Raw genomic sequence first — 72,089 nt, forward strand, 5'->3', positions numbered from 1 at the left:
AGGGGGGAATCTTTGATCTTTGTTGGGGCGTGGGTTATTTCTGGTTGCAGTATTCGAACTTGCAGTTGCAGCATGCGGGCTCTAGTTCCCCAACTAGGGATCAAACCCTGCATTGGGAGCCCAGAGGATTAGCCACTGGACCCCCAGGGAAGTCCCTATTCAATGAAACTTTTAATTCACGGTGTGTGTGTATTTGTGTTTGTACACTGAGTTGTTTTATAAAATCCACATCTTACCGTGTATATTTACCAAAAAAGTTTGAAACCACTGATAAGCAGAAGTTCCAGGAGAAATAGGGGACGAGGGAGAAAGAGTTGTAAAATTCATGAGAATGGAGTTCTTAGCAAATTCCATGATAGTTCTAATGCCTTCCTTGAAGAATAGAAGCCCAAAGAAGCAAAATAAGGTGCCCCAGGCTCCAGGGTTCAGGACAAGGCAGAAATGGCATCTTCCTTACTGTAAGGTCAAAATGCCTGACATTAAACTTTTGATTGCTGAGGCATCCATTTCAAAGACATCCATCTGTAATAAATATATTACCGGTTGTCTGACATAGCTACTAGCAAAAAATCAGGTAAGTTAGACTGACCTCACCTATGCAGGTCCCTCTTTTAGAAAGCCCTGGGTCACCTAGACAGCTGACAGCTTGAGTGACTTCACTTCTCCCTTCTTGTGCCCCAGTTCTCCCTGTTACCCTTTAAAGTGGTCAATAGTGAGCCTACAAACCCTAGACTTCCCACCTCTGGGCCCTAATGAAGGCAGAGCCCCAGGTCCCCTCTTTCTCCCTCTCTTCCCCTCTTCTGGGCTGTGTAGCCTTCAGGTGTGCCATGGACCCTCCAGGACTCCTAAGTAGTAAGTCTTGATCAGCAAAGTTCCCTGGTGTCTTGACTGAAGTGCGTCCTGCAAGGACAGGAAGAACTTCGAGGGTTGCTCCAGCCACAGCACTGGCCTGGGGTCAGGGAATGTCTGGGGTTGGGGCAAGGGGAGTTCCCTCCAAGTAATGCTGGCCAGGCCTGCCAAGTGCCTCAGGCATTCCAACAGAGAGCATCACCGTCAATAAGCTGGAACCCCCAAACAAGGCCAGTGAGTACTGTTTTCTAAATTGTGAAGGAAAGAGGATGAGCAAGGAAGCGGGGAGGGGCAGAGGAAGGGCGGAGGAGGGGGAGGTGCTGCAGACAAACTTCTGCTTTGAGTATTGTCTTGGGTTGGTTTCACTGCTAAAGTGCACAACAGTTCGACAACTGGAAGCGTCAATTCCACCACCGCTGAACTGTGCGATCTTGGGCGTCCTTCAACTTCCATAACCCTGTTTTTTCCTCTGTAAGTGAAGTCATTCAGTTGTGTCTGATTCTTTGCAACCGCATGGACTGTAGCCTACCAGGCTCCTCCATCCATGGAATTTTCTAAGCAAGAGTACTGGAGTGAGTTGCCATTTCCTTTTCCAGGGGATCTTCCTGACCCAGGGATCAAACCCAGGTCTCCTGCACTGCAGACAGATGCTTTACCATCTAAGCCACCAGGGAAGCCCTTTCCTCTGTAAATTAGCACCAAATACTGGCAGTAAACCCTGTTAAGTGCTACCAGTATCCATTCCCTTCTGCTTATTTCCTAAGAGAGACTAGACTTTGTTCATCCACCCCTTCCATGTCACCCAGGGGAAACAGACTCTCTGTCCAGCTCCAGGGAAGAATCCTGACTGGTCTATGCCAATACCAGTAACCCCACCCTTCCTTGCCAGTAGGGCTTCCCAGGTGGCTCAGATGTTCAAGAATCCACCTGCAACGCAGGAGGCCGGGGTTCAATCCCTGGGTTGCAAAGATCCCCTGGAAAAGAAAATGGCCACCCACTCCAGTATTTTTGCCTGGAGAATCCCATGGACAGAGGAGCCTGGCAGACTACAGTCCATGGGGTCACAAGAGTCAGACACAATTCCTTGCCAGTAATTGGTCCAGGAACCCAAAGCAGTCATTGTAGGTCACCACCCCACCTCATCGACCCCCCTACCATGGGATAGACATATTGTCTAATCTGACTATTCAGGATAAGAGGATTTCTCTTCCATGCTTGGGTGAGAGATTTTTCTTCTTTTGAGCTAGAATAATGAGATGGGTAGCCCCAGTTGCTACTGAGATGGTTCTTAACTACCATAAGGGAAAATGGTCTTGAGCTGATGATGCTCTGGCTAACAGCATGAAAGAGAGAGAGGAGAAGTGTTGCAGGAAGGGGGACCCCTTTCAGGGCCCAAAAGGAGGCTCTGGTCTAACATTTAGAAATGAATTGTCTGAGGAGACAAACATGCTTACAAAGCAAAAGACTTTATTGGGAAGGAGGGCCCAGGCAGAGAGCAGGAGGGTAAGGAAACCCACGTGGCTCAAAGTCTCGGCAATGGGATTAGTTTCCAGGTTGTCCTTGGCCAATCATTCTGACTCAGGGTCCCTCCTGGTCGTGCACACAGTGCTCAGGCAAGATGGATGCCAACAAGAAGGATTCTGGGAGGTAGAACAACACAGGGCATCTCCTTTTGACCTTTCCCACACTCTTCCAGTTGGTGGTGGCTTATTAGTTCTGTGTTCCTTACCAGGACCTCCTGTCCTAAAAAACACTCGTGCGAATGGTTACTATGGTGCCTGGCCAGGGTGGGCAGTTTCAGTCAGTGTGCTCCCCCTAACAGTACCTGAGTCCTCATCACTACTGGATTAACAAACCCAAACCATGATACCTCTGGATTTGGACTTAAGCCAATCATAAGTTTTCTTATTGTTTGATGCCGTTTGAGTCAGGTTTTCAGTTGCTTGCTACTGACTAACTCACAATGCAACAATGCTAAAGATGGATCTATGTAAAAAGACTTTATAAACTGCAGAAAATATATACAAATGACAGTTTTTTCCAAAATTATAAAGTTTCAACTAACCTAGACAGGTGGGGTTTTTAGGAAAAATCTGTAACATTCTTTCTTTAGGGACATATTTGCCCTCTCTTGACCTCTGAACAGAGATTGTGTTCTGTACAACTCCTATTGCATTATCAACACTTAATAAATGCAAAATAATGTTGTGTTAACTACAAATTGCCACCAGATGTTCTTAAGACTTTGGAACCTTCAAGTGAAACTGATTGCACAAAATAGTAGTTTAATTATTACATCATCCATCTCAGTAATGGCGAGCGTCTGTCTGTCTCAGGACTGAAAGCTCAAGTTAGACCGCTGTTGCAGTGCTGAAGATCAAATGTTCGATATGTGGTCCCTAAAGGCAGATTTTGGGGAAAACCAACAATTGGTTTCTCTATACATCATCATCTTGAATTATTTTGTTCAAAGACAAAGCTCAGCATCCAAAATAAGATGTCAAACAAGAAGAAGTCAAAAAAAGAAGTTTCTGGTTGAAATGAAGTTTAGGAAGACAAGTACTCCCAGCAGTGCAGACAAGCAACCAGAAGCATTATCCATAAGTGGTTAATAAATAATAAGATAGGATGACAAATCTGTTTAGAACAGCTAGAAGTAATTGCCTCCTCTGCTGAAGGGCACCAGGAAAGGATTCATGCATTCCCAGAAAATGTTCCTCCCATGCAGTGAATCTCAACCCTAGCTGTATATTGGAATCACCTGAGTAGTGTTGTTTTTTGTTTGTTTGTCTATTTTGTTTTGTTTCTTCCAGCTGTCCCAGAACTCCACTGCAAGCAATTAAATCAAAATTCCTGGGGAAGGACTTAAATTAGAGATCCTGATGCAACATCATTAACGTCACTTGGAGAATCCCAGGGACGGAGGAGCCTGGTGGGCTGCCATCTATGGGGCAGCACAGAGTTGGACATGACTGAAGTGACTTAGCAGCAGCAGCAGAAATTTGTTAGAAATGCAAATTCTCAAACCCCACTCAAGCCCCCATTCAAGGACTACTGAAGTTTGAGAAATATAAGCTTAGATGACAAAAAAGCTTCTTTCTCCTCCCGGAACAGTTACAAGGCTAAAAGTCCAGGATAGCAGGGAAGACGACTCCACATAGTCAACTGGGATCCAGGTTCTTTCCTTTCTGTTGCTCTGTGGCCCCTAGGACATTAACATCTACCTGGTCAAAGCTGGACCAGTCCAGGCTGCAACCTGCAGCAAGGAAAGAGAAAACTGGAAGAAAACCTATTATCCTGAGGCCTAAGGCCAGAAGTCCTACACAGTGTTTCTTTTCTGAATTTAGCCACATGACCACATCTAATTCAAAGGATGTTGGGATATCTAGTTTTGTCTAGATAACTCATCTGCTTTCCTGGCAAGGACTCAGACAATGAAAAGCCATCGACTCTTCATTTTCGCTAGCCCTCCCAACTTCCTTTTCCCCTCCATAAAAGTGTTCTTTCCTTGCTGTCCAGGGACCTGCGTGTTGCTCACGATCATGGTAGTCCCCAAATTGCAATTATTTGCTGATCATGAATAAAACTCCTTTCTGGAGAAATATCTGGCAGCCTATTTCAGGTCAATATTTTAGTGGCCCGTATGGGAACCAGAGAAGACCCCTGACAACAGTGGGTCTAATGAGCAAACAGGTGTAATACTCAAAATTGAATGCATTGTCACTCTTTTTCTCACCAACCCTGCAGTTTAAAAGTATTCCTTGATCCTCAGTGCAAACGCTTTCCCTTTTTGCATCTAAAGATTTCCAGGTTTTACTTGGGATCTATTTTAAAGTTTCATCTTTCTGGTTAAGGCCCTGTTTTGTATATGAATATTCATTTAGACTCAGTCAGTCTCTCTCATCAGGAAGCTTCCATAAGCCACTTATCCTTCTCTATCAGAGGGCAGACAGACTGAAAACCACAATCACAAAAAACTAACAAATCTGATCACATGGACCACAGCCTCTAACTCAGGATCTCTAACTCAATGAAACTATGAGCCATGGCATATAGGGCCACCACAGACGGACAGGTCATGGTGGAGAGTTCTGACAAAATGTGGTCCACTGGAGAAGACAATGGCAAACCACTTCAGTATTCTTTCCTTGAGAACCCCATGAATGGTATAAAAAGGCAAAAAGACAGGACACTATCTTTTTGAACTCCCCAGGCAGATAAGTGTCCAATATGCTACTGCAGATCAGTGGAGAACTAACTCCAGAAAGAATGAAGAGGCAGAGCCAAAGCAAAAACAACACCCAGCTGTGGATGTGACTGGTGATGGAAATAAAGTCCATTACTTTAAAGAGCAATATTGCATAGGAACCTGGAACGTTAGGGTCCATAAATCAAGGTGAATTGGAAGTGGTCAAAAAGGAGATGGCAAGAGTGAACACCGACATTTTAGGAATCAGGGAACTAAAATGGACGAATGCGTGAATTTAACTCAGATGACCATTATATCTACTACTGTGGGCAAGAGTCGCTTAGAAGATGGAGTAGCCATCATAGTAAACAAAAGAGTCCAAAATGCAGTACATGGATGCAATCTCAAAAACGACAGAATGATCTCTGTTTGTTTCCAAGGCAAATCATTCAATATTATGGTAATCCAAGTCTATGCCGTGACCAATAATGCTGAAGAAGCTGAAGTTGAACAGTTCTACGAAGACCTACAAGACCTTCTAGAACTAACACCCAAAAAAGATGTCCTTTTCATTACAGGGGACTGGATACAAAAGTAGGAAGTCAAGAAACACCTGGGGTAACAGGCAAATTTGGCCTTGGAGTACAGAATGAAGCAGGGCAAAGGCTAATAGAGTTTTTCCAAGAGAATGCACTAGTCATAGCAAACACCCTCTTCCAACAACACAAGAGACCACTCTACATAATGGACATCACCAGACTGTCAATACAGAAATCAGACTGATTATATTCTTTGCAGCCAAAGATGGAGAAGCTCTATACAGTCAGATAAAACAAGACAGGGAGCTGACTATGGCTCAGATCATGAACTTCTATTGCCAAACTCAGACTTAAATTGAAGAAAGTAAGGAAAACCTCAAGACCATTCAGGTGTGACCTAAATCAAATCCCTCATGATTACACTGGAAGTGAGAAATAGATTCAATGGATTAGATACACAGTATTAGATCTGATACACAGTGCCTGAAGAACTATGGATAGAGGTTTGTGACATTGTACAGGAAGGAGGCAGGGATCAAGACCATCCCCAAGAAAGAGAAATGCAAAAAGGCAAAATGCTTCTCTGAGGAAGCCTTAAAAACAGCTGAGAAAAGAAGAGGAGTGAAAAGCAAAGGAAAAAAGGAAAAATAAATGCATTTGAATGCAGAGTTTCAAAGAATAGCAAGGAGAGAGAAGAAAGCCTTCCTCACTGATCAATATAAAGGAACAGGCAAAAACAATAGAATGGGAAAGATTAGAGATCTCTTCAAGAAAATTAGAGATACCAAGGGAAATTATCATGCGAAGATGGGCTCAATAAAGGACAGAAACACTACGGACCTACCAGAAGCAGAAGACATTAAGAGAGGTGTCGAGAAAATGCAGAAAAACTCTACAAAAAAGATCTTCACAACCCAGATAATCACAACAGTGTGATCACTCACTTAGAGCCAGACATCCTGGAATGCAAAGTGAAGTGGGCCTTAGGAAGCATCACTACGAACAAAACTAGTGGAGGTGATGGAATTCCAGTTGAGCTATTTCAAATCCTGAAAGATGATGCTGAGAAAGTGCTGCACTCAATATGCCAGCAAATTTGGAAAACTCAGCAGTGGCCTCAGAACTGGAAAAGGTCAGTTTTAATTCCGATCCCAAAGAAAGGCAATGCCAAAGAATGCTCAAACTACCACACAATTGCACTCATCTCACACGCTAATAAAGTAATGCTCAAAATTCTCCAAGCCAGGCTTCAACAGTACGTGAACTGTGAATTTCCAGATGTTCAAGCTGGTTTTAGAAAAGGCAGAGGAACCAGAGATCAAATTGCCAACATTTGTTGGATCATCAAAAAAGCAAGAGAGTTCCAGAAAAATATCTACTTCTGCTTTACAGACTATGCCAAAGCTTTGACTGTGTGGATCACCACAAACTGTGGAAAATTCTTCAAGAGATGGGAATACCAGACCACCTGACCGGCCTCCTGAGAAATCTGTATGCAGGTCTAGAAGCAACAGTTAAAACTGGACATGGAACAATAGACTGGTTCCAAATCAGGAAAAGAGTATGTCACCCTGCTTATTTAATTTATATGCAGAGTACATCATGAGAAATGCTGGACTGGATGAAGCATAAGCTGGAATCAAGATTGCCAAGAGAAATATCAATAACCTCAGATATGCAGATGACACCACCCTTATGGCAGAAAGCGAAGAGAAATAAAAAGCCTCTTGATGGAAGGGAAAGAAGAGAGTGAAAAAGTTGGCTTAAAATTCAACATTCAGAAAACAAAGATCATGGCATCTGGTCCCATCACTTCATGGAAAATAGATGGGGAAACAATGGAAACCATGAGAGACTTTATTTTGGGGGGGCTCCAAAATCACTGTAGATGGTGATTGCAACCATGAAACTAAAAGACACTTGCTCCTTGGAAGAAAAGTTATGACCAACTTAGACAGCTTATTAAAAAGCAGACATTACTTTATCAACAAAGATCCATCTAGTCAAAGCTATGGTTTTTCCAGTGGTCATGTATGGATGTGAGAGTTAGACTGTGAAGAAAGCTGAGCACTGAAGAATTGATGCTTTTGAACTGTGGTGTTGGAGAAGACTCTTGAGAGTCCCTTGGACTGCAAGGAGATCCAACCAGTCCATCCTAAAGGAAATCAGCCCTGAATATTCAATGGAAGGGCTGATGCTGAAGCAGAAGCTCCAATACGTTGGCCACCTGATGTGAAGAACTGCCTCATTTGAAAAGACCCTGATGCTGGGAAAGATGGAAGGCAGGAGAAGGGTTCAACAGAGGATGGGATGATTGGATGGCATCACCAACTCTACAGACATGAGTTTGAGTTGACTCCGGGATTTGGTTATGGACAGGGAGGCCTGGCGTGCTGCAGTCCATTGGGTTGCAAAGAGTCAGACATGGCTGAGGGACTGAACTGAACTGAACTCATTTAGCACTCTGGTCTCATCTTGAGGTCAAACTATTGATATTTCAGCCAAAATGGTTGAAAATGCCTTTGGCTCATCTTTCAGGAGAAAGCTGCTTCAAATAAAACTGTGGCCATTCAGCCTTCAGTCTATTCCTCAAGAAGGGACTATCTTCTGGAAATTGGCTGGAAAAGCCTCTGGCCTGGCCACTTCTCCAGGACCACGCTGTTTCTTTTGAATTGGCTGATATTCAGACTTGCAAACTGTTTGACTTGACTTGTAAGCTATTTGAACCATTTGAAAACTGTCCTTTTACATTAGAGAAAAACCTCTGAGAAATGGTTTCCCAGTTCTAAATATTTTGAGGGTGCCCCCCTATACAATAAATGCAGCCACTTTTATGTCCTTTCCTCCTGCCCATTTCTAACTAAAAGGGCCAATCTGACCAAAGGCAATCTAGAGTATCAAAGGCCATCATGGGGAGCATTTTGAAATCCTCAAATTTAATTTCCTTAAAACCAAATTGGACTACAATAGCTCAAAATTTTCCAGAACTGAGTGGAATGCTTATTTCAGTTGGTATTTTGAGGTTTCCCAATGTAATCAGGAATCTAAATATTGCCTCTCTGCAAAATGAAATGTTAAGACTAACTGAGGCAAACAATTGATTTAAGAGAAATAAAATGGTTCCTGATGGCTGAGGCTCTGCTTCCAGAGCCACCTTGTCTGTCTTCCTTCTGCTGTTCACATCCAGACTCTGCCTCCAGCGCCATCTTCCTTCTTACCATCTACACTGCCAACACCTTCTTTTCCACTTCAGTTCTGCTGTATTAATTCTCTCACCAAGCCCCCTTTCTCTGAAATTCTCCCCACTCCCTTTTCCGCTAAACCAATCAGAAACTGTCCCTTTAAAATTAAGCCTCCTAGGGGTCAAGAGGCTGAGCCTTTAATTTCTTATACTCCCTAGACTAAAGCTGAACTGCAAGCAATAGTCAGACTTTCTCATAGTAACCAAAGATCTTCACAGATTTGCGGAGAAATGCAGCAGAGTCATTCAAACTTCACAGCCTGGTGTCCCTGACTTCTATCACCAAATTCATATGATCAGTTCAGTCACTCAGTCATGTCCAACTCTCTGCAACCCCTTGGACAGCAGCACTCCAGGCCTCCCTGCCCATCACCAACTCCCTGAGTTTACCCAACCTCATGTCCACTGAGTTGGTGATGCCATCCAACCATCTCATCCTCTGTTGAACCCTTCTCCTCCCACCTTCAATCTTTCCCAGCATCAGGGTCTTTTCCAATGAGTCAACTCTTCGCATCAGGTGGCCAAAGTATTGGAGTTTCAGCTTCAGCATCAGTCCCTCCAATGAATATTCAGGACTGATTTCCTTTAGGAAAGACTGGTTGGATCTCCTTGCAGTCCAAGGGACGCTCAAGAGTCTTCTCCAGCACCACAGTTCAAAAGCATCAATTCTTTGGTGCTCAGCTTTCTTTATAGTCCAACTCTCACATGACTACTGGAAAAACCATAGCCTTGACTAGATGGACCTTTGTTGGCAAAGTAATGGCTCTGTTTTTTAATATGCTGTCTAAGTTGGTCATAACTTTTCTTCCAAGGAGCAAGTGTCTTTTAGTTTCATGGTTGCAATCACCATCTACAGTGATTTTGGAGCCCCCCCAAAATAAAGTCTCTCATGGTTTCCATTGTTTCCCCATCTATTTTCCATGAAGTGATGGGACCAGATGCCATGATCTTTGTTTTCTGAATGTTGAATTTTAAGCCAACTTTTTCACTCTCTTCTTTCCCTTCCATCAAGAGGCTTTTTATTTCTCTTCGCTTTCTGCCATAAGGGTGGTGTCATCTGCATATCTGAGGTTATTGATATTTCTCTTGGCAATCTTGATTCCAGCTTATGCTTCATCCAGTCCAGCATTTCTCATGATGTACTCTGCATATAAATTAAATAAGCAGGGTGACATACTCTTTTCCTGATTTGGAACCAGTCTATTGTTCCATGTCCAGTTTTAACTGTTGCTTCTAGACCTGCATACAGATTTCTCAGGAGGCCGGTCAGGTGGTCTGGTATTCCCATCTCTTGAAGAATTTTCCACAGTTTGTGGTGATCCACACAGTCAAAGCTTTGGCATAGTCTGTAAAGCAGAAGTAGATATTTTTCTGGAACTCTCTTGCTTTTTCCATGATCCAGCAGATGTTGGCAATTTGATCTCTGGTTCCTCTGCCTTTTCTAAAACCAGCTTGAACATCTGGAAATTCACAGTTCACGTATTTTTTAAGTCTGGCTTGGAGAATTTTGAGCATTACTTTGCTAGCATGTGAGATGAGTGCAATTGTGTGGTAGTTTGAGCATTCTTTGGCATTGCCTTTCTTTGGGATCGGAATTAAAACTGACCTTTTCCAGTCCTGAGGCCACTGCTGAGTTTTCCAAATTTGCTGGCATATTGAGTGCAGCACTTTCTCAGCATCATCTTTTAGGATTTGAAACAGCTCAGCTGGGATTCCATCACCTCCACTAGCTTTATTCGTAGTGATGCTTCCTAAGGCCCACTTGACTTCACATTCCAGGATGTCTGACTCTAGGTCATGACTTCACTTTCTTTCTGGGCTTCCCTGGTGGCTTAGATGGTAAAGAGTCTGTCTGAAGTACAGGAGACCGTGGTTCGATCCCTGGGTCAGGACGATCCCCTGGAGAAGGAAATGGCAACCCATTCCAGTATTCTTGCCTGGAAAATCCCATGGACAGAGGAGCCTGGCAGACTAAAGTCCATAGGGTCACAAAGAGTCAGACATAACTGAATGACGAATTCATATGCTCACTGGTAAAGGCCAGACTCAACATTGGATGGAAACTGCTAATTGGGAAAATCCTAAAAGGACTCTAGAATTAATACTGGGAGACCAGCCTGTTTATTATATGGTCAGGGGATTCACAATTGCTAAGTGACTTCATTAAGCAATTCCTAGGGCTTGTCTAAAACCTATTGATTGGATAAAATTCAGGCTTTCACACAAAAATCCGATGAAAAATTCCTTTTCATAATTATTACACTTGACTTCAGCTTATTTTTAAGGAAAATTATGGTCTTCCCTTCAGCTGCTGAGTCCACATGGCAAGTTTTTGCTCTATTTTTATTAATGGACCAAACTGAGACCTTTCCCTTCTGGTAAAAAAAAAGACCAGGTTGGAATAGGAAACTGCCTCCACTGCAGATTTAGTTAATCTGGTAAACCAGCTCTCTCGAATCCTAAATGAGTCACCTCAAAAGAAGACTGCTGAAATTCTTAATCTTTACCTTAGCAAATGCAGGCTCCTAAATGAAACCAAACTCGCCTCGTTCCTGCTGTTATGCAAAGACCTAGGGTATTGAAAAGAGATCTTTACACACGTAAGCACTTAAGGCATTTTCCGCCCTTTAACCAGCCTTTCCAATATCCTCCCAATTCTCAATGTCAGGCCTCCAAGGAATTACAGAGGTCTTCCCAACCCTCCCTTCTAGTCAGCTTGGAGAAACATTTCTCTAGACTGGGGATGAATCTCTTCTAGTCCTAACTGACACTGGAGCCACATTCTTGGTACTCAACCCCACTACTGTTAAACAGCCCTGGCCTTAGAGTACTAAACATTGCAAATAGCAGCAATCTCCAATGAACCTCAAGAGGTTCCTCTCTTTGAACCTATTTCCTTTTGTCTGGGCCCTTGTGAAATACACACCTTTTCCTCCTTAGTTCCTCCTCTCCTATCCATTTATTAGACCAAGACATCTCAGAGAGGTATCATGCTGGAATTTCGTTCTCCCAAAGGGGTAAGTAATTCTAGAATTTCATAGCAGTCATCAGTGTAACCATGGTAGGTGACTTAAATGACCCTTTGACATTTTATTTCCTTAATCTCTGATGATATTAGAACTGATTCCAGAAACACTGATCATCTGTCCCCATTGAATCAGTTACCACTTTCCTTATGGACAAAATCTCTAAGTGACATTGGCAAAATTCACCGTGTACCTCCCATCAAGATTCAAATCTCTCTAGAATTAACCAGTACTCTTTCCAGGTGGAGCAGGTAAAGAATCTGCCTGTGAAGACAAGAGATGTGAGTTCGATCCCTGGATTGGGAAGATACCCTGGAGAAGGAAACGGCAACCCACTCCAGTATTCTAGCCTGGGAAATCCCATGGACAGAGGAGCCTTCCAGGCCAAAGTCCATGGGGTCACAAAGAGTCGGACATGATTTAACAACCAAACAACTGTAAGTAAAAGAGAACTTCAAGGCATAAAACCCATATTAGAAGATTACAAGGCTCAAAACTTCATTATCCCTTGTATTGGTCCCTGTAACACTCCCATTTTACCAGTGAGAAAATCTAAGGGCCAAAGGGAGGTTTGTCTAGGACCTCCAAGCAATAAACAACATTGTTATCCCTGGACACCTTGTTGTTCCTAACCCTCATTCACTACTAACATCCATTCCCACCAGAGGCAAACTCTTTCCTGTTATTTATGCAGTGCATTCTTTGATGGTTTAGTCACTAAGTTGTATCTGACTCTTGTGACTTCATGGACTATAGTCCGCCAGGCTCCTCTGTCCATGGGATTCTCTAAGCCAGAATACTGGAGTGGGTTGCCATCTCCTTCAGGGAATCTTCCCGACCCAGGAATCAAACCTCGGTCTCCTGCACTGCAGGCAGATTCTTCACTGACTGACCTGCAACGGAAGCTATTTCAGTTGATGAAGCAAACCAATACCTTCTTGCCTTCACTTGGGAAGGAGAAGAATTCACCTGGACAGTAATGCCTCAGGCTTTTATGAAGTCTTTATTTCTTGCAAATCCTTAAGGCTGATCTGGTTGATATAAAGTCCCCGAGAGCTTCCTTCTTTGTTGCAATATGTGGATGATTTGCTTCTTTGCTCCCCTTCTTAAGCCTCCTTACAGGAAAACGGCATCCACTTGAGAAAGCTTTTCACCTTAAAGGGACTTAAGGTCGACAAGGAAAAATTTCAGTTTGCCCAAACCCAGATTCAGTATTTAGGGTATCTGATATTAGAATGAGGGTTATACCTGGAGCCAGATAGACTTAATGGATTCCTAAGTTTCCCAAAACTCAAAAGTGCCAACTTAGAAAAAACTTCATGGTTTTCTTGGGCTAGTTGGTTATTACTGAAATTAGATTTCAAATTTCTCTCTTACAGCCAAACCATTATATACTTTACTGAAAAATAACAATCCAGACCCAATTTTATGGGAATAAGGAGAGACAGAGCTTTCAGTGCCTTAAAGAAGAGTTTGATGAACTTACCTGCCCTGGAGTATCTCAATTATCAAACGCCCTTTTTCCTTTTTTGCATATGGAAAGGAAGGAGGCGCCATTGGTGTATTCACCTAAAAACACAGATTTTTGTTGAACCAAGAAAGTGCCTTACTTGTTCCAAGTGTCTGAAGTACAAACCAGGGAAGCCTGTTCATGTTGCTTCCTCACTTTTTACACAGCCTAATGGATCACCCATTCAAGGTCTGGCAAATGAATTTCATACAACTTTCTCTGTCTAATGACAAGCAATTAATCTCCAAAATATACAAATAACTCATAGAGCTCAATTAAAAAAAAAAAAAAAGAATTCAATCAAAACCTGGGCAGAAGACCTAAATAGACATTTCTCCAAAGAAGACATATAGATGGCCAAGAGGCACGTGAAAAGATGCTCAGCATCACTAATTATTAGGGAAAAGCAAATCAAAACTACAATGATGTCACACTGGACAGAATGGCCATCATCAAAAAATTCACAAACGATAAATGCTGGAGAGGGTGTGGAAAAAAGGGAACCCTCTTACACTATTGGTAGGAATGTAAATTAATACAGTCACTATGGATAACAGTATGTAGGTTCTCTAAAAAGCTGAAAACAGAATTACCAAATGACCTAGCAACCCCACTCCTGGGCATATATCCAGGGAAAACAATAATTCAAAAATACACATGTACCCCAATTTTCATTGCAGCACTATTTACAATAGCAATGATATGGAAGCAACCTAAATGTCCATCAACAGAAGAATGGATACAGAAGATGTGCAGAAATACAATGGAATATCAGTTCAGTTCAGTTCAGTTGCTCAGTCGTGTCCGACTCTTTGAGACCCCATGAATCGCAGCACGCCAGGCCTCCCTGTCCATCACCATCTCCCAGAGTTCACTCAAACTCACGTCCATTGAGTCGGTGATGCCATCCAGCCATCTCATCCTCTGTCGTTCCCTTTTCCTCCTGCCCCCAATCCCTCCCAGCATCAGAGTCTTCCAATGAGTCAACTCTTCGCATGAGGTGGCCAAAGTACTGGAGTTTCAGCTTTAGCATCATTCCTTCCAAAGAATATTACTCAGCCATAAAAATGAACAAAACTGTGCAATTGGCAGAGATGTGCACAGATGTCTGTCTAATGGATTTATATAAATATATTTGAGTCAAGGTCTGTATGTTTCATACTGGACTAAAGCCTTTTCTTTCAGACCACTGCCTCTCCTGTGGCTAAAGTCCTTTAGAAAAGATTACCCCTACCTGGGGAACTCCTCTAAAACTCCTCTAAAATAGTGATTGACGAATCCATTTTACTGGCCACATACTTCAAAGAGTCTGCACTGTTTTTTCTGGTTCAATAACATTTTTGTTATCCTTATCACTCCCAATCCTCAGGTTTTTCAAACATACTAATGGCATTATTAAGACTCAATTGGAAAAAATAAAAGACTCAACTGGGGACTTCCCTGTAACCGAGGATAAGAATCCACTTGCCAGTGAGCATACATAGGTTTGATCCCTAGTCCAGGAAGATTCCACATGCCACAGAGCAACTAAGCCTGTACACCACAACTACCGAAGCTCGAACCCTCTAGAGTCCGCAAGCTCCAACTATTGAAACTGTGTGCCACAACAACCGAAGCCCAAGCGCCCCAGAGCCTGTGCTCCACAACAGAAGAAGCCACCACAATGAGAACAGTGAGAAGCCCAGGCACTGCAACAAAGAGTAGCAGCAAAGACCCGCCACAGCCAAAACCACATTTGTAAAGGCAAATGTGTAAAGGCCCCCCAAGTACCTTGGTCAAAAGCATTGCCATTGTTGTTGTTGTTCAGTCACTAAGCCGTGTCCCACTCTTTGTGACCCCATGGACGGCAGCACGCCAGGCTTCCCTCTCCTTCACTATCTCCCAGAGTTTGCCCAAATTCAGGTCCATTAAGTTTGTGCTATTTAACCATCTCATCCTATACAGCCCTCTTCTCCTTTTGCCTTCAATCTCTCCCAGCATCAGGGTCTTTTACAGTGAGTCAGTTCTTCGCATCAGGTGGCCAAAGTATTGGAGTTTCAGCTTCAACACCAGTCCTTCCAATGAATATTCAGGACTGGTCTCCTTTAGGATGGACTGGTTCAGTCTCCTTGCAGTCCAAGGGACGCTTGAGAGTCTTCTCCAGCACCACAGCTTGAAAGTATCAATTTTTCAGCTCTCAGCCTTCTTTATGGTCCAAAAGATCTCACATCCATACATGACTACTGGAAAAACCATAGCTTTGAGTAGACGGAAGTTTGTTGGCAAAATGATGTCTCTCCTATTTAATATGCTGTCTAGGTTTGTCATAGCTTTCCTTCCAAGGAGCAAGCATCTTTCAGTTTCATGGCTGCGGTCACTGTCCATTATGATCTTGGAGCCCAGGAAAAGAAAATCTGTCATTGTTTCCACTTTTCCCCTTCTATTAATATTTGCCATGAAGTGACAGAACCTGATGCCATGAACTTAGTTTTTTAAATGTTAAGTTTTAAGCCAGCTTTTTCACTCTCCTCTTTCACCCTCATCAAGAGGTTCTTTAGTTCATCTTCCCTTTCTGCCATTACAGTGGTATCATCTACATATGTGAGTTCATTGATATTTCTCCTGGTAATCTTGATTCCAGCTTGTGATTTATCCAGCATGGCATTTCACATGATGTACACTGCATAGAAGTTAAATAAGCAGGGTGACAATATACAGCCTTGTCTAACTCCTTTCCCAATTTTGATTTGGTCATCTGGTACCTCTTCAGTTCTAACTGCTGCTTCTTGATCCGCATACAGGTTTCTCAGGAGGCAAGTAAGGTGATCTGGTATTCCCATCTCTTTAAGAATTTTCCAGTTTGTTGTGATCCACACAGTCAAAGGCTTTCACATAGTCAATGAAGCAGATGTTTTCTAAATTCCCTTGCTTTCTCTATGATCCAATGAATGTTGGCAATTTGATCTCTGGTTCCTCTGTTTTCTAAACTCAGCTTGTACATCTGGAAGTTTTCAGTTCATGTACTGCTAAAGCCTAGCTTGAAGGATTTTGAGCATAACCTTGCTAACATGTGAAATGAGCACAATTGTATAGTAGTATGAGGATTCTTTGCCATTGCCTTTCTAGAAATTCCCTGATAGCTCAGTTGGTAAAGAATCTGCCTGCAAAGCAGGAGACCCTGGTTCAATTTCAACCCAGGGACTGAGCCCATGTCTCATGTCATTGACGGGTTCTTTGCCCCTAGTGCCACCTGGAAAGCTCCTCTTGATAACATATGGACTTTAGATAAAAAGTGCCTGAGCATTCACCCTCCTACCTCCTTGTTACTTAAATGTGACCTTAATTAGTTTCCAATCTGTTCACTTTCCCTCCAACTTGACACATCTTTCTTAACACTGAGAGACAAAAAGCCAGTAAAACTTGAAAATTTGACTCTTGATCAGGGATGCTTTCAGAGAAAGATCTTGATCAAAAAGGGAAAATACAAAAACTTGATAAACAGAAACCTCAGTTAAATAGATTAAGGAGACCAGAAGAGGGAGCTCCCAGGTCCTGCAACGATAGCAGAGCTCAACAGGAACAAGAATGACTTTCCTTTTTTCCTGACAAGACTCAGTCAATGAGAAGCCATGGACTTTGTTTACAACAGCCCTCCCAGCTTCCTTCTCCCCCTATAAAAGCATTCTCCTTCTCTTGTCATATAGAGATCTGCATGGCTTGTCATGGCTGCAGTGCCAAAATCACAACTCTCTGCCAATCCTGAATAAACCCGTCTTTGCTGGAAAAATATCTAGCAGCCTATTCATTTCAGGTCAACACTGTTTTTAAAAACTTTTAAAATATAATTTACATACAGGAAAGTACAGAAATCACAAGTGCACAGCTTGGTGAATTTTCACAAACTGAGTACATCCACATAGTCAGTACCCACAACATAAAAGCCAGCATATCCAGCACCCCCAGACACTCTCCTCATGTTACTTTCTAGTCATTCTCCCCAACTCATGCAATCGTTATCCTATTTTCTAGTTTTGCCTGGTTTTGATCTTTACATGAATGGGATCATACACTATTTCCCTTTTCACATCTGGTTACCTTCACTCTTTACTACGTTTGTGAGATTCATCCATGTTGTTACATGTTATGATATTCTATTATATACAAAAAATGGAATTTATTTATCCATTGTACTATGGATGGGCATTTGGGTAGCTTCTAGTTGGGGCTATTATAAACCATGCTGCTGCGAACATTCCAGTAAATGTCCCTTGGTAAATACCTGCACTCGTGTCTACTGGATGTGTGCCTGAAGTGGAATATGGTGCGTGCACAGCGTTCTACTGGAAGATGCTGTCCAGATGCTGTGTAAGTGCTTCACACGTACCAACTAGTTCAATGCTCACAGGAGTCCCCAAGATGCAGATACTAGCATTAGCCCCAATTTATACAGATGAGGACATAAAGACATAGATTAAACAGCACAACCAGTAAATGAATGAATTTTATTTATAATAAATAGGGTTTAAATTCAAGAGTTTTAGGTCCAGAGCCTGTGCTCATAACCTTCAATCTATACTGTTAAGCTGAGATTTCTTCTAGAACTATACCATTCTTTTATTTTGCTAACAATTTTCCTTTACCATGCCCTGATACAATGATTAAAGCACACACATACACGTGCATATAAGATAACCCTAGGAATGATTGATAACTTCTTTGATATCATTGATATAAAACCAGCTATAAGCTGGTGACTTATTTATATACAAGCATTTTTACTTCTACATGTTACTACTTATATATTACTACTTATTACTTATATACCAGCTGGTCACTTTCATATATACAAGCTGTGTGTATATATGAAAAGTTCAGATAAACCAATGATTTTTTTTTTCTGATGGAATTAAAAATATAAGATAGGCAAGACATCCTCAGTTACACACACAGTTATCAAACATTCTATATTAACTGGAAAACTTAAGAGTCATACTTATCCCAGCTTCCTACAGCAAGTGGTAGTTTTACACACTAAATCACCCAATATATTATATGATTTGTTCTAAGTGTTTTGAGGGGATGCATGGGGAAAGTATGCATGGGATGAACACATTCCCCATCCAAAAAGTCTCTCACATTCTTGTAAAGGACCCTAGAACTATGACAGACAAGAAGCACCAAAGCTTGGTTATAAGGCCACAGACTCACAGGGGAGACCGGGCCACTTCCCGCTCATCAACAAGAGGAGACTAAAATGGTGACATTTGACGAAGTCAAGAAAGACTGGTTTCTCCAAAAAGGGCAGTTGGGTCAGGAAGGGGTAATAGAATGAACAAATGGACAGATACAGGAGGGTACCAAATTCTTCTGGAAAACAGCCAAAAGTGGAGTATGTTGGGAACCAGAGCATGTCTTGGGCAGAAAACCTCCCCACTAATATTTACTGAGCACCAAGTGTGTGTTCTCTCATCTGACCCTCACAGCAGCCCAGGAAGGAAGGCACCCTGACCCTCTTTTACAAGTGAAGGGACAGGGACAGAAAAAAATGAAGTTAACTTGTCTAAGGCCACAGCACTTCCAAGTGCCACAGACCAGCCTTCAGGTCCAAAGCCCCCAGTCTGCTGCCTTCTGCCAGGGATAATGGATCTGAGGGGGAACTAGGAGACTTCCAGGCTGAGGACCTTGGACTTCACATGGAGAGCAACATAAGACCATCAGAGAGCTAGTCAAAGGGGCTTCCCTGGTGGTCCAGCAGTTAAGGATCCACCTGCCAATTCAGGGAACTGTGGTTCAATCTCTGGTCCCGGAAGATCCCTCATGCTGCATGGCAGCTGGGCGGGCGCTACCTGTTGTGTCCTAGAGCCCACGAAGCAGTCACTGCTCTCAGCGACCGGAGAAAGCCCTCTTGCAGCAGTGGAGACCCAGCACAGCTATAAATAAATACAAAAAAAAAAAACAGATTTAAAAAAGAGTTAGTAAGAAACAGGATATAAGCAGAGCAGTGCTCTAAGAACAGAATACAGCAAACTATAGGTCACTCCTTATTATGAATCAATTGAAGTAGGTTTTGACTAGCACTTTTTTTCCAAATAAAACGATAGAATAGAATGGAATGGAATCAAATAGAATAGGAAATATCAGAATACATCTCACGTCAATTAAAATATAATTTCATAAAACTTTTGTCTCATTTTAGATTGATAACATAAAGAGGTAGATTAGATGGATGGATAGAGAGATTGATAGCAGAGAGATGTGTATACTGAGTTGTCTACACATGAACATATTCATGTTGACGCTTTACCTTAGCCAGAAATAAGACAAGGGGCTCATCCCCCAGGAAGAAGAGCCAACACGGGCCCAGAGATATCAGAACCTTTGTAAACTAAGTAATGACTTCTTCCTCCCTAAAAAAAGATATCCATGTCAAATCCCTAGAGTCTCATTCTCTTTAGGACTCACCCAAATTGTCCAGGAATATCTGAAAAGGGAGCTTTACCAATGTGATTAACTTAAGAATCTTGAAAGGAAGAGCTTACCCTGGGTAATTTGGGTGAGTCTTAAAGGCAATTAGATGGATCCTCATAAAATAAGACACACAGAAGGCAATGTGAAGACAGAGGCAGTGACTAGAGTGATGAGCCTACATGTCAAGGAATGCTAATAGCTACCAGAAGATGGAAGAGGCAAGGAACTAATTGTCCCTTGAAACCATCAGAGAGAGTGTGGTCCTGCCACATCTTGATTTCAGACTTATGGCCTTCAGTATTGAGAGAATAAATTTCTGTTGTTTTAAGGCGCCAAGTTTGTGGTGATGTATCTTTGGAAGCCCTAGGAAACAACTACAGCCCTGGACAAGGGTTTGGGCTTTGGACAAAACTTCAGCCTCAGAATAGAAATGGGAGTTCAATCTAAAAGTAGAATAGAAAGTGAAGTGAAGTGAAGTTGCTCAGTCATGTCCGACTCTTTGTGATCCCATGGACTGTAGCCCACCAGGCTTCTCCGCCCATGGGATTCTCCAGGCAAGAATACTGGAGTAGGTTGCCATTTCCTTCTCCAGGGGATCTTCCCAACCCAGGGATCGAACCCAGGTCTCCCACATTGCAGGCAGATGCTTTAACCTCTGAACTACCAGAGAAGCCCAAAAAGTAGAATAGAGGGATTGCCAAGTCAGGGGACACGGGTTCGATCCTTGGTCAGGGAAGATCCCACATGCCGCAGGGCAATTAAGCCCATAGGTCACAACTACTGAAGTCCGTGCTCTAGAGGTCGTGCCCTGCAACAAGAGAAGCTACCACAATGAGAAGGCCGTGCACCACAACAAAGAGTAGCCCCTGCTCACCACAACTAGAGGAAGTCCACACTCAGCAATGAAGACTTAGCACAGCCCAAAATAAATACAGAAAAATTTTAAATAAATTTTAAGGAAGTAAAAGAAATCCATCACACACTGGTTCATAGGGCAGCCATGCATGCCAAGTCATTTTAGTCATAACCTGCTCTTTGTAACCCTGTGGACTGTAAGCCCGACAGGCTCCTCTGTCCATAGGATTCTCCAGGAAAGAACACTGAAGTGGGTTTCCCTGCCCTCCTCCAAGGGATGTTCCCAACCCAGGGATCAAACTGGTGTCTCTTACATCTCCTGCATTGACAGGGGGGTTCTTTACCACCAGCGCCAGCTGGGAAGCCCCATTAGACATAGGCCATCCCAGACCAATTCCAAATCTAGCCATGATCAAGAAGAGTGAGTAGGTCCTGGAGTGACTCAGGGACTTGGTGTGTGTGTGTGTGTGGCGGGAAGGGGGATGGGGGCGGCAGGGGATGGGGGCGGGGCAGGGCAGGGACAGGGGGTCGTTCATCATGCAGGTAGGGCTTTTCAGTACCAAGCAGGGAAAGCAGGAACTGACAGAGCAATCAGAGATGTTCTGCCAGTCATAAATATCTGGGAGAACCTGGCTGCATGCAGTCTGAGATGATGTCCATTTTCAGGAAAAAAAAAAAAAAAAAAGACCAGAAAATATGCTGCTCCTTCTATGGAAGGCATCTGTCCCTTCATTCAAGGGCAGGCGCATGCCAGTGCAGGGGTGTGGAGGTAAGCGCGAGGTCTGCTTTGACACTCCTCAGTAGCCCTCACAGCCCCTCCTGGAACTGAGACCTCCTTGCAGGCTCAAAAGATACATTCTCCTTCAGCCGAGAGCTTCTGAGGCTTGAACGGACCATTCCGCACCTGCGTTAGCAGGAATTGGGGAAAGGAAGACCTAACCATCTCTACAAGCTTCTAACTCGCAAGTCGTCAGAGAACCAGCCTTACTGTTAACAAACAATGGGGATTTCCTAGTCCCTAAATGTCACATAAAAGGATTTCAATTTAGATGCTCTCAAAAGGCACTCTTCTTCCCCACCTTCCTAGGCAATATAGGACAAACAACTATGCATCAGTTCCAGTCCCTGTCCCTCAAGAGTTTGTGTCCTCACACATAATATGAGGACTAGCCATAATCTGGAGAAGGCAATGGTACCCCACTCCAATACTCTGGCCTGGAAAATCCATGGACGGAGGAGCCTGGTAGGCTGCAGTCCATGGGGTTGCGAAGAGTCAGACACGACTGAGCGACTTCACTTTCACTTTTCACTTTCCTGCATTGGAAAAGGAAATGGCAACCCACTCCAGTATTCTTGCCTGGAGAATCCCAGGGATGGCAGAGCCTGGTGGGCTGCAGTCTATGGGGTCACACAGGGTCAGACACGACTGAAGTGACTTAGCAGCAGCAGCAGCCATAATCATTAAAACTATAGAGCAGTGGTATCTGTCACTAATTCGTGTCCGACTCTTGTGACCCTATAGACTGTAGCCTGCCAGGCTCCTCTGTCCATGGGATTATCCAGGCAAGAATACTAGCGTGGGTTGCCATTTCCTTCTCCAGGGGATCTTCCTGGGTCTCCTGCAGTAGGTACCTTCAAATGACACAGACAATCAGAGACAAAGAACTAGGGGGGATAAGACAGGTTTTATTGATACATCAATCCAGGCATGAAAGGATTCCAAAATGTGAAAACCTAATATTAAATGCATATCTTTAATCTTATAACCACTAGAAAGTCTTATCCAGAATAACCAGCCTGATAATGAAATAAGACAATCTAACAGTTGCAGTGAAAATCTCTTAATAAGTAATTTCTAAATTGTTTCACTTCTCTGGCCTTCATCTGTAAAATGAGTTTTATACACAATCACTAAAGTCCTTTCCAGTCCCCTCTTATTCCTTGGGCAATTCATTGTAAGGGAGATACTTTTGTTGGCTTTATCCTTAGGGACTTCTGTGAGGTCTTCAAGTAGGGGGAGCTTTAGGATTTTCAAAAAGCTGTTAAGAATCTTTAAGCTATAAAGATTGGTGACATGTGGAAGTATGGCTGAGGAACTAGAGCAGACTGGTCAGCCTAAAATACTGGGTTCCTCCCTAAGAGGCACTGTGGCCAAGTGGAGACCAGGAAGGCCAGTAGGCACTAAACCTAAGCCCTGGCCTGCGAGGCATTTCTAATGGCTTCCATCCATCTGGTTCTTACTTTGCCTGGTGGCTCAGACGGTAAAGCATCCGCCTACAATGCAGAAGATCTGGGTTCAATCCCTGGGTCAGGAAGATCTCCTGGAAAAGGAAATGGCAGCCCACTCCGGTATTCTTGCCTGGAAAATCCCATGGATGGAGGAGCATAGTAGGCTACAGTCAGACCCGATTGAGCTACTTCACTTTCTTTCTTTGCCTTCATTATAACGCCTAGCTCAAACTTTTACTCCCCCACATAGCTCCCCAACTGATCCTTTCTTTTTTTTGAATCAGGTTTAACCTTCTGAAGGCTAAAAATCATAAAGCAAAAATTTATTTGAAACAAGGAGGAGGGAAGAGGGAGCTGGACTCACAGAATGATAGAAGTGAAAAAAAATATATATATATATATTTTTTTTTTTTTTTTTTTTTTTTACGTCAAAGCCTCAAACAAAGGCTGGACTACTGACTCCTCAGGGGGTTGATGGGTTTGAGCCACAGGAATTAGCCTCTTTGGGTTGATCTGTTTGTTGGTTGCTATGTGGATTGGTGATAAAATATCCATTTGGGTGGGATCAAAAATTGTATTACCCTCTTAGAGCACATCTGTGAATACTGGCCTTTTGAACAAATGACTGTAGTTCACCAGGTCTCTGTGCTGTCAGAGGCTGCTTCCCAAATACCAACTTTGAGCCTAGCCCTACCATATGGACTCATGGGGGTCCATGAAAAATAGTGTTCGAGGGGCCGGAAAGCATGAGAAGTTCTGACAAAAAGTGACAGGGTTTGTCCAGGCTGCTGAAGAGAAATGTACTGAAACTAGAAAGACGAAGGAAATGCACACCTTTGGAACGTGTCTGTGGATCAAAATACATCCTAACAGATTCTTGAGAGAGCGCCGGGAGCCGTGTTAACCTTGGCATTGCTATCATTAAAAGGCTATGCTCATTTCTGGCACCTAACATGGGACACTTTGACAGCAACAGGGTTGATGGAAGAGGAAAGAATCTGTTTTGCAGTTAAAAAAAAAAAAAAGTTCTCAGATTTCTCAGGCCATTTGAAATCACGCCAGAGAAATACTCGATTTCAACATTCTTCAGCTCTCTGCGATGATGCCGCAAGTGGTGTCCCCCACGTGTGATGATGTATTTCAGAGCCAGAGTTTTCTCAAGATGTTCCAAGTCTGCAGGCTCCTGATCCTTTTTCAAATTACAAAGATGATAGGATCCCAGTGAGAGTTGTGATTAGTCTAAACTCTCCACAGCTGTGAGAGACGAGTGTACAAATTCCAATAAAGATTCTGCGTGTTCTGGACTGAATTTACCTATGGGGCACTGAGGCCTAACTCGGGGACCACTTAAAAGAATCAGAGCTGCCCCAGTGCTATTCCATCTCCAGCATTAGCAGCTGGAAGGCTGGCAACTGTTCTTCGAAGATGCCTCCCCTCACACCCACGACGCTGTCACTGCCCAGCAGTGAGTATCTATTTTTGGTGTAGGGGGAGAAAAGCATTAATACATCGACCCAATGGACTGTAGCCTGCCAAGTTCCTCGGTCCATGGGATTTTCCAGGCAAGAATACCGGAGTGGGTTGCTATTTCCTTCTCCAGGGCATCTTCCCAACCCAGGGATTGAACCTGGGTCTCCTGCATTGCAGGCAGACTCTTTGCCATCTGAGCCACCAGGGAATCCCTATTAATATATGGGAATCCAAAGAGGCCTTGCAATTCATGATGTGAACAGCTAGGATGACTATAAAACACCTTGTAACTTAAGAGGTTGGCCTGGACTGTGTGTGAGAACAGAACCAGTTGTATTACCATCTCTAACTCATTTAGATCAGTGTTAGCAAGAAGGCAGGTTCCGAGCAGTCTTCAGTTACTTGGCAAAGTCAGCAGGGCTTTGTTTTCTTATTTTGGACACCTTTTCCCTAAAATACTTCCTTGGAATGCTAAGTAAATGTAATAATACACAGCACGCCACTTTTACCATGTTCAATAACTGTATTGTCTGAAGACTCTTGGCTATACTCCTTTATGAAACATCTGACACTTAGCATGCTTTCCAAGACTGGGAAAGTTAGGGGACAAGTATTCACACCACTGTCGACACATATTAACAATTACAGAGATAATAAACAAGACTCTTTATTTTGGAAAAAAATGAAAAAATATGGTTTTTTAAATTGTTTTCTAATATGATTTGCATGAATTTTCCAAAGCCATGTATACATTCACCAGGTACAACCACCTCCATTGCTTAGAGTCCACTGAAGTGCACCTGGTGTTGCTCCTGACATCCGGAGGTTGTTTTTTTTTTTTTTTTGGCCACGCTGTGTGGCTTGCAGGATTTCAGTTCCTCCACCAGGGCTTGAACTTGGGCCACAACAGTGAAGTCTGGAATGTTAACCACTAGGCCACCAGGGAAGTCCCTGCAGATTTTTAGTAGTGTGCTTTCATTTTCCAGTTTATCACACAGCCAACCACATATTTGGATATGGCATTTCTCACTGCAGACATTGAACTTGACTTTCTCTAAAGCCAGAAAGACCACACAACTGAAGTCAGAAGTTCCAAAGAAGAGTTGATAAGCTGTAAGTGAAATTCTCAAAACACCTACCTCTGGATGATCTACACATGATATCTACACACTAAAATGGGGGTGGGAGTGAAGGAAGAAGGAAATAGCTTCATTTTTTCCAATATTCATATAAACAAAACACAAAATTAGAAACACTTCCTCTTTTATCTTTCATAATCCTTCATGCAAATCTACATGCTAAGTCTTTCAACTACTCATGGTATAACTCAGATTTCATCTTTTACAAAGAAAAATCTAATTATTCACTTGAGTGTATTAAACTGTATGCCAACTATGCATAACTCCCCCTGGAACCATATTGCAAGGGTAATTTCAGTATCAAGTGGTTTATTCCTGTCTTTCTGCTGGAGGTCAGTTCTGAGTAGAAATCACCCAGCAAGGCAAGTTGGGGAAAAACAAAACAAAATATCAATATACTGAGTGGGACCTCATATGATGCAACAAGATTCTGATAGTTAAAGTAACAACCAGGGAAGCCTGACAGGTAAGGGGAACGCTGCCTTGCTGGAATATTCAAGATTTGCTTGGTGGTAAACATTAGTGACATGCTGCTAAGTGCCTGACAACTAGCTCTAGCAAGAAAAGTATTTTGCACCATTTGCAATATCCGTGGTGTAAATACACCCAGGAAGCCTAATTTCAAGCTACCCAAGTGACATCGCTGAATGGGAAGTTAGGAAGAGGTTCACAACAATAGACCACTGTATACTATTTCAGATACAACAGATGTAAATAACCTCAAACATAAATTATAATAAAATGTAGGGTAATAATCAGACCATGGTGAATTTTGACTACTGTTTTTGTTTTTTAATATAGTTAATTTAACTGTAAGTTTACATAATCTAATTTTTTAATAGGGGTTGCATTTAACAACTGGCTCCCAAAAGTCATGAATACTGAAAGGTTGGCTCTACATTTGCTCCATCATAGGTTGTCTGTTCAGAATATCTATCAGAATATCTTTAATAGATATTCTGAACAGACAACAAAAAACCCAAGTAAATGAAGCTACTAATTCATTTCGATCGAAGTATCTCCAGAGTTTCCAAGGTTGCCAACCTCTATGCAATTCCCTTTCAGAAATACTCAAAAGTTCTGGTTTCAGTGTGCAAACATAGTATTTACAGGAGAGACAATATCTTGCAGGTGTACCACACATCATACTTTTCCGAGCAGTGTCTTTAAGACACTGTGGGACATTCTAGCCCTGCATAGTGAATTTCAATCAGTGGGGAACACTATTTTAGTGCGTAGTGGGTAAAGAGTCCTGGAGCTGTTTGTGCTTAGACAGCGGCGGGGGAGTGGAGCTGATCACGCAAGGAGGCCGGGAGGCTGATCCAGGGCCCTAAGATTCCCAGTTATCTCCGGAAAAATGCAGACCTCTGCAAGCCAGGGTACAGCAGCACCAACCTTTCTTCCCTCTCTCTTGTTTTCTGACTAACTAGCGATTTTACTAAAATTCCGTTTTTTCTGATTGCCGATACTCTCAAGATCCCCTCTGAGAAACTAAAATTATTAAGAACTAAAACATTCAAATGTGCGCTTAATCTGACAGAAAAGCTTTGTAGTGTTTTCCTCGTGATGCAAACATACCTGTTACTAGACACTTGTGTGCAAGCTCTACATAGATCTCACTGCCAAAACCATCACCAGCAGTAGTCGTGGCCGAGTGGTTAAGGCGATGGACTAGAAATCCATTGGGGTCTCCCCGCGCAGGTTCGAATCCTGCCGACTACGGGAAGTTAACATTTTGACACAGGTGCTTATTTCTCTTTTGCAGGCTTCTCTGCAGACATTTAAGGAATTTATGAACGTCTGGGATACGACTGGGACCCCAAGGGGGCTGGACGAGGAGGCGATGACAGAGCTAGGGAGTCGGGCGATTGTGGTTACAACCTGAGTCCAGGAGGAAAGGGAGATGGGACAAAACACTTCAGACAATCGGAAACAGGAAAGCCAGTAGCGCAGAAACGGACAACGCCGACCTCCCGCCCCGGCGCCGGAACGTTCGCGCGGCCCGGGGGCCTTGCTACCCCACCGAGTCTCTTCGCGCGAGCCTGTCAGCAACCAAGCCTCGCGAGACTCGGAAACGGGGCGCGCATGCGCGGGGGGCGACGAGGAGCGCGCCTCGGGAGGGGATGGGGGGGCGGTCCTCGCGTTGCCCCTGGAAACCACCGGGTGCCAGAGCGACCCGGGAGCAAGACGTGAGAATACAAGATGGCGGAGGACCTAGACGAGCTCTTGGATGAGGTGGAGTCCAAGTTTTGCCGACCAGACCCACTGAGACTGGGTACGGTCGAGCGGCCCAGAGGCGGCGGCGGCGGCTTCTTCAGCAACGACCAGAACCGAGCCGAGGCGAAAGAGAATCTCAGGTTAACAGGCGGGAGGGGTGGGCTGTTGTGGTGAAGCCTGCTCCAGGCCCTAAGGCCACCCCTCCGCCGCCAGACCGAAAGAAACGTACGCCCACCCACTCACCCCCGCCCACGACCTCTCCGCGTTCCGGCCCAGACCCTCAGTTCCTCACTGTCCGGGGCCGCACGTACTCCCGCGCCTGTCCTGGAGGATCTTAGCATCTCTCCCCGAGGCCCGACTCCGCCCCTGAGCAGGCCCCGCCTCTGAAAGCCCGCGGCTTCCCCAGGTCTGTTCCACCCGGACGCGTCCCGGGGCTGCCAGTGGGGCAGAGAGGGTGCAGCTTAGGCCCCTGCTCTAGAACCCCAAGGGGGGTCACGGTGACCCGGGCCTACGTCTGCGTGAGTGATCCTCGTCCCCTTTTCAGGTGCGGGGACCCCATTCCCCAGGCAGAACAATCCTTGGGCCAGTTGTTGGAGAAAACGTTTGCATTCTAGTCCATCATTTGTTGTTGTTTTTCCCTTTGAAGCTCAGAATTGAATGAGGTTGCATTTCAGATAAAAGGTTTAGTTACTGGTCACACTCTATTAATCCCACCACCATCCTTCTACCCAGGGCCCCAACTAAGGGTCCCAGAGGATCTCAGGCATCCAAATTGAAATTTGGGGAAATTTCTTAAAGTCTTGGTTTTTGATCCAGAAAATATCTTTCATATTTGTCAGTCTTTTTTTTTTTTTTCTGTGTAATTATTAAATAGCAGTGACTTCCTTCTTATCTCCACTTCCCCTCAGTTCCATTTTTGCCAGAGTGAGTTATAGGCCTTCAAAGTGATAACTTGAGAGGCTGTGCAATAACTCTTGCTTGAATCTCTTGGGAACTCTTGTGGAATTACACGGAGGCAGCTTTGGAGCAAACTAAGAGAGTCAGTCTTGTTCATTGACGGTTGCATCTGTGGGTTTTGTTTTGTTTTTGTGAACCTCTGTGTGATTTCCCAGAGCCCAGCACCATTGCTTCCCAATGTACTAGATTTACCTCTGATGACATATGTTTGTTTAAAAACTCAGTCACAATAAAAACGTTCCAGAGTCTAAAGTTCAGAAACAGACGTTCGTAAAATTAGTTGAGTGCTGGACAGCATTCTAAGAAATAAATATTGAGCCAACTAAAATGACTGCTTTGAATGAGCTAAGGCTCACTTGACTGTATATGTAAATATCACTCTCATTAATTTGTATATTGTTATCTTGAAGGCTGGACATCCTTCTGTACTGATTTCCAGCAGATCTACCATTCCTGTCCTACAGCAGTGTTACCTTGCAGTTTCTTTGTTCTTTTTATTCACTCCTTTGAGGGTGGAGAGAATTTATCAAAGAGCCTTCCAGAGCCTATTCATCTTAGGAGAACTAGCACAGAGGGATAGGATGACTTGGAGCTGGCTGCTGAAAATGGTAAGGATTAGTAAGATGGACAGATCCTTTCCAAGCACAGGTCCTTTTATGCCTCTCTCTCTCTGTAAAATCCATCCATAATCCTCGCACCCCATCCCACCATACTAAGTCAAATTCTTCAATAATACATTTACAGAAGCTGTAGCAAGCCAGTACTACTGTTATTCACATGTTAAAACTTTTCACTTGGCAGTATATTTTTAAAGGTAAATTGCACAGAAAGCACCAACAAAGACCCTAAACTTAAATATAAATGCAGTATATAATGTCAAACATTAAATTTTGTCCTGAGCCAAAATTGGTACCAGAAAGTTAGGAACCTACTTATATTATGAACTTATTAATAGGAGACTACCTGCCAATTGTATAGTGATTTACTTGTATCTCTTTTTCTTAAAAGAGTTAAAATACTGGAACTGTGTCTTTAAAATGACAATTCTGCAACTAATATATGACTATGCCACATCTGGATATCAGGAACAGCTGCTAATATTTACAGATAATATCATAATCTCTTGATAATAGGTATAATAATAACCAACTTTATTCAATCCTTTCTGTATACTAAGAGCCTTATGTGTGTTATTTAATTTCCAAATCCTTATGAAGTGAATGCTATTATTACACTCATTTTACTGACCAAACAAAGACTTAGAAAAATAGTTACTTGCCCTAGTTCATATTTCCAAGTCTACCAGGACATTGTACACCTCGATAAAAGCTTTTTTGTATACCTTTCACATTTAATTGTGGCTCAAGTGTTAAACCCCAATTGTCTGTATTATGTAGAATATGTATTTTATTTTTGACAGAAACTATATTTTAAATCAAGATTCAATATAAGAAGCAAAGTCAGAGAACCAATAGCTATTTATTAACCTTTGATAAAGATTATTGTATTGTAGCATCAAAAAACCAAACATTATACCATTCTTTAAAATGTATATGCTTTCTCAGTGAAATGATGGCATTGTTTTCCCACTTCTGTAGGAAAACATAGGCAAGCATAGACATCATAAAATTGTGTACTCTGATAACAGACCAGAGTCTTAATGTAAGCTGGCAGTTCGAACCCCTAAGAGTACTGAGTAGACTGATAACATTTGAATGCATCTGATTCTTGAAATTGTGGAACTGCAGGGGAGAGGGGAATCCAGAGAGAACACTCTAAAAACCAAAGGAGAGGATTTCTCAGGGAGAATTTTAGCAACCTGCTGTCACAATAGAAATTGAAGGAACTGATACCCAAGTGTCAGGTGCTTCTGAAAGATTAAAAAGGATTGTTACTGAGAAAGGCCATTGAATGTAATGATTTGGGCAGTAGAGACTTTGGGGGCGAAAAGGGAGCTTCATTGTAGTTGAGGGATATAGAGGCCAGAGACGGAATATTACACCTGGAAGAAGTTTTAAATAGTTGTCTAGATCTGCTTGTTACACACAAAATGTCTGAGGTTCTGTGTGCTTAGTCACTTAGTCATGTCTGACCCTTTGAGACCCCATGGACTGTAGGCCACCAGGCTCCCCTGTCCACGAAGATTCTCCAGGCAAGAATACTGGAGTAGTTGCCAAGCCCTCCTCCAGGGCATCTTCCCAACCCAGGGATGGAACCCAGGTCTCCCACGTTGCAGGCAGATTCTTTTTACCATCTGAGCCGCCAGGGGAGCCCAAGAAACAAACCCTTTACCCTCTGAGCCACCAGGGAAGCCAAGAATAGTGGCATGGGTACCCATCCCTTCTCCAAGGGAAATTCCCAACCCAGGAATCGAACCGTGGTCTCCTGCATTGCAGGTGATTCAGAGAGATTAAATATTGGGTTGGCCAAAAAGTTCTTTTGGGTTTTTCCACAACAGCTTATGGAAATTTAATTTAAGCTTAAATTCCATAAGCTTAATTTAAACTAGGTGGATAGTTCTCAACTGTTGATGACTTTACCACTCACGGGGCATTTGACGATGGCATTTTTTGATTGTCACAACTGGGGAAGGGTGTGCTACTGGCATCTAGTGGGTAGAAGTCAGGGATGCTATGAAACATCCTACTGTGCACAAGCCTGCTGCTGTGGCACACACGTCAAAGAATGATCTGGTCCAAATGTCAGTATTTCTAAGGTGGAGAAGCCCTCAGCCAGGTTACCAGCTGATGCTAAATCCAGTATATTAATACTTGTAAGGAGGTAGAACAGTGGATAAAAACAACTGCTTCTGTGAAGAGGACAGCATCCTTGGCAAGAAACCAGTATGGTGGGAAAGCATCCTTGGCAAGAAGCCAGTATGGTGGTGGTTTAGTCACTAAGTCGTGTCCAACTCTGTGCAACCCCATAGACGGCAGCCCACCAGGCTCTCCATGCCTGAGATTCTCCAGGCAAGAATACCGGAGTGGGTTGCCATGTCCTTCTCCAATGCATGCATGAAGTCGCTTTAGTTGTGGCCGACTCTGTGTGACCCCATGGACAGCAGCCCACCAAGCTCCTCTGTCCACGGTATTCTCTAGGCAAGAATACTGGAGTGGGTTGACATTTCCTTCTCCAACATTTAGTAAATGTTAGCTGTTAAATAGAAGTCCCATGCAGTAACAGTTTGTCAGTAATCCTGTGATGGCTTTACCTGCAGAAGATAAAGAGGTAGTTGAGGTACTCCGTCAAGCAACTAACACTGTTCTGTGTGGGTTTGTAATTGATCGTTTGGTTATATAACCTTTGGCTCCTGTAGTAAAGAGACTATTTTTTGACTTACAATGGAACCCTTAGGGGAAAATTAGACATATGAAAATTATCTTTGCTTATAATTCTCAGGTTTTACTTATAATTGTACATATTTTTTATTCTTAAATAAGTGGTTGATGTAATTTGGAAAAGTACATACCTACCTTTCTCTTATATATCATATGGCTGTAAATGTTATATTTTAAGTATGTAAAAGTACACATGTGAATTTGTACTCAGTAAACTACATCTTTTTCTCAAGAAACTTGGGCTATGCCCATAGTACAAAAAAAATTACATCACATTTGTCCTTTTGTTATCAACTCTAATAATAGACTTTATTGAAACAAAACTCTTCGGATTCTTGACTGACTTTATCTGCACTTAAGCTTCAAATGTTTTCTTGTTTTTTTCTTTTGTTGTTGTTTGTTTTTTCAGATTAGCAGAAACATTTGAAAAAGAAGATGATCTTGACAGTCTTATTAATGAAATATTTGAAGAGCCCCACTTCGACAAAAAACACTTTGTAAGTAAAACGTCGTAAAGGTAACAGCAATTCTTTCATTATCTCAAGACATGTTTAGAATAATCTGAAAGCTTATAGAATTTACAAGTATCTATAGTCCTGAATTATGAGAAGTAAAATTGTTTAAAGAAATTATTCCACTTAGATTTATACAGGAAAGAAGTATTAGAAACTGTGTGTTTTGCTGTTTATTTCTCATCAAGAATGATAAATTAGAAAAGCTGTTGAATAAAATGCAACTTACAGAGGAAGTTGATTACTTGTATTTATTTGTAGACTCTAAGAGCACTCCTCTAAAAGATTAAAATCAGCTTGCATTATAGGAATGTGCTTAGCATCTCAGATGCTTTGCCGTTGCTCTCATCCCTGAACTAATGAGTTAGTTGGTACTATGTTAATTTTTTAAATACTTGTGTATCTATGACAACTTTATAAAAGCTTGTAAAATAATGTAACAGCCACCTATATATTTACTACTCATACTGAACATACCCTAACATTTTGCCAGATTTACTCGTTTGTATTTTTTTTTTTTTTTGGTCATGTTGCGTGGCTTGCAGGACTTTAGTTCCCCCACTGGGAAGTGAACCCGGGCCACAGTAGTGAAAGTGCCACTGAACTACCAGAAGCTATATATCTTTAGATCAAGGCATTTCGGAAAGAGAAGAGAATACTTTTCTAAAGAAGTATTAGAGAAGATAATTTGAAACAAAAATAGCTTTTATAATCATGAAGAAATATAGTTTTATACATTTCTTCTGTGTGCTCCCTTTTTTTTGAGGGTGAGGAAACAGATTTTATTTATTTATTTGGCTGCACGTTGCAGCATGCAGAATCTTAGTTCCCCGACGAGGGGTTGAACCCATACCCCTTGCATTCAGAACTTGGAGTCTTAACCTCTGGACCACCAGGGAAGTCTTTGTATGTTCCCTTTTTGAAGTTAGTTATTACATTCAGTTTTCCAACCTGCAGGAGAGAAAGCAACCCAAGTAAACTTCTGGAGAAAAGCAGATTGATGTCAAACATTGACTGGATGAGAAAAGAAGTGTGAATTGCCAGTCTGTGCCCAGCTTATCCTAAGAGGCCAGATCATGCTCCTGAGAACAATACTCCCTCCCCATTGCTCACCCATTGTGCTGTGTTTTTCTTTCCTTTTTTTTTTTTTTTTAAGTTAAAGTAAATGGTAACCCACTCCAGTATTCTTGCCTGGAGAATCCCATGGACAGAGAAGCCTGGTAGGCTACAGTCCACGGGGTCACAAAGAGTCGGACACAACTGAGCGACTTCACTCACTCACTCATAATTGACTTACAGTATTATGTTACTTGCCAGTTGTTTTGTTCATTAACCATTTTCAGACTCACCCAAGAAAGCCCAGAAACAGCTGCAGATGTCCCAGTGTGCCAGCTTTGAGTCATAAACGTGAGCCAGGATGGCACATGGAGCATGCTTCCAAAGACAAAAAGAGACTCAGGCACATTAGTATTTTTCAGATATGCACCAAAAATGTTTCCAGTTCTGTTTATTTAACAAATAAAAGAGTTAAGAGAAAATAGTAAAACAAAGTATTTTGCCTCCATTAAATTTCCTCACCTACTAGGTAAAATGATGGCATGTCTCTGCATAGTTTAAACTGCCTTTTCTCCTCATTTCCTCTCCTTGGCGGTGGTCCTAGTATGTGGTTGGCATATGTTGTTTGGTACCTTATACCAGTTAACACTTAATAAATGCTTGCTAATGATGATGTTATGTAACTATATAGGAACTACTGTATGGTTGTGACTAGGTAGCTCTACATTTTCATTGAATATATAATGGTTGATACCATTCCGTTTGATCAAAACTAATATTCCTGAAGTTACCCAGGAGTTTGGTTAATTTATTTTTAGTTCAGGTGAGTACCATTCACAGCCTTTAAAATGAGTCTGAGGTTTTTTTCCTCAATTGCATTTTTCCAGGATGAAGTTTTAAATAGCAGACCCTTCATATTAAATCACTGAAGTCTAGTATTAACTGAAGAGTTATAAAGTGACTCTAAATCTTAGCTTGCTAATAATGGCAGTATGTCAATTTTCTAGACTAAATGTTAGCATAGTAATTTGTAAATTCCTGAGAGGTCTACTTCCCTTTTGCTTTTAAAAGGTTTTGATCATTGTTTTTATTTCTGAAACTTTAAAATCATAGGAAATTTTTATTTAAGCCATTTTTAAATACTTTTGTTATAACAAATATTAGTTTTCATGTTACAGTTATCTAAGTTACCTGTGGTCTTTTATTATTTTGGTTTTTTTAACAGAAATTAAAATCTAAATCTTCAGGTAACACGTCTGTCAGAGCTTCCATTCAAGGCCTTGGTAAAAGGTAAGTCGGGATTGCTTCAGTAAATTACACCCAATGCTAAGCATGGTCTAGTAGATTTTGTTACCATTTAACAACATTGAGCAACAAAGCACTGGTTAGTTTTCAGGGGAAAGACTGAATTGCAGCATTTTCGGTGCTCTTATGGTCTGTGACTCCTTAGTGCAAAGGAACTTGAATGGAAGGTTATTGCTGTTGTAAATAATTTTCTGCTATGTGAAAAAAAGTGTGAACAGTTTCTCAGAATTAATGTGCTGTTATACTCTTCAGTATTTACTTTGTCCCTTACATTATTTGGCAAACACATTTTCCTCTGACTCATTTTAACTCTTTGAGTGGTCCTGAATGTACAGGTTTTATCCAATAAAGCACTGACCCTGGAATGAATACCTCTTCCTTATAATGGTTGACTTGCTCAGGAAAATATACAATTTGATTTCAATAATATAGAGTCAATGAGGCCAAATTAACTTCTCATCCCTCTTTTATGTTTTGGTTTTATTTTTCTCCCCTCTGTTGAACATGTCTAGCTGCAGCCCAGTGTACCTTGGCGGAAGCACTGTTCCATGTGGGATTGGGACAAATACTTCACAGAGGTAAGATGTCAGAAATACAGTACACATTAATTAGGTCTTTCCAAATTGATACCCTGTTGAAACATAGTTCTTATCATCTTGGCATGAGTCTGTTTCATCATAAGAGGTATGTTTTGTTAGCCAGTCTGAGGACACTTTCCTGAAATGCATATTATGCGTAGGTGATAGTTGTAAAAGCTGTGATGTTGGGTATGTGGTGTTCATTGTGTTGACACCTTCTCTGAGATCCACTTAAAGTGTCTGGGTCACTTCCATCCCAGCTTGGTTTCCACAGGACACCGGGAACTGAGCTTCTGCTTTGCCCTGTTTCCCTCCAGGCACTGGAGGCCAGTGAGTAGACAGGGGAACGCAGCCACGCACTATATGGTGTATATTATGCACCCTGCCTGGGCCAAGCAGCGTGAGAAGCTGCAGGTCTGGAGTACCAAAGGGTTCTTAAGCATAGTCTCTTGATTTTATATATTTCAAAAGCAGAAGCCCTCCTTTTGGCGTCTCTTCCCCAGCCCACCTTTTACCCAGTGTCTCACTCAGGACCTTGTTCAGGGTGGTCTTACAGTCATGGTACTACCTGTCCCAAGCCCCCTCAGACTCCCAGGCTACTCCGCTGTCATTTGTCGTAAAGTGGGGAAACAGACTGATCTTTAGTAAATCTTTTTTTATTGAAGTATAGTCGTTTACCATGTTTATTTCTCCTGTCCAGCAAAGTGATTCAATTGTACATATATATGCATTCTTTTTCATATTCTTTTCTATTACGGTTTATCACAGAATACTGAATATAGTTCCCTATGCTATACAGTAGGAGTACCTTGTTGTTCATCCATTTTATGTATAATAGTTGGCATGTGCTAGTCCTAGACTCCCACCCCTTCTCCTTGACACCCAAAGTCTGTTCTCTTGTCTGTGAGTCTGTTTGTTACCGAGATCAGTTCATTTGTGTCATATTTTAGATTCCACATATAAGTGATATCATTCGGTATTTGTTTTTCTGTTTCTAACTTATTTCATTTAGTATGATAATCTCTAGGCCCATCCATGTTACTGCAAATGGCCTTATTTTGTTCTTTATTATGGCTGAGTAGTATTCCATCGTGTATATGTGAGGTGAAGTGATGTCACTCAGTCGTCTCCGACTGTTTGCAGCCCTGTGGACTATAGCCTACCAGGCTCCTCCATCCATGTTATTTTCCAGGCAAGAGTACTGGAGTGGGTTGCCATTTCCTTACCCAGGGATCGAACCCAGGTCTCCCACGTTGTAGGCAGATGCTTTACCATCCGAGCCACCAGGGAAGTCCATTGTGTTTATGCACCACATCTTCATCCAGTCATCTGTCAATAGACATTTAGGTTGTTTCCATGTGTTGTTTATTATTAAATAGTTCAGCAAATCATTTTACTGTCCTAATAAATTTGATTCTACTTTTACAGAAGCCTACTTAACTAAATTACTATGTTTTGTCTAATTATTTCTAAAACACTTTTTCTGGTAATTTTTTAAGAAATGAAAGACTGTGCTATATGACTACACAATCACACTTCAGGAGAGAGAATCATTGTATTGAATAATAAAAGTGTGATCCAAAAAGACATTGTTGGAGGGTGCAGCTGCAAAAGGGCTGTGGGACCAGAGGGAAATTTGGGATCTGAGGCAGCCTAGACCAGGAAGACCAGGCCATGGACAGGCTGCAGCAGCCCACAGGAATAATGCTTGCTGTGAGGGCTGTAAATAAGTGTTGATAGCACCTGACTCATCCTGCATTGAGGACTGTCTGTACAAAGAATTAGAGACACAGACTGCCCTTAGAGAAGAATTCTGTCTGGTTGCTATCAGTCCCGACTTACCTGTGTCAGCCCAGTTGGACTTGTCTCAGCCATTGCCAGACCACTCTGCTTTGGATCCAGGCTTCTCTCAAGTCACCCGTGAACTATACAGCGAGGGTCTCCTAGTTACCATCCACTTCTGTCTCCTGTAGTCTCACCCACATAGAGCATTAAAGAAAAGATCCCTCACATACAGTTTTGAGCACCTCTCCCCTGTTCAGAAAGGGGAGGAAGGAAAATGAGAGCTGACATCTGTCTCATATTAACTCTAAACTCATTGTTTGCTTTACTAAATTGTTGTCCTTGTTCTTCCTCTTCTTTTTTCAGTTCTTTTACCTCCAGTTGAAGCTTAGGTCAGATACTCTACTTCTAGTAGAACACTTGTTATGCTTCTATTAATACTTTCCACTTAACATTTTTCTGCCTTTGAGTATTTTTACATTTATTCCCTGTCTAGAATGGAAAACATACTTACAACATGCAATTTGCATGTATATGCACAGGTAAATGTTTATATTCACAGATCTTCTTCACGCATCACGAAGATATTAATCATTGACCACCCTCTTCATGACACAGATCAGCACCCACAGAAAGATAAGCACGTACATATTCATGTGCATGTAAATCATTACATGTGTGAAGTACTTTATACTGTCCAGAGTACTTTTTTTGTATATGTGTATTGGTTCATCTGCTCACGGAAAAAAACCAAGATGCAGATAGAACAAGAATTTTTAACCCCATTTTATAAATGAGGAAGCACTGGTGTTATTTTCGTTAAACATGTACTAATTCATCATGTTCTTGCTAAGTCCTAGGTTTTAAGTGAATACCTTGTGGCAAACAAATAAATGGACACTTCCCTTCCCTCAATGAGCTTTTAGTCTAGATAAGGAAAGAGACTTTAATTCTATAAATAACTATTTAATTTCCACATAATATGTAATATAAAAGATAAGTGCAGAATACTATACACATAGATAATTGGCATTCTAGCTAATATGAAAGGTTAGGGAATGCTTTCCTAAGCTAATAATATTTAATCAGACTATGATGTGATAAGTAGGAGTTAAGCAAAGAGAGGGGACCATTGGCACCACCCTGTTGAATGAAGACACACCGCATTAGATGGGCACACCATGCTAGGTCATCCTGAGCTTGAGAAGCCAGAGGTTCTGGAGAAAGGGAGCAGCCAGGTGAGCTGGAGTGTGTTGAGTGGGGGAAAGGGTGGCTCTGGAAGGAACTGGTAGTCAAAGGATGTTTGGTTTGGGGCCCTGAAGACGATTTTAGAAACATAAGTCCTAGGGCAGTGGAAGCCATTGGGTTGTTAGGTTTGTTTTTTGTTTTGTCTTAAGCAAATAAAGGTGACATAATCATATTTGTGTTTCTAAAGAAATTTTGGTTCTAGAGTAGAAAATGGACTGGAACTTGGAAGGACAAGACAGGAGGGAACACTGGAAGACCAGTCAACAAGCAGCAGTTAGCAGTGGTCCAGGAAGGAGACAGTGATGGCCGCGGTGACCTAAGTGCTGGCAGTGGCTATAGGGAAAGGGCTGTCACTTGAGATACTTAAAGTACATAAATGACAGAATTCAGTGATTAAATGGCTATTGGAGGTCAGAGCGAAAGTTGTCAAAAATGACTCCCAAGTGCTGTTCCTTGCCCAAGGCAAGGACTCAACTGTGTAATTTGATTCCTAGTCCATTATGCTTTCTAGTATACCAGTTGATTATAGAATGTATGCAAGAAGGAAGCTCTTCTGCTACTGTAACCGTTATTTTCCAACTGCCCAGACAGCAGAACTCCCCAGTGCACGGTGTAGATCTGACTGAGAACCACAGTCTGTGCAGAAGACGGCATTGGGCTGTGTTATGGACATTCCCACCGCTAACATCTTTTTACTTACTAGCCAGATAAAAGGACAAAGCCATTGGTGATACCTTCATGTTTGTATTTCCTCACATTCTAGAGGAAAGACCTGACAGGTATCTTTAATTGGAACCATGAGTTTGTGTTAGATATTCTTTTATATATAGTTAGGAAAGAAAAATATATTTAAGCTCTGAAAATAAGCACTGATGTACATGCTGAGGGTATAAAGGAAGGTCTGCTGTACCTGTTAGATCTGTTTGATTTTGGATAAAGCTCAAGTTTGAGAGTAATCCTGAATGATTTTAGAGTGTAAAGATTTGAGTCTTTTACCCAGCTGGTGGAAAGGAGGAGTAATAGCAAAGCGTGGTGGCATTGATAAGGTATAGATAAAACCAAAGCGTTATTTTCAAGCCAAACTGAATTTTGCCCTGCTCATTTTTTAAACTACTTGCAAGCCTGGAGTATTCCATAGACTGGTACTAATTATGATCTAATAGAGTGAATCGTAGCAGCAGGATGATTTCTTAGCTGCAAGTTAGTTTTATGTTTCTCAGAGGACAGTGTTTGTAGGAAAATGTGGTAGTGTGAATAGATTTGAATAAACTACTAAATTTTAAATTAAAAAGCTGTATTTAACATTATGGTTGAAATTTTACACATACAAAATGTCAGGAAATTCTAAATTATAGTTCCCACAACAGCAGTAATTTAGCCAAATTGCACATATGTATTAAGGCATTAAAGTTAACACTCTGTGCAGTCATGTAATAAACTACATATGCATAAGAAAGCCAGTTATAGCAGCTTTGGGAACCATCATTTTGCATTTTCCTGACCTGTACATTCAAAATCCAAGTTCAGATGTGCACAAATATAAGTGTGTTGAATTTCCGTATGTACAAATTCAATTTCGTAGGTTTCTAACAATTCAAAAGAAAATATGGAATTTTTTTTCAAGCTTGTATAGATTTTAAATGTTTAGTTATTGTTATAATTAATATTTTTAGAAATATAAAGCATTATCAAACTTTCAGGCTAAAATATATTTGCAGTTTTGAAGTTGACATCTGAATTTTAGAGGGAAATGAAAAAAAATGATGGACTTAATTTTTTTATTTCAGAAGTATTATATGTTTATTGAAAAAATAAAAACAAAAGTCAAAGTGTATAAGGAGAAAGATAACAATCTCCTTCCAAACTTAGACAGGATATTAAAAAGCAGAGTCATCCCTTTGCCAACAGAAGTTCGTATAATCAAAGCTATGGTTTTTGCAGTAGTCACATACAGATGTGAAAATTGAACCATAAAGAAGGCTGAGTGCCGAAAAATTGATGCTTTCCAACTGTAGTGCTAGAGAAGACTCTTGAGAGTCCCTTGGACAGCAAGGAGATCAAACCAGTCAATCCTAAAGGAAATCAACCCTAACTATTGATTGAAAGGACTGATTCTGAAACTGAAGCTTTAGTACTTTGGCCACCTGTTACAAAGAGCCGACTCATTAGAAAAGACCCTGATGCCGGGAAAGATTGAAGGCAGGAGGAGACAAGAGAGGACGAGATGGTTGGATGGCATCACTGACTCAATGGACATGAGTTTGGACAAAGTCTTGGAGATGGTGAAGGACAGGGGGACCTGGCATGCTGCAATCCATGGGGTCACAAAGAGTCAGACAGGACTGAGTGACTGAACAACAGCAAAATGTTTTTATAAACTTATAAACACCTGTACGGGAAAATCTGGGCAGTAGATTTTACAAAAACAGCATCATGCTATATATGTTATTGTGCACCTAGCTTTGTGCACCCTTAGGTCAATAAGTAAATGTAATTATCTGTCTCCCTTTATCAACTACCTGATATTCCATAGTATAATTGTTATTCAGTCTTTTCCCTCTTGGATAGCTATACAGGTGATATCCTGTTTTTCTGCCATCTCAACAATACTGCAGTAGAAATTCTTGAGATATATGCCTATATTCTGGTACTTTTATTTGTAGATTCCCAAAAACGGGATTGCTGGCACAACAGCTAGGTATAATTTTAATTTTAAAATTATACTAAGATTTTCCCCAAAAGGTTATAAGTTTACATACCCACCAGAAATGTCTGAGAGTGCTAATTTTTGCTAACATAATTGGTTTAAATATATATTCCATAGTTGCTTTAAATTTTAATTCTTTATATAGTGTTTTAACTTTAAAAAATGCTATGTGCCAACCACTGTTATAAGCATTATCAGTATTAGCTTGGTTAGCTCCTCCTAATTGTGAGCGTGTAAGTATTATCACCATTTAAGAGATAAGGAAACTGAGTCACAGAGAAGTTAAGTTACTTGACTATAATTACACAGCTGGGGAATCAGCATTTGAACCTAGGCAATCCTGTCTACACTCCTAACCACTCATCTATGCTACCTATATTAGTGAGAGTATATTTTAAGTTTTTTTCATTTTGTCGTTTGTAAGTACTGTTTGTCAGTATAAGTATTTGATTATGTGTTAAAGATGTTTTCTTTCACTCTATTACTGGTCTTTTCACTTTGTTTTTGGTATCTTAGAAAACCCTTATTTCCTTATAATTTTTAGATGATCAAATGTATATTGATTCTAGTTTTAAAATACTTCAAACAATGGAGATTTCTTTAAATCACAGTTACTATAGAAGTCAAATTGTTTGCAGCAGCAATTAATAATTCTCATTGTATGTTATCGTTTTACTCCTGATGTTACCGTACAATACATGAATTTTGAGATTTGCGTGGCATTTCAGTTCCTCAGGTTGTCACTGACTACCTGTTATGTGCTAAGTATCGTTTTAGCAGTTCTGTCCTCTTTCATCAGCAGCATTTGGCCCTTTACTGCATCTCTGCCATCAACATATAAGCCTGCTCTTTTTCCATCTTTTTTAGATATAACCATTTCCTAGTCCCACTTCCTTTACAACTACCACTTCGTCTAAAGAAACTGCTTATGTAGACATACCTTCCCAGTGAAACCTATGCAGACCACTGTATTTAAAATTACAGTACAGTTCCTCCCAGTGCTTCCAGTTTTATTGACTCGACTCTACTTTTTGTTTTTATTTAAAGCATTTTTATCATCTAACATAGTATATAATTTAGTTATTCTAAGTATTGTTTATTCTCGAATTAGAATCTATGCTATATGAGGACAGAATCTCACCAGCACATAGTAGGCTTTCAGTAAATATTTTTTAAGTGAATGAATGAATACATTAATACAAAGTAGTGGGAAAACAGAAGCAAATAAGATATTGTCCCAGCACTTACAGGAGAGACAGATTCATTTCAATACAGTGTGGCAACCCTGAAATTTTCATTAGGAAGGGAAACGCTTAAAAAGTTATCTTAAGTGAAGATCTACTTAGGTGTAATTTAAAACTTAAAAGATCTACACATCAGTTTTTTTCTTTAAATCTGTAAATATATATGTGTGTGTGTATATATATATATATCAGTATGTAAAATCTTAGTAAAATAGGTAGGTTTATGCAGAAATTTAACCTAAAAATTCAAATAGGTAATCAGTCCGTTAGTATAAAAATTTATAATCAGATTCATCTTTGTGTTTCTGTTGTTTACTCAGTAATCTGTAATGTATGGTATAGTCTATGAATAAATGCAGCAGATTTTCACATTTTTAAAATATTTTATTTATTTGGCTGCATCAGGTCTTAGCTGCAGCATGTGGTCTCTAGTTCCCTGACCAGAAATGGAACCTGGGCCCCCTGTATTGGGAGCATGGAGTCTTAGCCACTGGACCACCAGGGAGGTCCCAGATTTAAACTCTTCAAATTTAAACTTACCAATAATTTCTAATGTACAGTTCTTTTTCTCTGAACAGAGCATGTGACCATCTACGTTGTACAGCCTGTGATTTCTGGGTAGAAAGCTACGATGACTATAGGTGGGACAAATCATGTGATTACCTGTTTTTCAGGTATGTTTCTAAAAACTTCACTCTGTGAAAAATGTACTTAATGCAACTTTATATTTCTTATTGTGCTATGATGCCTCTTGGTGGCCTTGGCCAGATTGTGTGACCTGCACTCTTTGATATTTCTCACATCCTCTCCTTTCCATCTGTGCTATCAGCCTAATTAAGGACATGTTAGTTCTGGACAGGAGTTCAGAAGTAGCCTCCTCACTATTTTTCCTGAGCATAGTCTCTTTTTCCAGACCACCCTTCACTTGCCGAGAATTAGAGCATAACTCTGAGTATGTCATTCTCTTGCCCCAAATCCCTCTGCTTACAGAATAGTGTCCAAAATCCTTAGCATGGCATATGAGACCCTCCACGAGTCAGTCCCCATCTGTCTATCACCCAGCTTTGTTTGTCTTTCCACCATATAGTCTTCAGCTTTGCAAGATTATAGCTACGTCAGAGCACTCAGTGCTCCCATTTCCTATGACTTGGTGTAAACTCTCCACCTCTTGGGGTACCTTCCCACCATTTTATCTACCTAAACCCTACATGTCCCTTGGTACAATTCATTACTCATTTTCCATGATTCCCATACCACTCTCTCAGCTTGGAATTAAATTCATCCTTTTTCATGTGTCCACAGCACTTTGTACCTGTTACAGTACTTAACTGTAATAAAAGGTTGAAAAGCTCTTAGGTTTGTATATATCTGCCTCCCTCCTTGTGGTTGAGATAATGTCTTACTCATGTTTTCGTAATACTTACTGAATGCCTAATGTTTTTTTTTTTTTGGCTGTACCTTGTGACATGTGGGATCTAGTTCCCTGACCAGGGATCAAACCCGAGCCCCCTGCATTAGGAGCTCAGAGTCTTAACCACAGGACCACCAGGGAAGTCCCATGAATGCCTAATACTTTTAAGTTATAAAAATATATTTGAAAATATATATATATATATATTTGAGCTATACCTTCACGTTTTCAAATAAAAATTAAGGGCTAAAAATTAGTAAAGTACATATATCATGCATTTTGGGGCCCCCAACCCTATGCCTAAACAAAGACTATATTCTCAGGTATAAGTAATCAGAATTATTACAGCACTCTTCTGTAGCATAGGAAACGGGTGCATGGCTTTCTTCACACCTTTCTGGTAGCTGTTCTCATGTAAATCTAAAGGAGTCTCCTCTAGTGTTAATGTAAGAGTTTTTAAACTTTTCACATCAAGAAATGTTCTGAAAATCTTGTGAAAACTTGGAATCCTCTCCATATATGCGAAGAAAAACTCAAATATGTAAATACATAGAAAAATTACAATTTGAGAGATTTCATGGTCCCCAACCCCAAAAAAGCCTAGTGTAATCCCCAAATCCAGGTCAGGAGCCCTTATTCCTGACCTGGATTTGTGTTAGTCCACTTTTTAATCCCATTGTTGGAAAAGTTAGCTTTTAATTTCAGATTCGTTTCATCTTTTCTGACTTAAGCCCTCTGCTCTATGCTTTCTTCTAGTTGATGCAGTGCATGGGGAATAGTCCACATATTTCACTAAGATGAGCCATCAATTTTTATAAAACTAGTATAATAGAATGCGTATACCATCAAAACGTCAGTGAGCACAGGCATAAAGGAAGCTTGTTGGTGATTTAGTCGTTCTTGAGGAACTGAGAGTGTCTCTGAGTTATCGAGAGCAAGCGCAGTTGGTTTACTGTAGCTCTGCTTGTTGCTGTTGTGCTTACTCGCTCAGTCATGTCCTACTCTTTGTGACCCCATAGACTGTAGCCCGCCAGGCTCCTCTGTCCACGGAATTTTCCAGGCAAGAATGCTGCAGCAAGGTGCTATTCCTTACTCCAGGAGATCATCCCAAGCCAGGAATCGGACCCACATTTCTTGCATCTCCTGCATCAACAGGCAGGTTCTTTGCCACAAGCACCACCTAGGAAGCCCATAGCTATGAGCAACCTGGTTTTTAAAAACTACAGACTTCTAGATAGAGCTAGAAGATGCATTACACTATTAAAAATAGATGATGTTTATTGTGATTTATTTTTATACAGCATACTGAATACAGTGTTTGAAATAAGAATGATGAGTAGTTATTGAAATCAGTAGAAAATACCATCTCAGGCCTCAGAATGCTTGGGAATATGTTTGGGAGATAAGAGAATGGAACAAATAAAGGAGAGGCTGTGAATCCGCATCAGGATATAGATCATCGATATATTTTGTAGAGCTTACTAGCATTTCTTTTTATTAGGCTTTCTTTAGGACCTAGCCTGTAGCGTTGTTAAATACCAGGCTCACAAGATGAATAGGACACAGTGCCTGCTTTCAAGCAATGCTTAGTTTTGAGAAAGAGAGACACTGTTACAACATCACGTGATAAATGTGAAAGAGGAGTTTCACAGGGCAAGGTGGATGCATTCCACCCTGAGGTATCAGAAAAAGCCTCAGAGCCTTGAAAGATAACCAGGAGTTTGCCTGGCAAGCCAGATGGACACTGGTGTTCTTTTAGGGGATATTTTTAAAGACACAGGTGAAACCGCATGGTGTGTCTAGCAACTTCCAAGCAGTTTGGACTATGTGGAGTTTTGGATATAAGAGCAGAACTTGGCAAGAGGTGAAGTAGGAACAAGAGATCAAAAAGAGCAGAGGCATAGAAGAAATGCTGAGGAATTTGGACTTAATTTTTTTAGGCAGTGGATAACCACTGCAGGTTTTTAATCAGGGAAGAGATCTGAATATTTGAATTTATAAAAGATTGCTCACTATTTATGGGAACCAGACCAGTTTAGAATCACAGGAATTAGTGATTCCTGAGGTCATGGCATCTGGTCCCATCACTTCATGGGAAATACGTGGAGAAACAGTGGAAACAGTGTCAGACTTTATTTTTTGGGGCTCCAAAATCACTGCAGATGGTGATTGCAGCCATAAAATTAAAAGACACTTACTCCTTGGAAGGAAAGTTAGATAGATAGCATATTCAAAAGCAGAAATATTACTTTGCCAACAAAGGTCCATCTGGTCAAGGCTATGGTTTTTCCAGTGGTCCTGTATGGGTGTGAGAGTTGGACTGTGAAGAAAGCTGAGCACCGAAGAATTGATGCTTTTGAACTGTGGTGTTGGAGAAGACTCTTGAGAGTCCCTTGGACTGCAAGGAGATCCAACCAGTCCATTTTGAAGGAGATCAACCCTGGGATTTCTTTGGAAGGAATGATGCTAAAGCTGAAACTCCAGTACTTTGGCCACCTCATGTGAAGAGTTGACTCATTGGAAAAGACCCAGATGCTGGGAGGGATTAGGGGCAGGGGTAAAAGGGGACGACAGAGGCTGAGATGGCTGAATGGCATCACCGACTCGATGGACATGAGTTTGGGTGAACTCCGGGAGTTGGTGATGGACAGGGAGGCCTGGCATGCTGCAGTTCATGGGGTCGCAAAGAGTCAGACATGACTGAGCAACTGAACTGAACTGATTGCAGATATTGTGGTGATCCAGTGGGAAGGAAATGAGGATCTGAGTTAGACCAGAGATGGATTCTAGTGCTATTTTAGAGGTAATCCTGACTGGAAGATGAGAGACATATGTCACCCAGGATGGGTCCTAGATTTCTGTCTTGGTTTACTAACATGGGCCATGATACAGTCCATTGATAGAATTTAAGAACAGCTTTGAAGGAGTCTATACGTTCATTATGGGAGCTGATGAACCTGTGGCCCAGAAGCTCAGATAAGAAATGTCTGTACAGTGGTAGTCAGAACCATGAGACTGGAAGATGTTACCCAGAAAGGTAACTTGGAAACCTGTCACTGAATACAGAGTTAAAGGCTCATTTAGTTAAGATAGGAGATGCTTTGATTATATTGCAGAGGGGAGGGAAGACATTGTAAGGGGAGGTTATATGAGTAGCAAGGTCCTAGAGGCTTTGGTGCAGAGTGCTGATGGAAGTGAGCTGTGGGTAGGAAGAGGCCTCCTCTGTGCCTGGGTAGAAGGTGGTCATATGCTGATGTGTTCGGGGGGAAAGCTAGGAAACGGAAGCCTTTTCACATCTCATTGCCTGGTTTTGTGAATGAAGATGTGATCTGCTTGAAAGTAGAGAAGTAGAGGGGAGATGAAACACTTGAGGAGGATGGGAAATGATCACTGGGGAAACCAGAAGTAGGTGATGACCAAAGGCAATGTAAAAGTTCTAAGAGTATCCCTGAATGCCCAGCAGGACATTGGGAGCCATTCATTTTTAGTGGTACCAATCTGCATGTTGGTTATACAGTAAAAACCGTTTTAGTTGTTTCATTGTCCTTATCTTACAAGTGAGGGGAGTAAGTGTAGCCTAGCTTTGACAAGTTCTAGAACTGTCTAAAAGAAGTGTAAGCTATACTTGACCATCCTGCTGTAATAGCTTAATAGTGAAAGTGAAGTTGCTCAGTCATGTCCGACTCTTTGCAACCCCATGGACTGTAGCCTATCAGGCTTCTCTGTCCATGGGATTTTCCAGGCAAGAGTGCTGGAGTGGATCGCCATTTCCTTCTCCAGGGTATCTTCCCGACCCAGGAATCGAACCCACATTGCAGGCAGACGCTTTACCGTGTGAGCCACCAATAGCTAAATAAAATGCTCTAATTTTTCTATTAAATTATATTTCCTTTATGGAAAATAATGATATTTTCTTTCGAAGCTTTTAAAGTAATGCACTACTTGAAATGTATTAATTAATTAGTTCCTTGGCCTTTGTGATTCCTGTTCCTGAAATCTGTAAGGATTCAATCCGATCAAGTGTCAGATGTTAAGTTTGTCAAAATATATTACAGATTGAATAAAGGACACTTCTTCACGTAGCCATTTAGGGTTTTTTTTTTTTTTGTAGCCATTTAGTTTTAATCAAACATATTTAGTTTTATTCGGCTGTTCTCTTTCCCATAAAACTTATTCCTTCCTTCCCCTGTCTCACTGTAACCTTAGCTGAGTGGTTGAGCTGGTCAAAGTCTGTTTCCTGAAGTCAGACCCTTGGCCTTGGAAAGCCTCTCAGGTTTTTGTTGGTGTCAAACTTGTCCCTGAATTTTGTGCGGTGCTGTGTGTGGTGCCCACTGGCCGCCAGAGGGCACTTCGTACCCTGCTTTCCGTTGCAAACATCAAATAACAGCACTGTCTTTTTTTTTTAATTTGTACTGTATTTCATTTTTACTATGTATTTTTTCAGCATTCCACTTGGAATTTTTTCATCTTCTTCTGCCATGGAATAGTTACAGAAATTCAGTACATGAACTGTGAAAACCATAGTTGATTTTCTGTTAATTTCTATGAATTAACTTCTGTAGTCTTTTTTTATAATAGCACCAAGTCAGATGGTTATCATTTTTCATGAGTTCTGCCCATTGACTCAATTATGTTAAAATTATTGACACTTATTTCAGGAGAGGCTTTCTTTTTTTCCTGATACTAGAAGTGAATAAGAACAAATTGAATCAAATGAGATACAATATGAATTCAACACATAGAAATAACAAGCACTTTTTCTCTATTAATGAAAAATTTCTGTAGTTAACATATCAGTTACATGCCCTCCATGTGCAAGCTTTTAAAATATGGCACGGGTGAGTGTTTGAGGTTGGAGATGAACCACCGTCTTTTCCACTCTGTTCTTACTTCATGTTGCCTCTGATGGGACGAATCAGTGATTCTTCAGCTCCTTACGTCACTGTGTTCTACAGCAGCCCTAGTAAACAGACGTAGAGGATTACCATTTTAAAATATTGAAACCCTCAGAAAGAGAACACCAAAGCACTTCTTCTGTTTTGCATGGGAAAACACCGAGTAGTTTAGTGTTTGGCTGTAAAGATTGGAAAATAAAGCAATGAGGATTTTTTTTTTTTAAGTCATTAAGCACTGAACAAAGCTATTATACTAAAACCTTCTTGTTTTACCAACAGGAACAATATGCCAGAATTCCACAAATTAAAAACAAAGCTGGTAAAGAAGAAAGGAACACGAGCATATGCCTGCCAGTGCAGCTGGAGAGCTGTTGAAGAACTGACTGACCTTCAGACCGACCATCAGCTTCGCTGGGTTTGTGGCAAACACTAAGGATCCAGACTTCCTACATTCAGACAGCTGCATCCATGAGCGCAGTCTCTATTCACCATCACAGTGTTTAGGTAAAGGTACATAGTATCGTGCCCTTTGGAAAAGACAAAATTTCATTTAATGGCTGTACAAATTTTCAAGGACTAAATGGACTTGGGAAGATAATGTGCTTTAACATTTTGAAATTATTCCTTTTTGATATATGAGCATTTCACTTAGTAAGGTAACAGGTTATCCAAATACTTCTTTGCTAGGTTGTCTCCTGGAGTTTCATACAGATATATAGCCATTCACTAATAATTGCCATACTCCTGACTGCTAATACACTTAGCATGAGTATTCCTCTTTATAGCAGTTAAAGGGGATAAAGCTGGCCCTGCAGAGAGGTCACTGAGGGGGGTACATATCACCTGCTCCGGTCAGATCTGCTGTTAGCAAAAATAATAATTTAGACACATCAGAATCCATAGTCAGTGACTGAGGAAAGGGTTTTCAAGAGTGTGGGTGAATTGTAGGTGAAAACACTGCCTGTATCTGATCTTACTTCACAAATTCAAAGCAATTCTATGCACAATAGTAAGTATATATTACCAGTTTTAACTTATTTCTCCTCCTTTTGTTCATTTAGATATCAAAAGGTATCTAGTTTTGTATTGTAGCAAATATTCATTTCTATATTAAAAAGGTTTTTTTGATGCACCTAAAACTAGAAGGAAAAATCCTGATACAGATCATTGCTGGATTTTCCAAGTACCTTCTTGCCTTTAATGCCCTAAAACTCCATTAAGTAAAGAGAACAGCAAGTAAGATATTTTTTTAGGCAGCCTGTTGATTTTTCTGGTAGGATCAGGTTGACATGCTGTTTATTAGATAACTACATGAAAAGAGAAATAAAGCATAGCTGAACCAGCAGGTAACCTGTTGGGCTCCTTAATATGACTAAGACTTGAGGAATCCTACAAAGCAGCGCGTTTGGAAAAGCGGTTACCTCAAAATTACCAGCTCCCAGCCTCATCAGGAGATTCCAGTTTGCCAGATGCTCTTCACCGCATGTGTCTGTTATGCAGTTCAGATATGTGACACAAGGCTTCCTTAAAGGGAGTAACCAGACACAGTTGTGATCTGTTTAGTCTTATACTGAATCTGTTCCAGCCGTTTCACTCGAGCAAAGAAAGATCTGGTCGTTCAAACCCTTCTCCTAACCGTGACACTGCTGCATATGTGTATAACTTGCTCTAGTGAGTCAGTCTAGCATTCTAACAGGATACATCTCACTGGTAGGTGCTCACATTTTTATATTAAGGATATGTTTGCAGATCTTATCTTTCAATAAAAGTGTTTTATCCCCTAAAATTTTATCAAAAACATAGGAGGATCTGGGTTGAATTGCCTATTGCGAAAAATAGCAGAGCAGCAAGATCCACACATTCAGGACCTCGTGGAATTTGGCACATTTAGTCATAATGGTGATTTTTTTTTTTAATGAGCAAATTTGCTAAATTATGGATTTGAATTTTTTGCTTTTATTATTTCATTATAACTATTCTGTAACTTAGATATATTGCCCATGTGTAGCAGTCCATAACATAATAGGTGTAATAATTAATTCCCCAGTGTCGGAAATGTGTAAATGAGTTCATATTTTTGTTGGTAATTTACTTTATAAGCTTTTTAATATTGTATAATTTTTAATCTAAAATGTAGAAAGTATGTTTATATACAAATGAGTAGACTAGTACCAGTTGTAACTTATTAGCCAAAACGCAGCTACTTTACTGTCAATGTAGAAGAAGAGTGTAGCTTGTAATCAATTGTAATTTTTAAATGCAAAGTCTATAAAGCTTTCAAGATGTTTTGCCCATTTGTTTTCAATATTTATAATAATTTTCTACTACCTTCAAGTATCTTATTTTTTTTAATTAAAGTTTTATTGAAACACAGTATGTAACAAACCCACTTGTTTATCTAGTTGTAGAGCCCTAGTGCTGGCTCGATAGTTGTGGTGCACAGGCTTAGTTGCTTGGCAACATGGGGGCTCTTAGTTTCTGGATCAGGGATCAAGCCTGAGTCTCCTGCATTGCATGAATTCTTAACTGCTGGACCACCAAGAAGGTCCCAGCAAGTGTCTGTTTTTTAATCAAGCCAGGTAGCTACTTTGTTTGAACTCTGTTGTACTCTCATACCTTTATCTTACCCAAAAGTAAATAAATAGCTTTACTCTGTATTTAGGTGTATTTTTTTTGTTTTATAATAAAATATTCATATGGGGATTAATGTGATATAATTTTGATAATTTCCTTTAAAATGTCAACAAAGTTTTGAGCCATCCCATTGAACAGAGAATGTATTTATTTGCATTGAGGAAGAGAAGCATGCCGTAAGCTTCAGTGCCTGTGTAAGCATGTATGTGTACGTGCACATGTAAGAAAGCGTGGCAGCTAAAGGAGCAGGTCTGTGTGTAGGAAGGAGCCTGTTGATACGGTGGTTGGTGTCCATCCAGACCCGTATGATGATGTCCGTACACGTAACACCTTTCTTTTCTTGGGCCAAAGAAATGCATCAAACTGTGATTTTTAATGGTTTTCCCTCCTTTTCTTACTCACCTGATATTTTTAAATGCAGGAGGGAAGGTTCTTATATCTAATAAGTATTGTAATGAAGCTTAATAGTAACTCAAATGCTGATTTTTTTTCCAGATGTTAGGTTTTTAACGAAATCTCTATCAGCCACCATACTAGCTTTATGTATTAAGGTAATTCTGAAAGGAAAGAAAAATTTCAAAATATACAGTCTCTTTTCAGGTTTTATATTATATCACATTTATTTGGGTTTGTAACACCAAATGTACCCTATTTCAAAGTATGACATGGAATATATAGGTATGGTTGATAATTAAATTTGTTTTCAGACTTTCCCCAAAATGAGTGACAATATGAAGTGTTTAAAAATCAGAGTTGGAAGTCATGTCCCTTGGAAAGCTACTTAACCTTGGGGCTTTATTTGCCTCATCTTTGTGCATGATGGTATCCCTTTTGTAAGCTTGTTGTGAAGATTAAATTATATACTATGTGAAAATGATATGACATAGTAACACCCACTCACTGTAGCCTTCTCTTCCTACTTTAAACCTATTTGAGCATCATGAAGGCCTCCCAGGCCTTTCACAGCATCTTTTTGGCTGCTTCTGCCTCCCTCCTCTTCCAGCTAGACCTACAGCCCACCCACTGTTCCTTAGACTACTGCATGTTTTGCTGTCTTAATGTTCCTGCTCACCCTCATCTAATTCTATCAAAATTCGACTCATTTCTTAAAGTCTGTGTTTTGTATGTCAGTGGTTTTCGTGGTGTTTTCCGTTCTCAGAGAAGTCCCCTGGAGTCTTTCAGGGGGTCCACATGGTCAGACCTATTTTTGTAACACTGAAGACATTAGTGCTTTTTCACATTTTCACTTTGTTGACATTTAATACTGTGGTGGAGAGGCAGAGGAACCAGAGATCAAACTGCCAACATTCGTTGGATCATAGAAAAAGCAAGAGAGTTCCAGAAAAACATTTGCTTCTGCTTTATTGACTATGCCAAAGCCTTTGACTATGGATCACAACAAACTGGAAAATTCTTCCAAGAGATGGGAATACCAGACCACCTTACCTGCTTCCTGAGAAACCTGTATGCTGGTCAAGAAGCAACAGTTAGAACCCAACATGGAACAACGGACTGGTTCCAAATTGGGAAAGGAGTACATCAAGGCTGTATATTGTCACCCTGCTTGTTTAACTTATATGCAGAATACATCATGCAAAATGCCAGGCTGGATGAAGCACAAGCTGGAATCAAAATTGCCAGAAGAAATATCAATAACCTCAGATATGCACCCTTATGGCAGAAAGCAAAGAAGAACTAAAGAGCCTCTTGATGAAAGTAAAAGAGGAGAGTAAAAAAGCTGACTTAAAACTCAACATTTGAAAAACCGAGATCATGACATTCTATCCCATCACTGCATGGCAAATAGATGGGGAAACAATGACAGACTCTTTTCTTGGGCTCCAAAATCACTGCAGATGGTGACTGCAGCCATGAAATTTAAAACATTTGTTCCTTGGAAGAAAAGTTATGACCAAGCTAGACAGCATATTAAAAAGCAGAGACATTACTTTTCCAACAAAGGTCTGTCTAGTCAAGGCTGTGGTTTTTTCCAGTAGTCATATATGGAAGTGAGAGTTGGACCATAAAGAAAGCTGAGCACCGAAGAATTTATGCTTTTGAACTGTGGTGTTGAAGACACCACAAGGAGTCAAACCAGTCAGTCCTAAATAAAACCAGCCCTGAATATTCATTGGAAGTACTGATGCTGAAGCTGAAGCTCCAATACTTGGCCACCTGATGGGAAGAACTGACTCGTTAGAAAAGACCCTGATGCTGGGAAAGATTGAAGAGAGTAAGAGAAGGGGACAACAGAGGGTGAGATGGTTGGATGGCATCACTAACTCGATGGACATGAATTTGAGCAAACTCTGGGATTTGGTGATGGACAGGGAAGCCTGACATGGTGCAGTCCATGGTGTCACAGGGAGTCATACACAACTGAGCAACTGAGCTGAAGTGGGAGGGGGATACACAGAAAGCACTCGTGCAATTGAGTTGTGAGCTGAACAAACCACTTTTTTCATGGAATCCATTTTTGCCTGAAAGAACAACTGACAAACTAAAATTCAGACTTTTTAGCACACATTTTCTCAAAAATTAACAGAGTGAGTCACCTCCAGGAAAATAACTGGCAGTATTTGTTACCAATGATAAAATGTTAAGTCTTCAAGCAAAAATTAGAATTTTGGGAAACTTGGATCTACCACTCTGAGCATATGACTTTCCAGATGAAACTAGTAGTGATTTGAACAAGTGATTTGTAATGGATTTAAGTTAACTAAATAGTTTTTCATGTTCTCAGTTTTAACTTCTAATATGATAAATATCAATAGATATAACCACAAATAGAACAAGCTCTTCAGGGTTTGCAATAATCTTTAAAGCAGGAAAAGGGTCCTGAGACCAAACAGACTGAGAGCTATTGCACACTCTTGATCACCTCCCTTCCCGCACCTCTCCCCAGGCTACCGGTGTGATTGCTCCCCCTCCCACCGTCTCTCAAGCTTTCATTCCTCATGTAATGCCTTGTATTTTAATTATTTGTGTGCTTGTTGTATATCCATCTTGGAGATTTTATCTCAAGCTCTTTATGGCTTTGAAGGAACTCCTAGCAGTTCAGGGAAAACTGTCTGGACCATTGTTCCACTGACTTCCTGGAGCACCGTAGGTAAGCCACTGTGTCTTGGGCTTCAAATTTAAAATGAGAGTTGCATTGACTGACATGAGTTTCCTTCCAGCTTGAGATACTTGAATCCTGTTCCTCTCCGAATACAGTGCTGTGCTAGCCATGCTTTGGGAGATGGGGTTTGTGTTGTGGGGAAGAGCCCACATTCTGGGGTCAGGGATGTGGGGTTTCAGAAACACATGATCTGAATCCTCTTGGAGCTTTCAGTCAGTGGTGAAAAGAAGTGAACCACCAACTGCTGAGACCTTGAGTGCTCTCAGAGAAAAGTAGTCAGGGTTCTTACAGAGCACAGGCGTTGAAATCCAAGTGGGAGGGGAGGAGGCTCTTCCTTCTTGTAGATGATTCTTAAGTGGCCTTTAAAGAACTAGAAGTAAATTTCCTTGGCTTGCTTTATACTGTAAGTCTGGGAAAATGGTAGTAACAGCTGAGGCTGCACCCGGGAGGTAGGATTGAATTCAGAACCTGCCCCATGTAGTCCCATGGGGCAGAAGTGGTACCAATTGGAAGCAGCAGTTGAGGGGGAAGATGCTGAACTCTTTTTCCAGGTGGCACACGCTTTGTATGTGGTGCTTTTGTTCACAATTCCTCTTTCCTGTCCCTCCGGAAGACTGCACGTCCTCATCTGAACTCAGGCAGAAAAGAATGGCATCTCAAACTTGTAGAATGAAAGGACCTCAGGGAGGCATCCCAAGAAAGCCATGTTTGTTAAGAGGGTATCAGGGCATGTGGAGTTCACCACAAAATGGATGTTCCAGAAGGCACGGGAAATGGAGCTGGCCAAGAGGCAAGAGTAGTGGGAGGTGGGGCAGCAGGGGATGGCTAGAGATGTTGAGCAGTGTTGAGATGAGAGCCTGGAAGGAACTTATATTCTACCCAAAAAAACTATAGGGAGAGAGCTCTGGGGGTTGGCTGGCCTCACAGATCTAACCGACTCTGGTTCCAACTAGAAGCCAGATGGTTTCTGTGCATGACACAGGCTCAGGGCTCGGATGATGACCCAGGCGATGACCCAGGCTGCTGGACTGCTGTTCTTGCATCTGGTCAGCAGCCTACACCCTTTACTCTTAGATTTGAATAGAACTGATTCTGATAAAATCCACTGTTAGGAGACGACAGAGTTCATGTCTGGCTAGAAGAATACAAAGTACCCATGAAAAGAGGTGTTGTAATGTAGTCATTGTCTTCAGAAGACCGTTTAGAGGAACTCTGAATATTAGTGAGCGAGGCCTTTCTCCTCAAGGATTTGTTCGTCCAAACAAGTTGTCAGGGGCCTGAGAGGATCGAGATTCGAACAGATAAAGAAGACTGGAAAAGACTGCTGGCCTAGGCTTCAGTTTTGCTGGAGATCAATACCAGAGGAGAGGCAAGAAGGCTGGACTCTAGAGATCGTTTCATCATCATCCTTATTTACAGATGAGGAAACCGAGGCACAAAGAACTGGCCCCAAATCACTTAGGTTGTAAATAGCAGGGTAGGATCTGAACCTTGGTCCACTCCACTCTGCATCTGTGTGTAAGGGAAAGGAAAAGTTGCTTTCTGCAAGATGAGCTGCAGCCTCAGTTGTGTAACCAGGGCTTTCACCCTGGTATTCCCCAGCAGAGCCCTGGTAGACTAACTGATAAATACACTGGACTGTAGAAATATACAATCCCGGCTTTACCAAAATAATGCTTGAAGACATTTCCATGACTTTGTTTAGAGGGAGCAGGTGTACTAGGCTTCAGGTTGTCTCCCAGTGCTGAAGGACAGGTGGTAGACTCTGACGAGAAGGAGGCCAGGTTAGATGCAGCGAGAAAGAACTCCAGATGCCATTAGTCAAGTCTCTCAAGGGCTCGGGGGTGAAGAACGAGAGCCTGCCCTGAATTTGATAACCCTGGAATATTAGGGCCCAGATTCTTGTCTGGTGCAGTGGTTCTCAGCTTTGGCTTCAGTTGAGTTGCCTGGTGAGCTTTAAAAAGTGTCAGGGCCTGGCCCTAGGCCCAGAAATTGATTAATCTGTCTTGAAGTTAAGGCCCAAGCATCAGTATTTAAAACAAAAAACTCCCAGTTATTTCAGCATGAGGCCTGAGTTGATAATCTCCTAGCAGTGATAAAGACCTTCAGCACATCACACTCCTCTTTGGTCTTTGGTATCATCACCTGTTTAAAAAAAAAATTTTTATTTGCTAAAAGCTGTCATTGCCAATATTTTTATATGAGGCTATACTAAGTGATTTTTAATGTCCCAGGATTAAATCTTCATGAATCTCTTTTCATGATGTAAGCATTTTAAACTACTTATTTCATTTAGGGTTCAGAGTGTACTGTCATCAGTGTTTCCATTAGTACCTAGAAACAGCGTGGGGTCAGTGCTGAGTCTGAGGCTTGAGCCTCATCATAACTCATTCGCCTTCATACAGAAAAGAACAGCAACCTCCAAATTTGGACCATGCAAATCCTTTGCCACTAGAAGAAGCATCTCAGAGATGTAGCCCCCCAGAAAGTGAGTCACTGGCACCATCTTCCATTGCAAACAGCAGCCCTCACTAATAATATTAGGCAGAAAACAGGACTCTAGAATGTGCATGAAAGACAGTTTTAAGTCAATAGAGAAATTTGATGTACTTTCAGGATTCATACATATGACAGCCACTATGGAGAAGAGTGTGGAGATTCTTAAAAAACTGGGAATAAATAGAACTGCCCTACAATCCAGCAATCCCACGGCTGGATATACACCCCGAGGAAACCAGAATTGAAGGAGATACATGCACCCCAGTATTCACCTCAGCACTATTTACAATAGCTAGGACATGGACACAACCAACATGTCCATTGGTAGATGAATGGAAAAGGAAGATGAGGTACATATACACAGTGAAATATTACTCAGCTATAAAAAGGAACGCATTTGAGTCCGTTCTAATGAGGTGGATGAACCTGGAGCCTATTATACAGAGTGAAGTAAGTCAGAAAGAGAAAGACAAATACTGTATATTAACACATATTATGGAGTCTAGAAAGACAGTCCTGATGATCCTACATGCAGGGCAGCAAAGAAACCCAGACTTTTGGACTCAGTGGGAGAAGGCAAGGGCGGGATGTCTTGAGAGAATGGCACTGAAACATGTGCATTGCCATATGTAATATAGATGACCAGGGCAAGTCCTACACATGAAGAGGGCACCCGAAGCCAGTGCCCTGGGACAACCCAGGGGGATGGGGTGGGGACGGAGGTGGGAGGGGGAAGCATAGGTATACCTGTGGTCAGTTCATGTCCATGTATGGCAAGAACCATCACAATATTGTAATTATCCTTCAATTAAAATAATTTTTTAAAATATACATTACAAATTTTATTTAAAGATTCATACATACATTCAAGATTTTTCTTTTTAAATTGACGTGTAGGGGAAATTATGAAAGATTTGCTCTCAAAGAATATTGTGTTTTATTTTTACATTTTTCTAAGGGGTAGAGGTTTAAACAAAATTTTTTCCCAGCGGACGGAGACATATCCTCTTATAAGTGTCTTCAGTCTCAGCATCTGGAACCTTCCCAGTCCCTTCTCTTGGTTTCATTCCACAGCGGGCTATGCCCTGAAGACTACTTGGACTTCTTTCCACTAAGCTTCTATGGCAGACGTTTAGACATTTAATCAACAGCACGTTTATTCTGAAATATCCATGGTCCAATAATAAATCCAAGAAATGAGATAGAAAAAATTTGTATGGCCCCACCTGTAAAGGCATAGATGACGCAGGTATGCGTGTGGTTCAGCACCGTGTCCTCAGCGAAGGGGCTCCATGACCCTCCTTGCCTTGGCCCTGTTCATCAGCCTTTAGTGCCTCAGACGAGTGGCTGGAGTGTGAGGTGAGGAGCGCAGACATGGAGGCAGACGGCCTGGCTTGGAGTCCTGGCTTGGAGTCCTGGCTCTGAGCTCATGGGGGATGTGGTCATCCGCAGGTCACTCATCCACCCTGAGTCCCTTCTCCCCAGCTTGTGCAGGATGATATGAATGCTGACATCACAGAATTGCTGGGAGGGGGTGAATAAGATGATCCACGTAAAACATTTAATGTGGTGCCTGGCACTTAGTAAGTGCTTAGTAAATGTGAATGCATACCTTAAAGATAACGCCCCCTTCAGCATTCTCCATCTTGCCTTAAACATGTCTTAGTGCCCGCAAGCTTGCCTTATAGCAGGAGACCCGAAGCTACCCATTTAAAGGGAGCATCGAAGCACAGGCACCTTTCACCTAAAGTGCCCTCCTGCCCTGTGCCAGGTTGTGGTAAGAGAGGTGCCAGTTTCTAGTCAGGAGTTGAGTTGGTAACACATGGGTCACTTCCTAAGGAATCATGATAACAGGTCTTTTACGTTACGTGTCTTGGACTCTGGCCAATGCCAAACATCGAAGTGTGGACATCTACAGGCAGAGCTGGTGCAAGGCGATGATTTCCCCACTGCGTGAAATTCACCGCTGGACATCCCCCGGTTTGCTCATCGTTGATTCCAACGTGACAAAAATGGAAACTGCTAACCCATGTGTCAGTACTTTCGCTAGAAACAGGCCCTGCTCCCCAGGAGGGAGAAAGGAAAACACTCGGTGAAACTTCCCCTTTCATAGTCTAAAATCCCTGCTGCAACTCCGGGTCAGCTGTCCAGTCATCAACCCACAATCTGAGCCCAGCACCAGCCATCCCCGAGACCTGGACCAGCAAAGGAAGGAAGTCCTGAAGAAGCCTTCACATGGCTACAGCTCGTCGCAATTTTTACTCCAGGAACCTGGGGATTTTAAAAGACCCATCTGAGTAGGACTTCCTCGGTGTCTAGGTAGTAAAGAATCCGCCTGCCAATGCAGGAGACACAGGTTCCATCCCTGGGTGTGGAAGGTCCCCTGGAAAAGTAAATAGCAACCCACTCCAGTATTCTTGCCTGGGAAATGGACAGAGGAACCTGGTGGACTACAGTCCGTAGGGTCTCAAAGGAGTCAGACACGACTTAGCAACTAAACAACATCACTTTGTTGTTGTTCAGTCGCTCAGTTGTGTCCGACTTTTTGTGACCCGGTGGACTGCAGCACGCCAGGCTTCCCTGTTCATCACCATCTCCTAGAGTTTGCTCAAACTCATGTCCATAGAGTCAGTGATGCCATCCAACCATCTCATCCTCTGTCATCCCCTTCTCCTCCCACCTTCAATCTTTCCCAGCATCAGCATCTGTTACAGTGAGTCAGTTCTTCACATCAGGTGGCCAAAGTATCACCTTCAGCTTCAGCATCAGTCCTTCCAGTGAATATTCAGGATTGACTTCCTTTAGGATTGACTGGTTTGATATCCTTGCTGTCCAAGGGACTCTCAAGAGTCTTCTCCAGCACCATAGTTTGAAAGTGTCAATTCTTTAGCGCTCGGCCTTCTTTATGATCCCAACTCTCACATCTGTACATGACTACTGGAAAAACCATAGCTTTAACTATATGCACCTTTGCCTGCAAAGTGATGTCTCTGCTTTTTAATATGCTGCCTAGGTTTGTCATAGTTTTTCTTCCAAAGAACAAGCATCTTTTAATTTCATGGCTGCAGTCACCATCCACAGTGATTTTGGAGAGAAGATAAAGTCTGTCACTAGTCCCATTGTTTCCCCATCTATTTGCCATGAAGTGATGGGACCGGATGCCATGATATTTGTTTTTTGAATGTTGAGTTTTAAGCCAGCTTTTCACTCTCCTCTTTCACTTTCATCAAGAATCTCTTTAGTTCCTCTTCACTTTCCACCATTACTGTGGTATCATCTGCAGGTCTGAGGTTATTGATATTTCTCCCGGCAATCTTGATTCCAGCCCGACATTTCATATGATGTACTCTGCAGATAAGTTAAATAAACAGGGAGACAATATACGGCCTTGACGAACTCCTTTCCCAATTTTGGGAAACCAAAAATTGAACCAGTACAAGCTGAATTTAGGAAAGGCAGAGGGACCGGAGATCGAATTGCCAACATCGGTTGGATCATAGAAAAAGCAAGAGAATTCCAGACAAGCATCTGCTTCATTGACTAAAGCCTTTGACTGTGTGGATCACAACAAGCTGTGGGAAATTCTGAAGGCTGACTTAGTGACCCTCATAAATTGAGAATCTAGCCCATAGAGGGCAGACCTGCACTGAGGACTGGATCTCATTTTTTTGGTTGGACTTTGGTCTCTGGAAAAGCACCCAGAAAAACATTCTTAAACATCAGGCATTTCAGTTTTTCATCAAAATCCGCCTTCTGTGTTTAAAGATACCTTGTAGTGGTGGAGCTAAATGTTTTTCCTCTGGCTGAGAATAGAAACTCTCCCTAGTCTAAACCACCTGCCTTGTTCTTAGGAGAAAAGGACAAGCACCAAGCAGCTGAGCAGTCTCACCCAGGAAGTTTCACAACCCTTCATACCCAGAAGCACTTGTCATCTGACATTGTGAACCCACCTGGAAAGTGGAACACTTTAACTGATTCACTTCAAAATTCAACTCCTTGAGCACTTCAAGGAATCTAATTGGACCTAAAGTTAAAGAGGAGCAATGAAATGACTCCTCACAACAAAAGATGGGAAAGCAAGGTGACGGACTTGGCAGAAGCGATGGAGGAAATTGCAAGGGTGAGCCAGTTTGTGCTGACGGGCCTTCTGAGACCAGGAAACCTTATCTTCATGACCTTTAAGCCTGATTGTTCAACACAGATGTTCCCAGAATACAGTGATTTGGTTTTAAGGCTTTTTTTTTTTTTTTTCATTTAAATACACAGAAAGCAAAACAAAATAAACAATTATTTTATATGCTCACTTTTCTTGTGCATCAACATTCAACATATAAAAATGCAAAAATCTCTCCACTACCCCCAAAAGTAAATATTGTTCATTTGATGTCCATCCTTCTGAACTTTTGGATGGATGGATACTAGAGATATTTCCTCACTTTTTTTCTTAACAAAAATGGAGTACTGATACATAGATATATTACCCTGCTATTTGTTTGAGTCTTTGAGAGGAGGGAGCTTAACCAAATAGTATATCATAGATATCTTTCCAGACCAGTATGCATAGATTTATCTCATTTATAATGGCTCTGTGATATTCCATGGTTATGGATGTTCTAAGATTTAACTATTTTTCTGTTTATGGAGACTTCTGTTTCATAATTTTTCTGTTAAAGACAGTGCTTCAGGCAATACCTTTGTAGAGATATCTGTACACTTACTAGTACATAATATTTCCTACAGATTATTAAAAATGGAAATTCTGGTCAGATTCTGCATCTCTAAGAAGCTTTCAGGTGATGCCTGTAGTGCTGGTCTATGGACTGTATTTTGAGCAGCCAGGTCATGTAAAAGTCCAACTAATCTAAGATCTATCCACATGCCGAAGAGACCCTGTATAGACCTTCTGGTTGATGATGCCAGTGGAGCCAAGCCTTTCATACTCAGTAAAGTTATCTTAAACCATCCTAATAAGCCCCTCTGCCTTCTAAATACTAGCAAATGACCACAGTTGATGTAGAACAAATGATTTGCCTAGGCAAGCCCTGTCTGAATTCATGGCCCACAAAATTGTGAGATTAAATGGTGGTGGCTTTAAGAAAATAAAAAAAGGATTGCTTGATCAAATTAGCACATTTTAAATTTTGATGATACTGTCAAATTACCCTTTCACAATATTGCATCAATTTATGTAGTGGTGTGAACTATGGATGAGAGTGACTAGTTTCTTCCCTAAAGGAATGGGATGAAGAGTCTGTATTTGTTTATCATTATTAGCATTTTAAAATATATTTAATGATGAAATATTTCAAATATACAGGAAAGTATACAGAATAGGCTAAAATCGTGGTTCATACACATTTTTATTACTTTTTGCATTAAATTTAATAATTATTTTTCTCCAGAAAATTGCCCACTTCAGCTGAATGTTAAATTGATATTTCAAGCCAAATTTGGTTAACTTCAAAGCCTAAACTCATTTAGGCCTGCAGCAGAGACGGAGGGCAGAGCCCTGTGCTCAGGATGCCAGAAGCCAGCTGAGTCAGCCCTTCAGCTGCTGTTCCAGTTCCCTGTTGGCTGCCTGGGCAACCACGAGCCCATCACCCAGGGGGTCTCCAGGAGGATGAGGCTGGCCCTCCTCCATACACTGTGACTCCCGGCGAGAAAATGAAGGCCCAAAACAAAGTCACAGAAATACTGATATTGTTTTAATTATTACATAGAACAAATTACTGATCACAAAAGCCCAAGCCATGTAATCACAGAATTTAATGACATATATTTGCAAAGCAGAAAAAGACACAGATGTAGAGAACAAATATATAGATACCAAGGAGGAAGGGAGCGGATAGGGGGAGCTGGGAGACTGGGATTGACACATGTACGCCGCTGCTGCTATGTAGGAAATAGGCAACGAATGGGGACTGCTCTGTGGCACAGGGAGCTCTATTTAATACACTGAGTGACCCAAAGGGAAAGGAGATCCAAAAGGGAGGGAACACATGTATACGTATGGCTGAGTCATTTCACTGTACAATGAAAACACAACATTGTAAACTCCCAATTAGTTTACAATTATATATATATAACTATACATATATATATATCTCCCAGTTATATAGTTTACTGGAGTTTAAACTATACTCCAATCAAAATTAAAAATGACATATAGGTAGTATATAAACTGTATATCTGTATTTTTTTCTTTTACAGTTCATTATAGGCAGTAGGGTCTATAGGGCTTGAGTAGCATCTCTACGCCCACTCTCTTCGCCCCTCCGTGAGCAGCTGCTGCTGTTCTTGCCATAAGGGCTGGATGCCAGGAGCTGCCCGTTTTATGTGATGTGACAAGCAGCTTTCGGTTCTGTCACTCTAACTCGGTCCCTGAATTGACTGACTCATTTGCTGTAATATCAAAATCTAAAGCTGAGCCCTTGTGAACATTCCCACTGGGCCACCTGTCTTCCTGCCCCGCAGGAGAGCCTGTTCCTGAGGGACACCCCTCCTCCAGCCCCACAGACCAGCCTGGGTGCTCCACCATCACCCCACACCAGGTCGGAGTTCTTCCAGTCATCACCAAATGCTGCCCATCGCCCACCCCCCTCCCCAACTTGCTGCCCCCTGACCACTGATGACCACAACAATCGCTACCACTGTGCTCCAAAGATGAGGGTCTTCCCATTCTCACAGGGGTTCTCTCAGAGGTGACAGCCAGCAGCCTTTCCAAGGTCACAGTCACTGGCACAGGTTTTCAGCTCTGCAGAAGCCCACTGGCCAGTGGGGACACACTGCATCAGGAGGGCCACAAAGGAGCCCCCAGGGTGCCAGGCAAATGGGGCAGGAAGCACATCAGCTACACAGTCAACTGATACACCCCCTGCTCGTCCACTTAACTCCACTGAGCAACATTTAAACACGGGAAGGAACTGTGACTGCTCTTGTTAGGCGCCCTAACAGCCGAGCTCTCTTCAGGGTCTAAGCTTGGCATGTCCTGAAGGTACATAAATTGTTCCCTGTGTCTTTTCTGAACAGGGGTTTCAGGGAGAGAAGACATCATCATCTTAGTAAAAGAGCATCCAAACTGGAAAGGACTTGGGACTAGATCATTAACCCGGCCCTTTTGTTTTATAGATGAGTCAACAAACAGGCTTGGAAAGTTGAAGGGTTGTGCCTGCATATACACAGAAGAGGGGTGTCCGGAACTTTTTTTAAATAAGAGGAGTCTTGTGTGCTGTGTGCGTAGTTGCTCAGTCATGTCCGACTCTTTTGCAACACCATGGACTGTAGCCCACCAGGCACCTCTGTCCATGGGGATTCTCCATACAAGAATACTGGAGTGGGTTGCCATGCCCTCCTCCAGGGGATCTTCCCAACCCAGGGATTGAACCCAGGTCTCCCGCATTGCAGGTGGATTCTTTACCATCTGAGCCACCAAGAGGAGTCTTGGAAACCATCAAGTCCATCCAGGGACAGATAGGCCCCTGGGAAGGAGGGTTTTTAATGTCTTACCCCTCCCTTGACCTGCCTAATTCTCCTCCCCTTCACCTTGTCAGATGTGTGACACAACCACAGGGTCCCCTGAATGCTTTGTCCCTGTATCTCCCCTTCCTCAATCAGGGCAAAACACTCCTGCCTAATCTATCAGCGACTCCCCCAATGAAACCAGCTCCCCCAGTTGCAAAAGGAGCTGATAAATAAATGCCCCCCTCCCCAGCTGTTAAGTGCTGACAATGGCTTCTAGTGGTTCTGCACTCTCATGGATATTCTCTAACCTAATTTTTTTAAGGTAACACATTCAAATGGCCCAAAATTTAAACAATATAAAAATTATTATTCCTATACCCACCTGCCTTCCATTGTGCCAATTCTCATCTCAACTCTCTGCAGGTAACTGTTTTTTTTAGCTTCTTGTGTATCTTTTCAGATACTTTATACTCATATAAGCAGATATATATTTACAAAGAACTCCTAAGAGGTCTCAGAACTGAAAGCCAAAGAAATCCTGCTAATAGTAAAACTATAGACACTCTGAAAATCTGAGCAACAGGTCTTTCCCAGCAACCCTTTAGTCATGACTTGTGGCTGCTTTCTTGTAATTGAAGTTCTCAGCTCTAAAGAAAATTGGTTCCAGTGGGACTCTGTAACAAGTTCATCACCCAGAAAGAACTACAACCATTGCCTCATTTCTAGGTCTGAAAGGAAGAAAGGGTGAGATTAGGGGAGCTCTTGAGACCCATCTCTTCATTGGTTGATTCATTTGTTAACCACTCTCATGGACCAGGCCCTAAGCCAGGCCCAGGACACAGATATAATGCCTATGCTCACTGCAAAAGGAAGACAACTTAAACCAAGGCTATTATTTAGAAGATGTCACTTGCAACTGACAAAATATCCAACACAAAGTGTCTCTATTTTAAAAGGTTTGTGTAGTCAAAGTTATGGTTTTTCCAGTAGTCATATATGGATGTGAGAGTTGAACCATAAAGAAGGCTGAGAGCCAAAGAATTGACACTTTCAAACTATGGTGTTGGAGAAGACACTTGAGAGTCCTGGGACTGCAAGGAGATCCAACCAGTCAATCCTAAAGGAAATCAATCCTGAATATTCATTAGAAGGACTGATGCTGAAGCTGAAGCTCCAATATTTTGGCCACCTGATGTGAAGAGCCCACTCCTGGAAAAGACCCTGATGCTGGGGAAGGTTGAGGGCAGGAAAGAAGAGGGTAACAGAGGATGAGAAGGTTGGATGGCATCACTGACTCAATGGACATGAGTTTGAGAAAACTCAAGGAGATAGTGAAGGACATGGGGTCGCAGAGAGTCGGACATGGGGTCGCAGAGAGTCGGACATGACTTAGCAACTGAACAACAACCCAAATACGAAAACATAGAGTTGACTTTAGATACCGCTCAATTCAAAGCTTCAGCAATGTCACTAGGAAATATCTCTTGGCTCTTTTCCCTCTGGGTTGGTTCAGTTTTCACTCATGGTTGTCCAGGAATACTCAGGTTCATATCATCACTGATTCAGGTTAGTGGAAGTGAATCCGTGCTTCCTGCAAATCCAAATATCCAGAGGTTGAGTGTCCTTAGCTTTGATTGGCTTAACTGGATCACCTGCCCATTCCTAAACCAATCACTGAAGCCCATAGGCATGGACTATACTGATTGGTCTAGTCTAGGTCACATGTTCCACTCTCAGTGCCCAGGGTCAGTTTTTCCCAAAACACATAGGTCCAGAGTGAAGGAGAGGTGGTACTCCCCAAATTAAACGAGAGTACCTACTATAGCCATGCACACAAAACAGACTGCTGGGGCATAAAAATGGGAAGTATCCACTCCATCCGTGCAGTTACAAGTGCAGTGAATAGTGCAAAGGGGAACTGCAGGTGCCATGGAGAGTCTGCCCCTGCAGAAGTGGGCAGCAACCCCGTGAAGGTTGTGGGTTTATATTCACGGGAGGGAAAACTTGTCTTGGGAAAGCCCAGATACGGGAAAGCATGAAGCCCTTTCCCAGAACTGAAAGATCTAGGATATGACTTGAGCTCAGAAAGCAGGAGTGGGGAGAGACTGAGACCAGCGAGGAAAGGAGTCAATAGGGTGGACCTGCCCCTTTAACCCAAGCAGTGACCCCGTGCCAGGCTCCGCATGTGGTTTATTCCTTGTGTTCAGTCCTGTCACCCAGCACAGTAATTGGAGACCCAGTGCTGTGTGAGTGTGAGGATCAACTCTCAACAGGTCACTTCCTGGCCCTGCCCACTCTCCAGCTCCTGTTTCTCCCACTCTTGACTTCTCCTGACCCTACTGGTCCCACACCCCCAATTCAGAAGGGTGTTTAGAGGGAAATCTGGCCAGGTGGGCATACAAGCTGAGAGCCAGTCCTCAGGACCTAGCCTCACCATACACGGCTGCCTCTCCACTGGACACCAACCCTGTAAACTGAGGCCCAGACATACACTATCTCAAGGCCTTGGGTCCAGGACAAACATGGGGAGTGAGCAGTAACCTTCCAAAGTGAGCAGAGGGCAGCAGAGCAGGGGCCACAGGACCAAAAACATGGTCCTGAGTGTTCTCTGGGCTCTGAAAGCTGCTGAAAGCTGGCCCAAGCTTCAGCTTTGAGTTCCTGGGGAAATATTTTGTTACCAAGTCCAAGCTTGCTCTGCTCGCTGCACAACAGGCCAGTAAAATAGGAGACAATGTGCTGAGGCAAGGAATATGACTTTATTCAGCCAGCCAGCTGACCAAGAAGATGGCAGACTAATGTCTCAAAACAACCATCTTGTTTGGGTCTGGATGCCAGGTTCTTTTATAGAACCAGAAAGAGAAATGATGAGGAAGTTAAGTAAAAAAGGCAGAATAGAGAGGGAGAGACAGTGATGAAGTAAAGTAAAAAGGGCAATCAGTCTTGCAAAACATCTCCTGGAATGACCAGCCTCCAGGAAGAGATGTGTTAGTTTCTTTTTTCTTGCCATCATTCATTCACAGGTGGGCAGGGTCAGATTATTAGTTTAACAGTCAGGCAGAGAGGCAGGGTTCTCTGAGGGGCCACTATGTATGATTACAACAACAAAAGCAATGAAAAGTAAAGTTTGAAGTCAAATAAACAGATCCAACGTGGAGTCAACATCGGCTCTTCACTGTAACAGCTTCATAACTCATTTGATGAGAGTCATGGGAAATGCAACTTCTTCAGAGCCTCTTCTATAGGAAAGTGAAGAAAGCAAGACAGGAGAGCGTCAGATCTGCATTTAGTGCCGAATGCCATTTGCCTTAGGTTCAGGGCAGAACTTTCTCTCTACTTCCTCTCTAGTTGCTGCTGTTTCTGACATATTTAAAGCTGTCCAGTTTACATAGGTGTTTTTAATTATAAGGTGCCTCACTTTCTGAAAGCAGATTAATAAACAAATGAAAGAAGAATATTATGAGAGTTGGTTTTTGTTTTTTTTTTAATTTCAGGCCCTCTCATGTTTTAAAACATTTCCTTCTCTCAGGTCTATGCTCTCAAAGTGGAATCAGAGCCACCACGAACGGACAGCCAGCTTCCTCTATTTAATCAGTTGCTCGTTAATGCACAATATACAGTTTCCTCCTGACAGTCCAAAGAGGGTAACCACAGCTGCAAACACACATCTGTATTTAGCTAACAGACCAGCAAGGCTCACACCAATCACTTTTATGCAATACTTTATGCAAATGTGGATAAAGCTCACAGGGGGCCCAATGTCTTTTTGAAGGTGCTTTATGTGCAGAAATTACTGTTTGCATTTTCTCATTCATCAGCTTGAAAATGACACTCCTCCCCATCTGACTTTAGGGCTCCCCTAACGCAACCCCTGGTGGCCAAAACCCCATAGCTCCAGATCCTGCCAGCGCACCATTCCTCCAGTTTAGCACAATTCAGTAATCTCAGCTTTATATTTCTTGACATTAGAACTATGTGAAACTAGCGCAGAGCTGCTTGTTGGCTGATGCTATGACTATCAGAAAACCCAGGAAGTCCTCCCACCTGAGTTGTTACTGAGCCCAAGATAGCTCTGCTTGCCACACGACAGGCCAGTAAATTGGGAGACAAGGCCTGAGGCAGGGAATAGCGACTTTATTCAGAAAGACAGAAGACTGAAAAGATGGCAGATTAGTGGCCCCAAAACAAACCATCTTTTGGGGTCTGGATGCCAGAACAGAGAAAGGGAGGAGGTAAGGAAGTAAAGTAAAAAAAAAAAAAAAAAAGACAGTTAATTTTGCCTGGCTTGGCCAGCATCAGGGAGGGGTGGTATTAATATTAATTTCTTCTTTTCAGCAACCATTCACAGGTGGGCAGGCTCAAATTGTCTCCCTGTGAGCTGAACAAAGGCACTTTAGTTTAACATGCAGGCAGATGGGCAGGGTTCCCTGAGGGAGGCCATTATAATAACAAAGGCAACGAAAAGCAAACATTAAAGTAACGAGAAAAAAAGAAAACAAAAGCAGATCTAACTTGGAGTCTGCTTTGGCTCTTCAGCGAACCCAGTGGCATCCACCCCGCCGTCAATGCCAGGGCCCCTCACCAGGCCTCAGTGATTCTGCCATTTCCCCTTTTTGTCTAGACCATCTCCCAGGCTCATGGTGGAGACGGCTGCCGGCTCTTCCAAGCAGGACTTGATCTATCTGTATGTCTGTATAGCCATGGCTTCGCCCTCCTCCTCCTCCTCCCCACAGACACTGGAGCTGCACAGAGATGGTGCAGAGGCGAAGGCTCTGGGCCCCTCATCTGGTCTCCTTCCCAAGCAGGCGCTTACTGCCATCAGCCAGGGCTTCCGGGCACCTGCCAAGCCCCTTCGCAACAGAGAAACTGAGTCCAGGGAGGAGCCTGACAGCAAGCATCCCCCACCCAAGGGAGGTGGTGTTCTGGAGCAGCCTCCTTTCTTGCCAAGCCTCATCCCCCTCACAGTCTTCTTTCAAATAAGCCCTGGGTGACTCACCTCCCACATGCCAAGCAGCCTCTAGGACATTTTGCTGACTTAAAAGCCGTCCTTTCTTGAGATGACTATGCCCTTCCTCCTCTCTCCCACGAAAGCAGCAGCTCCTGTGATGGTTCTTGGCTGTACATCAGAAATTTCCTCCTCTATTTCAGGAAGATTCATCTGACCAGTGAGCAGCCTGCAAGGAGCTGGTGAAGGCTGGAAATGTCAGGAACATCAGGAGAGCGGCCAGGGCCCTGCAGAGGTGAAGGTATGTGCCTTGTCCTGGCCCTGGAGGATGGAGTGGGATCACCAAAGAGCTTGTTAGAAAGGCAGGTTCGCAGCTCCCACCCCAGGCCCACTGGATCAAAATCTGCCTTTTATAGATCCCTGGATGACTTGAACAGGAAAGTTTGAGAAGCAGTGGATACTCTAGGACCCTGTGATTGACTGGATCCGAGTGAGTCAGTCAGTTCAGTCGCTCAGTCGTGTCCAACTCTCTGCGACCCCATGAATGGCAGCACGCCAGGCCTCCCTGTCCATCATCAACTCCCGGAGTTCACTCATATTCACGCACATTGAGTCAGTGATGCCATCCAGCCATCTCATCCTCTGTCGTCCCCTTCTCCTCCTGCCCTCAATCCCTCCCACCATCAGAATCTTTTCCAATGAGACAACTCTTCGCATGAGGTGGCCAAAGTACTGGAGTTTCAGCTTTAGCATCATTCCTTCCAAAGAACACCCAGGGCTGATCTCCTTCAGAATGGACTGGTTGGAACTCATTGCAGTCCAAGGGACTCTCAAGAGTCTTCTCCAACACCACAGTTCAAAAGCATCAATTCTTTGGCACTCAGCCTTCTTCACAGTCCAACTCTCACATCCATACACGACCACTGGAAAAACCAAAGCCTTGACTAGACGGACATTAGTCGGCAAAGTAATGTCTCTGGTTTTGAATATGCTGTCTAGGTTGGTCATAACTTTTCTTCCAAGGAGTAAGCGTCTTTTAATTTCATGACTGCAATCACCATCTGCAGTGATTTTGGAGCCCCCAAAAATAAAGTCTGACACTGTTTACACTGTTTCCCCATCTATTTCCCATGAAGTGATGGGACCAGATGCCATGATCTTCATTTTCTGAATGTTGAGCTTTAAGCCAACTTTTTCATTCTCCTCTTTCACTTTCATCAAGAGGCTTTTGTGTTCCTCTTCACTTTCTGCCATAAGGGTGGTGTCATCTGCATATCTGAGGTTATTGATATTTCTCCCAGCAATCTTGATTCCAGCTTGTGTTTCTTCCAGCCCAGTGTTTCTCTGCATAGAACTTAAATAAGCAGGGTGACAATATACAGCCTTGACGTACCCCTTTTCCTATTTGGAACCAGTCTGTTGTTCCATGTCCAGTTCTAACTGTTGCTTCCTGACCTGCATACAGATTTCTCAAGAGGCAGGTCAGGTGGTCTGGTGCTCCCATCTCTTTCAGAACTTTCCACAGTTTATTGTGGTCCACACAGTCAAAGGCTTTGGCATAGTCAATAAAGCAGAAATTAATGTTTTTCTGGAACTCTCTTGCTTTTTCCATGATCCAGCGGATGTTGGCAATTTGATATCTGGTTCCTCTGCCTTTTCTAAAACCAGCTTGAACATCTGGAAGTTCCTGGGTCACATATTGCTGAAGCCTGGCTTGGAGAATTTTGAGTACTACTTTACTAGCGTGTGAGATGAGTGCAATTGTGCGGTAGTTTGAGCATTCTTTTGCATTGCCTTTCTTTGAGATTGGAATGAAAACTGACCTTTTCCAGTCCCGTGGCCACTGCTGAGTTTTCCACTGCTGGCATATTGAGTGCAGCCCTTTCACAGCGTCATCTTTCAGGATTTGAAATAGCTCAACTGGAATTCCATCACCTCCACTAGCCTTGTTCGTAGTGATGCTTTCTAAGGCCCACTTGACTTCACATTCCAGGATGTCTGGCTCTAGATGAGTGATCACACCATCGTGATTATCTGAGTGAGTATCGAGGTCCTTCTTGTAACCTTCCCCACAGCACCTTGCATAATTAATGCCAAGTACAAAAGTCTTCATTGCACAAAGTAAGATAGCACAACTTCCCTTACTTAATCCTCGTAGCAGCCCTGGGGCTTGGAATTGCTATCCCCATTTCATAGAGGAAGGAGCTACGCTTAAAGAGGTCAGACCACAGGCCCAAGATTATAAACTTAGTTCAGTTCAGTTCACTCACTCAGTCATGTCTGACTCTTTGTGACCCCATGGACTGCAGCACACAAGGTCTCCCTGTCCATCACCAACTCCCAGAGTTTACTCAAAGTCATGTCCATCGAGTCAGTGGTGCCATCCAACCATTTCCTCCTCTGTCGTCCCCTTCTCCTGCCTTCAATCGTTCCCAGCACCAGGGTCTTTTCCAGTGAGCCAGTTCTTCTCATCAGGTGGCCAAAGTATTGGAGTTTCAGCTTCAGCATCAGTCCTTCCAATGAATATTCAGGACTGATTTCCTTTAGGATGGACTCCAAGGACTAGGATTTCTCTGGAGGCTGCTTGACCTCTAGATCTGCCACTTGAAGCAGGAATTTTCTGCTTCAGGGGCTGCACTTAAACCAAAGCCCCAAGGAAGAAGCATCTTGACTCCCAGCTGACAGTCA

At 42.1% G+C, this 72,089-nt stretch overlaps 1 protein-coding gene, 1 long non-coding RNA gene and 1 other non-coding gene across 3 annotated transcripts; 2 read left to right on the forward strand and 1 right to left on the reverse strand.

The window, feature by feature from the left end:
* Positions 1 to 25,190: 25,190 nt before the first annotated feature.
* Positions 25,191 to 51,401, forward strand: CFAP418 (cilia and flagella associated protein 418). Its single transcript, XM_069600579.1, has 6 exons — positions 25,191 to 27,851; positions 32,416 to 32,503; positions 34,800 to 34,864; positions 35,392 to 35,457; positions 43,017 to 43,112; positions 49,024 to 51,401. The coding sequence occupies exons 1-6, from the start codon at positions 27,697 to 27,699 to the stop codon at positions 49,175 to 49,177; spliced, it is 624 nt and encodes a 207-aa protein (XP_069456680.1). The 5' UTR covers positions 25,191 to 27,696; the 3' UTR covers positions 49,178 to 51,401.
* TRNAS-AGA (transfer RNA serine (anticodon AGA)) lies at positions 27,135 to 27,216 on the forward strand. Its single transcript has one exon. It is a non-coding gene; the product is annotated as a tRNA-Ser (tRNA).
* On the reverse strand, positions 47,936 to 51,157 carry LOC138445966 (uncharacterized). The gene is made up of 3 exons (XR_011259070.1): positions 50,166 to 51,157; positions 49,133 to 49,271; positions 47,936 to 48,809 (listed from the first exon to the last, which is right to left on the reverse strand). It is a non-coding gene; the product is annotated as an uncharacterized lncRNA (long non-coding RNA).
* Positions 51,402 to 72,089: the final 20,688 nt, after the last annotated feature.

This window comes from Ovis canadensis, chromosome 9, assembly GCF_042477335.2.
Source record: "Ovis canadensis isolate MfBH-ARS-UI-01 breed Bighorn chromosome 9, ARS-UI_OviCan_v2, whole genome shotgun sequence".
In the NCBI taxonomy this organism is placed as follows: Eukaryota; Metazoa; Chordata; class Mammalia; order Artiodactyla; family Bovidae; genus Ovis; species Ovis canadensis.

Bases quoted from the DNA above. Each gene is read 5' to 3' on its own strand.
- CFAP418 (XM_069600579.1), top strand. From the start codon at position 27,697: ATGGCGGAGGACCTAGACGAGCTCTTGGATGAGGTGGAGTCCAAGTTT. The intron at 32,504-34,799 runs GTAAGTAAAACG...TTTTTTTAACAG, and splicing joins ACTTCGACAAAAAACACTTT to AAATTAAAATCTAAATCTTC. The intron at 35,458-43,016 runs GTAAGATGTCAG...TTCTCTGAACAG, and splicing joins GGGACAAATACTTCACAGAG to AGCATGTGACCATCTACGTT.